Source organism: Magnolia sinica, chromosome 14 (assembly GCF_029962835.1).
Source record: "Magnolia sinica isolate HGM2019 chromosome 14, MsV1, whole genome shotgun sequence".
NCBI lineage: Eukaryota > Viridiplantae > Streptophyta > Magnoliopsida > Magnoliales > Magnoliaceae > Magnolia > Magnolia sinica.
This window is the reverse complement of record NC_080586.1, coordinates 13490001-13562089: the sequence shown is the minus strand read 5'-3', so window position 1 is coordinate 13562089 and position 72089 is coordinate 13490001. Positions and strand designations below refer to the sequence as shown.

Sequence of the window (72089 nt, the reverse complement as noted above, 5' to 3'; positions counted from 1 at the left end):
GCCTAATTGTCACGCCCTAAACTAGAAAACCGGGCTCACAAAATTTCTGATCGCCGAATCCGGAGCCAACAGCCTCCATAGTACCTCATTCTCTGATCCCGGCATTCATATGCTAGATTCCGATCCTGGGATCTTACAAGGAGGAATTTCAGTATGATTTTTTTTTCCTTTTAATAATAGAGTATAGCCGCAAGCATAACCAAGTCACAAAACAACATCATCATCACATATCCACTAATATAAATATTTAAATACAATGCTGAAAGGGAAATACATATGTCGAAAATCAAAACTCTAAAAGACCGCTGCACAACATAACACCACCTGCACGCATCTATCGTGCATAAGTTTAGAGGGTGGTGAAAGTGTATGTAGGGTAAGTGTCAAGTATACAATAAATCCTATAAATCATACATTATCGGAATAAGTGGAAATATACTAGTAAGTCCATGAGTTATACAATATCAGAGTAAGCAATGCAGATCATAATGAGCCAAATATCATATACTGCGGATGCAATGTAATATGCAGATCTTGCCAAGTCCGCCCAAGCCATATAAGTGCAGAAACGTAGCGATCCAAAATGTCATATGCCGCGGATGAAATGCAACATGTGATGCGAATGAAATGACCAAGCTGAAGTGAAATTGGGATAATAGTATGTAGTATCGCAGGTTATGGGGTCCATCACAAGATAATTATATCCAAACCAGTCACATACCTAAATTTGGATAGTTAAACACAATGTGGTAAACTCCTGATCTCAGTTTAGTCATAAGCCCTAACCGAAATCCTAGCCATTGCGAAGGTACATATAACAAATAGTTGTGCACCAGCAGCCCGAATGGATGATGGATGAATGAATGAATGAGTCAAGTGCTGGGTACGTAACTCCAACATAGTAGCTTGCCAACCACTGGTAGCTCGCCTAGGCCTCAACCTCGCCCACATCACACTCGCCCACATCAGCGTCCGCCCACGTGTGCCCGCCCACATGTGCAACAATGATGGGGTGTCATAATATCATGCCAGTCCTCATATCAAGTCCACATATCAGTACGGTTCCTCTCTGGAAAATCACCGGGGTCTAATACACTTCACACTGATTGCCGCCTCCCTAACCGCATAGCCCAGCAAGTGAAAGAGATCACACTATCCACCTGACCAGTAGTCTACCAATACTTACCCAGCTCGTCGATAGTAGACTCATTTGTGAGCTAGTCAAACTCAGCTTAGCTTACAGCGTCCTCACTCAGGCGGATAAGGCCACACCCTCTTCCAACCGACCACGACACAGTGGGAGACACGGCCTCATGATATAGGCACCGGCGCTCATATTCCACTTGGTGTTGACGTGGGAGCATCTCTTGGTACCAAGGAGGTTTATGGACTTTCACCCCCAGACATCCTAAGTGCCCACAGTGCTAGAACCAAGTATTTCTCCCATCTGGCCATCCATGATGTGCCTATGGTGGCCACGACCCTGATGCCGCTAGGGCGTACAATGATCATGTCACACATATGCAAGATGTATGAGTCACATTGTATAATCATGCAGCAATCCTACACGTATCGCGCGCTCATGTGGGTAACTCCTATCAATGAGTCTCATAAATAATCTGTCCAATGACATATGTTATGATCAGTCACTACTCATCTTAAGCATACATATGATGTGTATGACATAAGTCATGGAATTATATTAAGTATGTTTAAAGTAATGAACTATCCTTATAATGCAGATTGGCTTAGACGGCCTACACACAACAAGTATGGGCCTATCAATGGGCCTTAAGGAGAGTTACAATGCGGACATTTAACCAACATTGTACTTACCATGTGGACATCAAACCATCATTGCTCCCAAGGCATAGCCCGCCATACAGATCATTACATAAACCCTGGTAGAATCACACATTCCAATGGACTTGTGTACATCCCATTGGGCCTCGACCCATGGGCCTCCAATACATCAAATGGGCCTCATATATATATAACAAGGTGAGCCTCAATGGACAGACCACAAATACATCAAGATGGGCCTTATACATGGGTCACGCATACATCACATCGGGCCTCGCTAAATGGGCCATAATACACCATAATGGGCCTCCTCAAATGGGCCGAAAACACATCAAATGGGCCTTATATTTCTGCTGCATATGCATCGCTATGGGCCTCATAATTGGGCCTCAAATACATCACGATGGGCCACAACTTGTGGCCCTCAAATATATCACAATGGACCACGTCATATGGGTCGTAAATACACAACAGGTGGATGGGCCATGATCCATGGGCCTCAGTACATCATAATGGGCTGCAACCCATGGGCCTCAAATATAATAAGTGGGCCGCACTAATGGGCCTCATACACACAACAGGTGGGCCCTGCACATGGGCTAAAAATATAAACAGGTGGGCCCCGTACATGGGCCAAAAATACATTATGATGGGCCGAATGGATGGGCCGCACCAATGGGCCTCAAATGGGCTTGGACAAAAAAAATCATTTCAATGGTTGTAGGTGTAACATGTGTATCACTGTACCCTAGTATTCCATGGGGCACATGGCCAACTAATGATGATCAGCACTGTCCAAACATTGTTTATGTAAATCAGCACCATCCAAACATTATTCAACACCATCCAGCACAATCTGGACGGTGTGGATATAACAAATACATCACGGTGGTGTTCACACGTCCACGTGGACGGTGGATAAAACACATGCATCACGGCTAGCCCCACCGTCCCAGGTCTGGACGGTGGGCAGTATGGATGAAACGCATACATCAAGGTGGTCCCCACCGTACAAACCATTGGACAGTGTGATATAAGGCATATATATCATGTATAAAGATGGGTCCCATTGTCCCATCTTCTGGATAGAGTGGACACCATACGTGTCAAGGGGTCCCACATCCCCAACAATACATATATTAAGGTGGCCCCACCATGCAGTAGCTGCTGGACGGTGTTGGATAGGACCCTTCATCAAAGAAGGTCCCACATGGATTGCTAACATTAACATCCAGATGATGGACGGCTGGATACAATGCATGCCCCATGTGAGGCCCACAGAACTTGAAGGCATCAACATAGCAGTTAAGCTGCGACTGCTGGCCCACCGTCCATCAGATGGACGGTATGGATCACTAAAAGATGGACGGTTCGGATATAAAATGGAGGGACGATTTGGATATAACACATATACGGTGGGTCCCAGTTGGACGAACGACATGGGTTAAAAACCCATACATCATGGTGGCCTCACACCAGATAAACAGTCTTCCCCACCGTCCAGATAAACGATGGGATGAAACACATACCATGGTGGGACCCTCATAGCTTGATGACGTCATGCACCAGCTATGTAGGCATATATATATATATATATATATATATTATGATATAACATGTATTGATTCTTTTTATTTTATATTATTATTATTATTATTTTTAAATAAAATAAAAACACCACAACAACGTATTGCTGGACTGGTGGCCTGGATAAAACACTTGTATCACGTGGGCCTCACGTCCAGCCACCGGACGATGTGGGCATTGCACATAAATCATGGTGGGGTCCACTTGAGCTTTAGATTTGACTCATTCTTTAGCTCATGCCTTAAAATGAGCTTTCAAAATGGTTGGATGGCTTGGATGCAACACATGCATCTTGGTGGGCCCCACCGTCCAAACAGTGGACGGTGTGGATCAAACACATACATCATTAGGTGGGTCCCACCGTCCAGTGCTGTGGACGGTGTAGACAAAACACATACACCATGGTGGGTTCCACCATCCACTGCTGTGGACGGTGTGAATAAAACACAAACATCATTGTGGGTCCCACGTGGGGCCCACCATAACATCTACTTTCCATCCAATCTTTTAATAAGGTCATGCAGACCTGGATGAATAGAAAAAAAACAAATTTCATGATAATCCGAAACTTTGATGACACCCAAAGGGTTTCAATTGTTAACGTACAATCCCACTATTTCCAGTGATGTGGGCCACCTAAGTTTCGTATACAACTGATTTTTAGGGTGGCCCACCAAATGCAAGGTGTTGATGCTCTACACACATCACGGTGGGGCCCACGGCAGGGACCCACGTCCCTGCCTCCAGTGTCATATGCAGCAGGACGCTGCTGCACATCAGCAGCGCCTGCTACTATATATATTCGTTTTCTCGGGGTTTTTCCTAGGTGAGGTCTGCATCAGGGGAATCCACCCCGCTCATTGGCTCTTATAGCTCAAGACAAGCTAAACAAGCCCAATATTGAGTATGTTTCGGGGTACAGAACATCAGGGTGGATTTCAATGGTAGAAAATATTGTTTTCTAAGCTATGGCCTGCCAGAAAGTCGGATTGCCTTCATTTTTCGGCTCAACGCCTAAAATGAGCTGAGGAATGAAATGGGTGGCGTGGATTGGATTGATACATCAAGGTGGGGCCTATATGAGTGGCCCACCCAAAAAGCGTAAACCAAGCCTCTTTTTTTTTTTTTGCTAGCACACCCACTGTTTATTCACACTTCACAAGTCCAGCGTCTAGGGACGTTGGACGTGGGCGTTTTATCAAGGTGGGTCCCACGTGGACGTGGCCCCACTTGATTGGATCAACCTAGCATTTGTGTTTTCCCATCTCCCTAAGGTAGGGCCCACATGGTTTGGACGGTGTAGATCCTACACGTCCATCAAGTGGGTCTCATGAAGGTGGATGACTTGGATAAAATGCATACATCAAGGGGCCAACACCAAGGGAAAAGAGAGAGAGAGAGAGAGAGGGAGAGAGAGAGAGATCGAGTGATGGAGGGACCCCGGCACTATGGGCCCTCCTTCCATGATTTACCACATACATCAAGTGGGTCCCATTACATATGGGCTCACCAATCCAAATCAACGGTGGAGATCCTTTCTCCACCGAAATGAAAGGTCTAGATGACCCTATCCATGCAAGAAAAATAAACATCATGATGGGGTCCATGGAGAATGACCCATCATGAGATGATCATGAGAATCATAGTGGGCCATCGGTCACATCTAGGGTCCAAAATGAGATCCATACCATTGATCGGTAGGCCTCACTTGGCCTATCATAAAAATATGAAATCTAGGCCTATAGAAGGACCCACCGTTCGATCTTCTTGGTCCGATGGAAAGCCAAGCTCCTTGTGTCTCACTTTAATGGAGGATGATGAGAAATAAATGGCTAAGATGAAGAATTTTGGGGTGGGAAGTGGGCCACACACATCTCACTTTCTCTCTTGAAAAACCATGGACGTCCACCACTTTGCTTGGGATTTTTGTTGCTTGGAAAAATGTGAAGAGAAAGGAGAGAGAATGGTGGTTGTAAGAGAGGTGATGGGTGTGAGTGATGGATGTGAGGTGATGATGTACTTGACATGTATGGGTGTGTAAGGGAGAGGGTGAGAGAGAGTTGACTTTGGGGTTGCTCTTGTACTTGATATGAGGTGATTGATTGATTGATTGAGTAATTGATTGATGAGACTTATTGTAGATATTCTCTTGGGATTGCAAATGCACGGTGTTTCTTCGAAATAAATGCAGACCCACATCTCCTGGCCAAGGTATCGGATCGGTGCGTAAGACACGACGTTGGAACCGCAGCGACGGTGCGGTCGCAGTAGTATAAGTCTTGAATTAAGCTGACTCAAATCTAAAGAATATGACTTAGAGTCGCACGAAAATATCGATTATCAGTCGCAGGTTGCTGAAATTCGACGGGAATGATCGCGGGATTCGACAGAACAATATGGTCTAGGATACGAGCCTCACACCAATTGGTGGATGCAGGTATCATGTACGGTTGGATGATAATATATATGTGAAGTAACCAAATGATTAAGAGTCTAATCATTTATACAAGTTAATGTATGGTTACTTTTATGGTCAAATAGGTGCAAGATGGATTTTTAGTTGATCAGATCGGTGGATTATCGGATAAACAGCTAAGATGATTAAACTATAATCCTAAAAATGAATGGGTGAGTGGGTGACTGCATACCCTACATGATTGGGTTTAGTGTATGTTTAATGGTTAGATTTAAGCTGGTTAATGAATGAACGATTAGCCTTAGGTGTATGAGTAAAAAGAGTCCACGTATACATATACATATATATAACTTGTACACTTTATGGATGCATGTATGCATGAATATGTGAATAAATGGAAGGACTGTGCATGAATGCTTAGATGAATGCAAGTGTTTATGTATGCATATGCATGCATGCGCACCAAAATCTTAGGTCATTACATTCTACCCTCCTTATAAGAATCTTATCCTCAAAATTTAAACACACCCAATGTGTGACTGGGAGAGGATACTCCTTTTAATTAATGGTGTGTTTTAAGTGTCTGTTAAGTTCCATATATTATAGGGTTTATGTGGGTGCAAAAGTGTGTAAATCGTTAAAGGAATTAGGGTTATTACAATTAATACTTAGGGATTTATATTGACATACCTTGGATTGTACTGACTTGTATTGTCATGAATCTGACATATTTGGTTGCGTTAGTATATCGTTATATTATTATTAATGTGCAATTGATAAAATTTAATTGTCGTTGTGTTAGATCGAGCCTTGTTAATCTCTTAAGCAAAGGATGACAGCCACAGGTTGGCCATTCCAAACTTATGCAGTCGACCGGGTTTAACACGGACGACCGATAATAATTAGAACTACATGGGATGCTTTGCGCCCAATGCTAGTTTTGTCTTAGGTTCCCCCTAGTCAATCATATTAGCTTAATGCCTAGCTCAACCACTCTAATATTTGGTGATATTGTGACATTTTAAGGAATCTAGATACCACCGTTACTAGCAAATGGGGTCCATTCATAACTGTTAGTATGTTACAATCCGATAAAACTCAAGAGTCAGGCATAATGATATGGGACACCATATCTGAGCTGTCAGCCTATGCTAGGTAACGTGCCTATCATATCAATAAAACATTGAGTAACGAGTCTACCATGTTGATAAAAATATTTGGTGATGAGCCTCCCCGTACTAACAATTGAACACTCACAAACGCCATGAACCCACCGTGTTGTGATAGCTATGGCGTCGTGCTTCGTCACATTTGTGCTTGAGTGACGACCCTTATATTGTTTGAAATTATCCTTGGGTGATGAGCCTTTACTGTTGTTGTTTGGGAATGATAAACCATTGGGTGACAAACCCTAAATAATTTCAAGGGACACTAGTGAGAAGCCGCTTTGTGCCGCAACGAGCCACGTAATTTGGGTATAGATTAGTGAGACAATGGCGGTATCCTAGCTTCACCAAACTGTTGTTTGAACTTGGAATAACAATTACTCAACTAATCATGCATATCATGGCATGCATTTGTGCGTTGCACTGGAGGCGAACCATATTTTTGTGGAGTGGTAATTTGTTGGTTATTGTGTTATTGTGGATATTATTGTTCTCAAGTCATACATGCGCATATCATGTCATCCATGGATTTAAAGAATTAGCTTATGAATTGCTTGTTTTATAATGCTATCATTGCCTATGCCTGAATGTACTGATAACATGTGTAACTTCGGATAATAGTAGCACTGAGTTGATCACTTACTCTCACCTGTGATTGTTTTAAAATATCAATGAGATGATTTCACCGATGGAGGTACTGTAGAAGCATGTGCCATCGAGAAGGAATATCTAAATCCTGTAGAAGAGTTTTTGTATTTTCAGTTTTCAGGAGAGCAGTAGTGGGTTGGTGTATTTAACCCGTTGGAGCTGTATTGGGATATTTTGGGTAGGGATTATACACTTTATCATTCTTTTGGACATGTATATTGGGTCCTCAGTTGGGTGGACTCTATGTGACGTTTGATTTTATGGATGTGTATTTTGGAGGTTAATTTTATATGTATTTTTTGTTTGACTGATATACACTATTTAGCTTAGCTTTTATTAATGCATTGACACTAATGAACCGTATAAATAAATCATGCTTTTGCAAAGCAAACATGACATTCGAAATATCAGGGATCAAGTTATTGCTTGAACCATGAAATTTGGGGCGTTACATTGATTTTTAAGTGGTTAAACTTATTCGGTATCTGTTTAGGGCCTGTTTGGCTCGTGGTATTAAGTTGTATTAAATGGGATTGCGTTACTAATCCCACTTTGAAATTTGGAATGGCATGTTTGGAAGGAGTGTGAGATGGGATTAAAATTAACTTTGTAGGCTTTGGAAAATGAGCCTTGTGTTGAAAAGTGTGAGATGAGATTACAAATCCCATGGATGATGAATTTTTGCTTTATCCAGGTTCAATCCAAATGCAATTTGAAGGTAAATCCTAAGATTTACTTTTGAATGTATACATTCTAAACATGGTATTAGAAAACATGGGATACCCAATCTAGGGACAATACCTTACACATGCATTTATTGTAATTTTTACAATTCCATAAACCTTAATCCCACCTAATGCGGTTGGCCAAACAGGCCCTCAATGTAATGAGGCTAACACAACGCATAACCCCATTATGCTTTTTTTTAAAATAAATAAATTAATTAATTGTTTAAACTTAATATGATATCCACTTGTCCAATATCATTCATTTTGAAAATGGAAGAGAGAAACCTCTTCGTTTTGGTTACACATTTCATTTGTTGCTGATAATTAACTTGTCATTTACATATGAACATATAATCACAATATAATTATTACAAACTTTAGATTATATACATTTATCAGCTATATTATGTGTAAAACCATAAAAAAACACATTTGAATCAAACTTTTCATGCCATTGTTGGGGTGCTCGTTTTAATTCATATATAGATTTAATGAGTATAATGTAACGCCCTATATTTTTGGGGGTTGGGAATTGGATGTCCTTGTGTAGTACATTTGATTTCCGGACTTGAGAACTTGTCTATGTGTGTATTCACACATGTTTGGGGTCAAAAGGAGTGACCTTGGATCCACTAAAACCGCTCGATTGAGTGAAATTTGAGAATTTTGAAGAATATGGACAGCAAGGTTCGGTTGCACCGAGCAAACTGGGGCAGCACTACTTGGTTGCACCAAGTAGATCACCTCGAGCAATTGAGCAAATCTAGACAGCAGGGTTCGGTTGCATCGAGTGAGACTCGGTACAACCGAGTAACTCTATTCAACAATATTCTGCATGTTCGGATTTTGACAGTTTCAGTGTACTAACTTCAAAAAGTCATATATATTTTTTTACAACTCCGATTGAGGTGATTCAAAGACTAGATTGAAGTTGATGAGTTTAGTTTCATAGAAAAATAAATAATAAATAAAAACAAAATATAATAGAGGTTAATTTTAGGACTTTTTGTAAACTTTACGAAAATCATTAGTTTCAGGCAGCTGGTACTTCCAAAATTTTTAGAAATTTTTTATAACTTGAAATGTAATGGATTTTGGTATAGATAAAATATACTTGATAATGAATTACTAGAAAAATAATAAAAATAATCTAATAATTAAAAGTACCAAAATTATTATATGAAATAGACCTATTGAAATTGAAAATTTTTGCAACTACACGTTGCCGATGAACCACGCATATCTTTTTCATCTTAGAGTTTTTGTATTCGATGTATTTTTAGGAATTGCTTCTAATCATATTATGAATCATATTACATAATTAAATTAATATTTTCTAGTTTTGGTATATTTTACTAATTCGAATAGCTTTGAGTATAGTTGAATTATGACTCTTAATTAGGGTGATTAGAATCGAATCACCGTTTCCGCTAATTGCAAATAGGCCACACTATGAATTTAGCTAATCCAAACTTTAGTTGATATGCACAAAAAATCTTACCGCCTAGTTCATTTTAGAAATACTCTGCTCTTCTGAATAAGTTCTAGACCGTTCATTAGTGGGCCACTAAACCCGAAAATATAGAATAATGATTATCTTACTGAGCTTGACGTCCATCGCAGATGTTAAGCCAGGATAGTGTCTAGAATCGCTTAACTTGGGCCAAAGGCCGGATGCATGGGATGTGTAAATGCTGTAAACAGAAACTTAAAAATTGAAGTAAATTAGACTCTCTACTCTTTTATGAAATCGCAACTTTTTGACAATTGAGTTTCAATCAAATTCAATTGTGGCCAATGATTAGGTTAGATAGTCCATTTAAAAGTGTTTTTTGAGGACATGATTACTAATTGTAGAGCGTCCATTTTCTTGGCTTTTGATGAGAAGATCTGAATTGTCCAATCAAAATTATTTCAGTAACACAGATTGTTCCATGTTTTAGTTTTTCAAAACATTCCAGGTGAGGAAAATTTCGGACCGTTAATATTGGCCCAGCGAGAGATCAAAGACATGAGTGGTATTAATTTCATCAGGTGTGGCCCGCTGTTTCCTTGTTTCAATAATGAGATCAGTTCACTTGTAAAGTGGACCACAAGTGTCGAGAAAAATGGATGGTCAGAAACAAGATGATCAATGATCCATATGCTCTACAATTACGGCCACCTGATGACTGGTTTGGATCTTGTAAATGTGTGCCAGATGTGCTGTAATTTTCCAAACAAAATCCAGCGCATCTAGCACACACTTAGACAATCCAGACCGCTCATCAGGTGGGTCATAATTTTCCAAAATGCTGATCCAACTGTGGATGGAGAAATTAACCATTCAATTCTTCCATTTGAATTTGGGCCACTCAACAATTTACTTTTAAACATTGATTAGATAGCCATTGATTGGATGGTTAAAATTGCTTGATAAGTGTGATTTACATATATTATCCATCCACAATGGGACCCACAATTTGAATGGGCTGGATAGCAGTATATTGCCACGTGCGTGGATGAGTCATCCTCGTTTTTTTAAATGGTGCAAAACTAACATGAAGCTGGACACGAGTTTGGTGGATCCTGAGCTACCCAAGTCCGTGGTTCCATTACCGTGGGCCCACCATGATGTACGTGTTTTATATCCAGGCCGTCTGCTATCTACGGAGTGGATATAAAACTATCTACGGTACAAGCGGCAGGATAACGATCAGTTGGTCCATCCCACTAGTAAAACCAACTTCGGTTGAACGGTGCTTCTAAATACAGAAATATCCAATTATCCTGTAGTTTAAAAGACGGCCTTTAACACTACGGCCCACATGCTGTCCGTACTTAGGACCTATCATGTAATACTGAAGCCCACATGCTGGGGATTAGGTGGGGTTGCGATCACCACCACAGTGGTAGTGTGCCGATGGGATGGGGCACCGTGGGGCCCGACTTGATGTATATGTTTTATATCCATGCCGTACATCAGTTTTGCTCACTTATTTTAGGGCCTGAACATAAAAATGAAATAGATACAAAGTTCAAATGGGCCACACCATAAGAAACAGTGGAGATAATGACACCTATCCTAGAAATCTTACCAGGGAGCGCCGTAACTTTTATTTGTCACACAACCTGTTTATAAGGTCACTCAGACCTGTATTAAGGGAAAACATAAATATAAGCGTGATTCAAAACTTTTATGTCCCATAAGTTTTTAATGGCGGGAACTTAATCACAACTGCTTCACATGGTGTGGTCCACTTGAGCTTCGGATCTGTTCATTTTTTGGGTTTATGCCTAAAGGTGAAGGGGAAAAACGGATGGACGGCATGGATATAATACATATACATCCACCTTGGCCCCACAGCGCCCAGCATATCGACCCATCACCTGATTCGCGTTCGGTCTAGACTCCGCGGTCCATAGACTAGCAACGTTACAGAATCTATGCTCTACAGAGGCGGCGCGGATTATGCTACTTACAGGTTGAGCAGCGATACTCGCGACTGAAGTGACGTCACCAAGTCCTGTGGGACCCACATAAATGTGTGTGTTGTATCCACACCGTCCATCCATTTTGGAGATATCAATTTAACGCATGAGACAAAGAATGGCTCAGATCCAAAGCTCTACTGAACCCACCACAGAAAACAGTTGAGAGAGTGACGCCACCATTAAAATTTTCTAAGTGCCACAAAAGTTTTCGATCAAGCTTAAATTTTTGTTTTCCCTTCTTTCATGTCTGTCTTAACTTATGAAAACGATTGGATCTCAGATAAACATTATAGTGAACCTTAGGAAGGTTTCAATGGTGGGCGTCACTGTCTCCACTATTTTCTGTGGTAGGGTTCACTCTAGCTTTGAATCTTACTCATTCTCTCTCTCTCATGCCCAAAAATGATCCCTCCAAGTGGATGGACGGTGTGGATACAACACATACATCATGATAGGTCTCACAGAACTCAATGACGTCATTTCATTAGGGAATCTCACTACTCAAGCTTTCAGTATCTAATCTGCGTCCACAGAGGACGGCTGTAAGAAAGTAGCACTGAACGTGTTGGCGGACATTCATTAGACGGTCAAAGATGAAATCACCGGTTTAACCGCTCTGGTTTGACATTTCATGGGTCACTCCTTCGACCCTTTTAACACGTGATGGTCCTGTTAGGGGGAGCGGATTAGTTGAGACCCCAGAACCACCGAGGTGGATTGGACCCCTGACTGTGGGGCCCACTGTGATGCATGTGACTACATCACGCCGTCCATCCATAGCCAAAACTCGTTTTAGGGCATGTGATGTATGTGACTACGTCCAAGCCATCCATCCCTATCCAAAAAATGAAACAGTTCAAAATCCCACATGGACCATAGTATAGGAAATAGCGGTGATTGACCATTAAAAATTTCTCGTGGGCCACAAAAGCTTTGGAACAAGATGATATTTGTGTGGTCTCTTCGTATAAGTGTTTGTGAACTTATCAATAGGTTGGATGACAAATAAACATGAATTCAATCACAACTGTTTACCCTAGTGTGGTCCTCTTGAGATTTGAGCTATCTTTATTTCTCATATTGTGTCCTAAAATGAGCTTTCAAAATAGTTGGAAGGTGTGAATTTAAGCCACGTATATATCACTGTTAGCCATACAGTCAACGGTCCACTCACCTTAGTGGATCCAGGGTCTCACATAATCCGCTCCCCTTATCAGTGGATCTATTGGCCCACCATGATGTACATGTTTTATTAAAGCCGTTTCATCCAATTTAAAATATCATTTTAGTGCATTGAGCCTAAAAAGGAAGAAGGCTCGTAAGGTCACATGAACCTGAATGAAAGGAAAATAGTAAATATCAGCTTGATACAAAACATCTTGGTCCTAAGAGTTTTTCGACATTCGGCATTCAATCCCTGATATTTCTTACTGTTTTCGTGTAGTGTGATCCACGAGAGCCTTTTATCTGACTCCTTTTGGGGATTCTTAACTAAAATGATATTTCAAATGGATGTTCAGCTTGGATTAAACATATACATCAGGGTGGCCCCACAGAGCCCCTGACAGGACCATCTGTAGGCCATGGTAGGGTACTAGTACCCAATCCGCGCCCCATGTTTTACTTCCACCTGTCAATCACATGGCCCACCCAATGTGGGGCCAAAAACCAGCTCTTTCCACAAATCATGTGGACCACAAGATGGGGACCATTGGGGAGTGGGCGCGCCCCACTCTAACAAGTGTGGGACCAACCTTGGTGTGTATATTCCATCCAATCCGTTCATTTTCTGTGCCTCACTGAGATGGAAAGAAACTCCACAGATCAGCCGTCCATAATATGGGCCACATGCTTGATGACATATTTATTCGTAATCATTTTTTCATACAGATCAATTGACGGGCCCATAACATGGGCAGGGCCCGTCTGGAGAATCTATGTACCATTTCCAAAAACCATGGTTACTAACAATTAAAAACCTTTTTCAAGCTACAAATTTTTTAGATTAAGCTGACATTTGGTTTTTGACTTTCATTCAGCTGAATTTTACATTTCTTAATTTTTGGGACTACACCCTGGGATAATCTGAAAAATACAGATAAATAGTGTGGATGTACAATGCATGTGGCTTTTATCAAGGGCCTGCCTTCATTTTGCGGGATCATTTTAGGGCATGATTTGTATTTGTTCTATATCCAAACTATCCATTCATTTCAGGGCATGAGTCCAAAAATGAAGAAGATTACCATACTATAGGTAACAGTGGTGATTGATCTAATCCGCCATGAAAGTTTTATTTATTTATTTATCTTCACCCAGGTTTGCAGTTGAATGGTAGATAAACGTATAAACACTACGGTGGTGTGAAATGGTTGATAACGACATATACATTAAGGTGAGCACTAGGAAGACATTAATGGCAGGGCATTCTAAGTACAGATCATGCCCTAAAATGATCTTGAAAAAGAATAAATGCATCAAGGTGGGCCCCACATTAGGGGCCGCACCGTCTTGGGTGAGGCAGGAGAGGCACCTACTCCCCGTTCTAATCCTTGCTTTGCGGACCTATGCCATGCCCTGCTTAGGGCCAGGCTCCCGCCTTGGGTCTCAAGACTGGGTTTGGCCTAGACATCGAGGACCACCTTTTCCGGTTGATAAAATCATCTGGACCGCTCAAGATTTACTACAGATCATATGCCAGTCATTCTCGTTATATTAATCCATTTTACATGTATAGATCGGACGGTTAGGCTCAATCCAATGACTAAACCTGTTTATTTCTCTACTCGATCTTGAACATCCATTTTTCTTAATATTCGATCGGATGGTTAGATCATAAGCAATCAAAGGCCAGCGACCTTCTAGATAATGTTCCTCTGCTCCATCTAATCCACTTTTTGGAGTGAGAGATTGGATGGTTAGGATCGACCGATAATAGTGAATGGCTTCAATAGTGGGAACATACATGCCAGACTCGATGTAAAACAGAGCGTATGAATTAAAAAAAATAATAATAATAATTAAAAATTAAAAATTAAAAAGGTAAAAGAAAAAAATAATAAAAATAAAAATAAAGGAAGAATTCCCTCAGAAGATCAAAGAGAAGGATTTAATCATATATCTCAGCATTAGCATGGTATTGATATATCCATCATCGGGAACTAATCCAAAAACAAAAATAAAAATAAAAATTAAAATTAAAATCCCCCTTGTTTTCACATTAGATTCTACTAAAAATCGATTTTTTTTTTTTTTGAAAAATCCTTTAAAAAAAGTTATGAAAAGAAGTGAAAAAAGAGCTCAGATAGATATTGTTGTGAAATCTTTTCCCTGACCTTCCAATGGAAGGTCTCATAATGAGCTGGGATTAACATTCATCATCATCGCACTATCTTCATCTTCTTCATCTGAAATATAATTTAATGAAAAAAAAGCAAATAAGAAATCGATAATTTGTTTTTTCTTAATATGAAGGGAAGGGAAGGAAAGGGCGAAAAGAAAAAAAAGGTTGGAGAGACGTCTGTTGCGAGGCAGCTGCTTGAAAGAAAGCCGGTGGGTTTTAATAGGGTGTGAAGGGGCTAGGGTTAGGGTTTGAGTCGTTTCTTTTCTTTTTTTCTTTCCATTTATACCCCCAAAGTTTGACGATTTTACTAGCAATGTCTCAAGTTTTGTAAGTGTGGGAACTAGGACCGTTTCATGTTCATGCAAGCTAGATTCAGTATAATTTTGTTTATGTTATGAGATCAAGTCCATTGGTTTGGTGAGAACTACCTTATAATTACAAAGTGAAAGATTTGATCTCTTTTTCTTAAATGTAGAACGTTGAATTATTTATTTCTTATATGAAACGTCTATTTTGTAGGCCATGAAGAATTACACTTGTTCTAATCTGGGAGATTAGTTGAGGATTTTTGGCCCAATGCGGCGAGGCCCATATCTATCGTAAGAAGTGATCACCTACAGGCGTCTGAACCACTAATAATGGGACGCGGATTAGCTATGGCCTATGAACCCGACAGTAGCGAGACTAGCTATAAAGTGACATCACCAAGTCCTGTGGGCTCCAGTACGATGTATGTGTTGTATCCACACCGTCCATCCATTTAAATAGATCATTTTAGGGTATAATCCAAAGAATGAGGCAGATCCAAATCTCAAGTGGACCCTACCACAGAAAACAGTGGGAATCAAACACTTACCATTAAAAACTTCTTAGGGCCACATAAATTTTTTATCTAAGTTGACATTTGTGTTTTCCCTTATTCCATGTCGTTGTTGACTTATGAACAGGTTGGATGTCAAAATAACATCATGGTGGGCACTAAGAAGGTTTCATTGGTTTACGGCTTTACTTCATTCGTTAGGTCATACGGTAAACTTCTCTTTAAAAATAGAAGGACGGTGTGGATACGAACGCATACTTTATCATGGGCGGACGGTGTGGATACGAACGCATAATCAGGGGACGCGGATTTGGTGGTGTTGCTAACGGTGGTGCGTTGATGCGTTAGGTGTTGTGGAGCCATTGAGATGTATATGTTTTATATGGGTCAATGACACTATACAGTTGAAACCTTCCAAGCGCCCACTGTAATATTTATTTGTCATCCAACTCGCTGATAATGTCACTCTCGCATGGTGTTGGGAAATCATAAATATCAACCCGGACTCCATAAGTTTTCAATGGTAAGCATTAAATCACCCATGCTTTCTATTGTGTCGCTTGAGCTTCAAATTTGCTTTGTTATTTACGGTTTTAAATTTGATTTGATTGAATTTTGAATTGATGTAGAAGTAAAAACATATTTTCTAACTCAAGCGACTTATGTGGTTGGTCCATCGCAATAGATTCAAAATAATAGACTAGGTTATAAAAAATAACAAGCTTAGACACCCTTTTTGGTCCGTACGACATGGTCTCTATTTTACAAAATTTTATAATTTTTTAAAAGAATGTAATAGAGTTTTGACATTATTGCACCAGCCCGTGGTTTGAAGAATTTAAGACTCTAGGCCATTACAAGAGAAATTGAGTGACACTGGCTCATATTGTGTGGGATTTAAGACCTCGGTACGATAGATATATATATATATATATATCTATATATATATATATATATATATGGGAAAGAGAATTATATAAGTAAAGTAAAAAATATGAGTATGTATATCATTAGTATGTTCGGAATGTGTGGATTTTAATGAAAGTTAATTTGAGATGTGAGAAGTAAAACAAGAGATCGGACACCTTTTTGTTTTTTTACAAAAGAGATGATCGGATATCCCTAATTTTGACCCATTTTGTTGACTTTGTTGACTTCTTGACTCAAAATATTTTTGCTTTTAATTGGACAAAACAACGGTCAGCCAAGCCCATGGGGACGGCCATATGATCTCTCTCTCTCTCTCTCTCTCTCTCTCTCATCTTTGGATTCTCTTTGTATTATAGACTCTTTGGATCGTTGGACCTCTAAACTCTCTAAGGCCCTGTTTGTTAAATCTGAAATATGAAGCCTGAATTTGAAATCTAAAGTTAAAATTTTAAATAAAAAAATAAAAAAACTTGTTTGATAATTATGGCCGAAGTCTAAAAGTTAAGTATTGAATTTGAAATAAATTGTTTGTTAACAAACATTTTAAATGTCTGAAATATGTTAATTTGACACGTTTGCCCATATCTCTCATTTGGAAATGTTTTACATTATAAAGAAATTATTTTTTATTAAATGACAATAAAATCATTATATTTAATTCAAATAAACTACAATACTTAATAAAAAAACTAAAATATCATCATAAGGCCCTCAATTCCTCTTAGCGTGAAGATTGTCACTATGTGTTGCATAGGATTGAACACCAATGGCAACAAAACCTTCAAATAAGACTCACCTTATAAATATATGCTATCCAAATCGTTTATAAGGTCATTCCCAATTAGATGAAGTGAAAACATATTGATCCAAAACTTTTGTGGCTTATTTAAGTTTATTTTTCATCCAATATGTTCATAAGGTCACAAATACCTGTACGAAGAGGAAAAAAAATAAAAATCATATTGATTCAAAACTTCTATGACCCCAAAAAGGGTTTCAATGGTAGACGTTCAATCCCTACTACTTTTTGTAGCTTATTTTTCATCTCAAGCTTTAATATGAGCTCACCAAATGGATGGGTGTTTTGGATATAACACATACCTCATGATGGAATCCACGGAATTTGCTGATGCCAGTACAACAGCTACATAACTAGTATGAGGTACACCAACCAATCTGCATCTGACTTGTACGCGGATTAACTACTGAAGGGTGGACGAGGATTTCCTACAAAAGCCTTTCGCACTTATGTGGGGCCCACTATAATGTTTGTTAGAAATCCTTCCTGTCCATCTGTTTTGTGGGTTCATTTTAGGACATTTTATAAAAAATGAACAGTATCCAAAGCTCAAGTGAGCCGTACAAAAGGAAAATGTGGTTAGGGAAATTCTTACCATTGAAACCTTCCTAAGTTCAACAGTGATGTTTAGATGTCATCCATACCGTTAATAAAGTCATTCCTATTGGGATGAACTGTAAACAAAAATATTAGAATGAATTAAAACTTCTGTGGCCCCATGAATATTTCTACTATGGACGTTTAATTATCACCTTTTCGGCTCACATGAGCTTTGGATACAGTTTATTTTTGACAACATGTCCTAAAATGAACTCACAAAAGGAATGGACGGGGAGGATTTTTTACAAACATCACAGTGGGCCCTACCTGGGTTCTCAGCGCAGGAACTTCCTGTGAAAGGCTTTCTCAGGGATTCCATGTCCCTGAAAGGTTGAATAGAGAGATTCGCTACCGAAGTGACGTCATCAAGTTCCATGGGCCTACTATGATGTATGTGGGTCCACCAAGATGTATGTGCTTTATGTACACAGTCCATCTATTTGGAGATTTAATTTTAGAGCATGAGTTAAAGAATGAGGCAGATCCAAATATGTAGTTGACCCCACTAACAAAAAAAAAAAAGTGGCAAGATTGATGGCTACCGTTGAAACCTTCCTAACACTCACGAGATTTTTATTTGAAATCCAACCTGTTCACAAGTTAACATAGACATGAAAGAAGGGTAAAAAACAAATATCAGCTTGATCGAAAACTTGTGTGGCCTATTTAAGTTTTTAATGGTGGGTGTCACTCTCCCCACTGTTTTCTATGGTGAGGTCCATTGGAGCTTTGGATTTGACTCATTCTTTGGATCTTTACCTAAAATTATATTTCCTAGTGGATGGATGGCATGGATACAAAACATACATCATGATGGGGCCCACATAACTTGGTGACGTAACTCTAGTAGTGTGTTGAAAAGACACCCGGTAAAAGGTGGCGTATACAGTGGTCAATTTCTCCTGGGTTTGGGAAACAGACTAGCTACTCCCCTGCCACCAGCCTGATGGTCGGTGCTATGTGGGCCCCACCATGATGTATGTGTTTCATCCATGCCATCCATCTATGTTTCTAGATCATTTTATGGTATGAGACAAAAAATGAGGTATATCCCAATCTCAAGTGGACCACATTATAGGAAAATAGTGTTGAATGAACGTTGACCATTAAAAACTTTTTGGGGGCCATAAAAGTTTTGGATCAAGTTGATCTTTGTTTTTTCCATTCATCTAGGTCTATATGACCTAATCAACAGATTGGATGTCAAATAAACAGTACATTGGGCCTTGGAGAATTTTAATGGTGGATATCCAATCACTATTATTTTCCTGTGGTATTGTCCACCTGAGATTTATATTCCTCTCATTTTTGGTATCAAGCCCTAAAATGATCTTTAAAATGGATGAATGGAATGGATGAAACACATACACTATGTTGTGGCATAAAGAAGTTTCACAAGTTAAAAGTTGATTTTGTTCGGTGCTAACAACTTGAAAAGGGATAATTTTGGAAGTAAAAATTTTTATTTAATGAAAAAATTATTAAGTGCATTCCGCATTCACCATTACGCCAGACTTTTATCACAAAAAGAATTCAGTGAAAAACCACTTAGCGCTTTCCTTGCGCTTTCCTTCTTCCACATTAACGACACCTTAACAAACACCACTAAACACGGATCATTTCCCCAAATTTGCGTTAAGTGTAAAAATTCAGCGTTAACAAACAGGCCCTAAATCTCTCTCCAACTGTTTAAATACATGGGTGTCCCTCATGTATTGGGATTGGATGGAACCGTTGGTGCATCACAGGGTGTTTTGTGGGTGGTCTATGTTCGTACTCCCTCGCTCGGCCTACCACGTGTGCCTAAATTTTATTTGATCCGCTTTGATGGTTGCCTTTAAGGCCCACTTTCAACGGTAGAGCTTCTTTAGCTGGGGGCTCATTTGAAGTTTATGAGTATGATTAATCTTGTTTAAGGGTGGGGTGTCTACAATGCCCTGAAATGAAGGGTAAAATGGATAGACTGTGTGGATATAAAAGGCATACATCATATTGGGCTCCACTAGTCGAATCGAGTCGAGCTTGCCACAGCTCGGCTCGGCTCGGCTCATCTTGGTCCTCGAGCTTGACTGGTTATCTCGTGTCACGCCCAAACTCGAAAAACGGGCTCACAAAATTCCCGATCACTGAATCTGGCGCCGACAGCGTCGGTAGTGCCCCATTCTCGGATCCTGGCACTCACATGCCCGATTTCGATCCTGGGATCCTACAAGGAGGATTTTCAATATTATTATTTTTTTGTGATGGAGCATAACCACAAGCATAACCAAGTCACAAAATAACATCACCACATATCCACTATATCAAAAACTTTAAGTACAATGCGGAAAGGGAAATACAGGGTGATCAAAAACTCTAAAATGATTTGATGTGCACTCCTGGCTTAGCGTTGCTGCGATCCAAGACCACTTGCACGCAACAATCGTGTATAAGCTTACAAAAGCTTAGAGGGTGGTGTAAGTATGTGCGCAAGGCAAGCGCCAAGTGTATAATATAAGAGTAATGTAGAAATATGCGGTAAGTCCATGAATGCTACCAGCTGTACCAAAGCTATGTGATGCAAGGCATGAATGCTATTGGCCATACCAAAGCCATGCGATGAGAGGCCTATTTAGTTATTCACTCCCCAAGTATAGGGCCGTGATGTAGTAATAAACTCGGTGAGACCGAGGTCGAATCGCAGGGGACTGATACCTGTACGTTATCTGAAACTAAGTAGAACTAGAACTAGACTAAGATGAAATCTAAATCAAATAAATTTAAGGAGTAATGGTGAAATATTTATCTAAAATTTAAAGAGATCAGGGGTAGGAAACTAGGGATTCAGAGGATCCACTTGCAGAGATCAAGGGGATCTTATGCCTGCTTCAAGAACTCAACTGGACTTAGAGTCCCATCTTCATCTACTTGAAGAGTGTAACCATGGAAATCAAGACTGAACTTTCTTTGATATAGTTTTCAAGAGATGAAAGGTATATGAATTAGAATGGATTCCATCACCAAACCATGCCAGGAGACAAAGTAAACAACAGAATTAAACTAATTACCAACCAATCAATAATGTATGAAGGTTATGAAGGGTACCGTCATCCGACCATGCCCAGGAGACAATGGTGAATAATAAGGCTTCCTGACATCATAAATATAAAAAGGAAAGGAATATGCTCAAAGTTATCGCAGACCCATTGTAATTTTAGTCACAACAGACCATAAAAAAACTAAAAATATTCTCTTAATTAAATTTAAATCAACATCAGTTTAGTCTAAATAAAAGGCACAAGCAAATAGTTTTCCCATCACACTACAAGCTTCACCTCTTGGTCCTAGCTAAGAGGTTTAGCTCAACATATGGAGCTAGATCTCTCAAAAATAAAAAAAGCATAATAAAAAATACTTCTCTGTTTCTCTTCCTCTCTCACTAACGTCCAGCCCTAAGCCGAGATGATCCCCCTAAGCTCTCTCTTTTCTTTCCCTTTGTAGCTTGCTAAGGGCGGTAGAGAGGCTGGAGTCGGCGTGCGTGAAAAGCTTTCGCAGCAACAGCCGCGTGCGTAAGAAAACCACGAGAAGTCTTACATTGAACCCACGTTTTGGAGTTGTTGACCGTCCATCGATGCGGTCTGACTTCTTAGGTGTAGTCTAAACCCCCTTATCCATCATGTGAATGGTTTGGATCACGAATCCGACCATGATTATGATCACGGAATGGCCCACAGTGGACGGTAGTGTCCGGGCTCTACTTGGACGCTCGGCCTGTGCAAGACCTGCGTTGGGATGATGGTGGGGCCCATGATCAGTGTCGGATGACAAATCCACACCGTCCATTATATTCAGCTCGAAAAACCAGTTGGAATTGACTGGTTTTGGGTTAGATTCGGTGTGGCCCACGTGGTTTTCTTCTCTGTCATCCGTCTTGCGTTTGGACGGTCGAAATCCGATACATGCTGCTTCTTAGAAAATTTCTACCTAGGTCATGGTTATGGACCTGTAGAACTCTGATGGATGGTCCGGATCGGACCTTTGAATTGCGATGGTGGCCTTCAAGAATGGACCACAGGTCCCTGTTTCAAACAAAGAACGACACTGTTGTTTTTGAATAGTAGTCGGTCCACACCATGTTGACCGACTTCACTTTCTTGGTGCATGGTGAGTCCTCGTGTACATGGTGTACACGTACTGCAGCATAGGGTCCACTTTGATGTTTTCATGAATTCCGCTCCATCCATTCATTCTTTCATATCATTTAAACCGTCAAGACCAATTTTGAAGCATATTCAGATAACAGGTGGGCCTAAAATCAATGGTTTATGGGCTGATCTGTCCATTGGGCTACTTTTACAGAGATCCAACGGCTGAAATTCGATGTGTACGGTTAATTTATGATCTTCAGGCCCTATATGAAGTTTCGAGCTGAAAAGATGGTGGGAACCTTATGATCTTGCATTCTGGCTGACTTTAAGGCCACTTGAGTTTCAGTTTCTCGATTTTCTCGAATCTCTAGTGTGGAAATCCGTCGATCTTGGTCCCCTAGGGTCCGTCCCTTGCTTTGGTAAATTCTGAGCATTAAATCCATGCTTTTAGCATCCTGTTTCAGTCTCAGCTCATAAATACACCTTGCATTACAAACACGATTAAATCGGACCGTTAAACAGTATCATGTTCATAAAATTAGGTAATAATTGGGGTCTAATATGCAATATTTGACCCTCAACAGTAGCCAAATGTCATATGCAAGATGCAAAGCAAGCATGTCAGTACTCATCAAGTACATATATCAGTACAGTTCCTCTCTAGGATATCACCGGGGTCTAGTACACTCCACACTGACTGCCGCCTCCCTAGTCGCACAGCCCAGTGAGTGGAATAGACCTCACTATCTTCCTGACCAGTAGTCTGCCAATACCTACCCGGCTCGTCGATAGCGGACTCATTTACGAGCTTGTCAAACTCAGCCTAGCTTATAGCTCCCTCACTCGGGCAGATAAGGCCACACCCTCTTCCAACCGACCACGATACAGTGGGAGACGTGACCTACTGGTATTCGGCATTCGGGCACTCGTGTATCCACTTGGTCTAGATATTGGAGTAGCTCCTGATACCAAAAAGGTTCTGGGATTTTCACCAAGGACATCCTAAGTGCCTACAGTGCTAGAACCAAGTATTTTCGGTATCCGATACGGCCATCCACGATATACCTGTGGAGCCACGACCCTGATGTCGCTAGGGCGTACAATGATCAAGTCACATACATGCGAGATGCATGAGTCACATTGTCAAATCATGTAGCAATCTGGTGCGTACCACGCGATCATGTGGGGCACTCCGTCTCATAAGGAGTCCCGTAAATATCTCAGCCCAACGGCTTATGATATGATCAACCATTTCTCATATCAAGCATACATATGATGCATATGGGCATGAATTATAGAATTGTATTAAACATGTTATAAAGTAATGAACTATCCTTACAACGCAGATGGGCCTAGACGGCCTACATACAACAAGTACAAGCCTATCAATGGGCCCTAGGGAGAGTTATAATGCGGACATTTAACCAACATTAATCTTACAATGTGGACGTCAAACCACCATTGTTCCCAAGGCACGGCCCGCCATAAATATCATTACACAAACCATGATGGAATCACACATTGCAATGGATCTTAAGTACATCCCATTGGGCCTCGACCCATGGGCCTTAGATACATCAAATGGGCCGCATCACATGGGCCTTATCTTCATCAAGTGGGCCACATCAATAGGTCGCACCAATGGGCCTTATGTACACTGCAATGGGCTGTAACCCATGGGCCTTAAATACATCACAATGGGCCCTCGTATGGCAAGTGGGCCACATCACATGGGCCATATATATATATATCAAATGGGCTAAACTAATGGGCCCCATGTATATCAAATGGGCCACACCCAATTATAAGTGGTGATAATGATTTTCCACCATTAAAATTCCCAAGGCCCATGATAATATTTATTTCCCATCCAATCTGATCATGAGGTTAGACTGACCTGAAAGGGGTTTTAATGGTGGACGTTCAAACCCACTATTTTTTATAGTGTGGTCCACCTAATCATAGATCTGTCTTAATTTTGAACTCAAGCCTTAAAATTACCTAACAAAATGGTTGGACGGTTAGAATGCAACACATGCGTCATGGTGGGGTCCACACACATGGCCCACCAATTAAATGAACGGCTTGGATATAAAACAGATATCAAGGGTGGAGCCTACTGGCCGTCCAGCAAATGCCTGGACGGCATTGATAAAACACATACATGGTGGGTTCCACCGTCCACTGCCGTGGACAGTGTGAATAAAACACATGCATCATTGTAGGTCCAACGTGGGGCCCACCATAATGATTTATTTTTCATCCAAACCGTTGATAAGGTTACACAGACCCTGATGAAGAGGAAAAACAAATTTCATGATGATTCAAAACTTCTGGGACACCGAAAAGGGTCGCAATGGCAAACATTCAATCCCACTATTTCCTGTGATGTGGGCCACCTGAGCTCTAGATAGGGCTGATTTTTTTTGGAGGGGACCCACTTCAAGAAGGGGCCCACCAAATGAACGGTGTGGATGATAAAAAGAACATCATGGTGGGGCCCACGATTGGGACTGTGGGTCCTGCTGTCCGTCCGCCTACACGCCGCAGGCGCTGCCTGAGCACCTTTGGCAGCAGTAGCATCTATTGCATATGTTTTTTTTTGAAATCTAGTTTTTTCACGGTTTTTCATGCGTGGGGCCGCATCGGAAGAATCCGCTCCAGCCATTGCACTCTACGCCTCAAGACATATCAAACGAGCCCTATATTCGACGTGTAGAAAAATTAAAGTGAATTTAAACGGTGAAATTCACTATTTTCAAAGGTATGACCCACTAGAAAATTGGATCAGCTTCATTTTTTGGCTCAACGCCTAAAATGGACTGGAGAATGGAATGAACGGCGTGGATTAAATCCATACATCGAGGTGGGACCTACACAAGTAGCCCACCTAAATAGCTTGTGGAACCAAGCTAATATTTGTGTTTTTCAAATAACGTCCAGCGTCCAGGGACGTTGGACGGTTTGGGCTTTCCAAGTGTAAAAGGTGGGCCACCAAATGATGGATGGTGTGGATACAACACATATAAAGTGGGCCCCACCTATAGATAACTTAGATAAAATACATGCCTTATGGTGGGGTCTATCCGAGTGGGCCACACGGCCACATCATCACATAAAAAGAGAGAGAGAGAGAGAGAGAGAGAGAGAGAGAGAAATAAACACGTGTGATGGAGGGACCCCGACACTATGGGCCTTCCCTTGCATTCAATCATACATCAAGTGGGTCCTAATACATGTGGGCCCACCAAATCAAAGATCAACGATGAAGATTCATTCTCCACCCAAAGTGGATAGTCTAGATGACCTCTTTTCATGCAGAGAAAATAAACATCATGATGGGGTCCATGGAGAATGGCCCCATCATGGAATGATCATGAGAATCAAGGTGGGCCATCGGCCACATCTGGGGTCCAAAGTGAGATCCATACCATCAATCGGTAGGCCTCACTTGGCCCATCATCAAAACATGAAAAATCTAGCATTTAGAAGCACCCACCGTTCGATCTTCTTGGTCCGTTGGAACGCCAGTCTCCTTGTGCTTCACTTTAATGGAGGGTGATGAGAGTTGAATGGCTAGGATGAAGGATTTTTGGGGTGGAAAGTGGGCCACACAAAATCACTTTTCTCTCTTGGAATTCCTTGGCCGTGCACCACTTTCCTTGCTTGGAAAATGTGTTGAGAAATGAGAGAGAGAAAGAGGGTTGTAAGGAGAGAGAGTGATGGGTGATGGATGTGAGATGAGTGATGGATGTGAGGTGAGTGATGGGTGAGGTGAGAGACTTGTGGAGAAAGAAAGCATGAGTTGCTCTTGTACTTGACATGAGGTGATTAATTGATTGATTGATGGGACATGATGTAGAGATTCTCTTGATATTGCAAACGCGCGGCGCTTCTTCGAAATAAATGCTGGCCCACATCTCCCTGCCAGGGTATCGGATCGGTGCGGAAGACGCGGCGTCTGAACCGCGGCGATAGTGCGGTCGCAATAGTACAAGTCTCAGATTAAGCCGACTCAAATTTATAGGATACGACTTAAGGTCACGCATAAACATCGATTATACGTCGTTGATTACCGGACTTTGATGGGAAGGATTACGAGAGTCGACGGAACAGTATAAACTACAATACAGGTCTTACAGTTCTCCCCACTTAATAAAAATTTCATCCTCAAAATTTGTACTACCATCGCACTAAGCATAACTCATAATCAAAACACAACATATCATCATAATCAAACACCTAAGAGATGGGGATAACGCCCACGAATCTCAAGCTCTAACTCCCAAGACGCATCATTCATGAGCAATCTACTAAGATGATGTAGGGGCTAAGTCACACGAATCGTCGATGACTGCTCCTTCTGACTGAGGGTCCTACTGGGCAGTATAAAATCTATCTTGGGCGTGCTGGGGAGGTGCAGGTCCGCTCTGAGGTCTCTGCTGCTACGGGGGAGCTCCCGGAGGCTGGTGCTGTGATCGCTGTTGCTGCTGTGGTGGCTGTGGTGGAGGTGGATACGGTGCCCTTGGCTGCTGCTGCTGCGGATGGGGACACTCATGCACACCATGTCTTATCCTACCGCACCCAAAGCAGGTACTTGTGAACAGTCCCGAAGGTGGTGCTGGGGGTGCCACCGGTATTCGGAATGCTGGGCGGGTCGTGCGTCACTGTTGTGAACGATGCTGCTGGTGGGAACTACCAGAGGGCGCCTTCCTCTTCCGATCTCCCCTTTGGTCATAGGCTCTTTGCAAACCGGCCCAATCTGATTCGTAGATCTATGCCCTCTCTACAATCTGCTCAAATGTCGGAAGCATGTGTCCAATCACACGGCTCCTGAGGGCAGGACGCAAACCATTCTCAAAACGGCTGGCCTTCCGCCCCTTATCATCAATAAGATACATCATAAATCTCGATAGTGCGACGAAACGTGCCTCATACTAGGACACAATCATGTCTCCCTGGACCAGAGTCTCAAACTCTAATAAGCGTTACTGCTGCACATGCTCAGGAAAGAACTTCCGGTCAAACCAGTCTACAAAGTCCTTTCAGGTCTACACAAAATCGGCCGCTATCGATTGGGTGACAAATGCCCACCAATGCTGAGCCTCACCGTGGAGAAGAAATACAGTTAATGGGACTCGCTGTTGGGTAGTACATCTCATGGTGTCGAATATCTTCTCCACCTCAGAGCACCATATCTCTGCTGCAGTAGGGTCTGACTCGTCCCGAAAACGCGAGGGATCGTGTTGTCGAAAGTCCTTGAGAAGGGTGCTCGCATGCTCCTACTCAGTCTCGGCTGGTGTCACAGTGGGACGCCTGCTCTGCTCCTGACGAATAGCGGTCATCGCCTGCAGCATCTGCTGAAGCTGGGCGGCACTCATAGGTACGGTCGGATCCACACCGGTCTCAGGTAGAGGAGTGACATCCTCAAGCTGAAAAGTAGGAATATCCTGTGGTAGAGCGGGAGTAACAGGTGGTAGAGTGGGAGTCGTAGGTGGTGGAGCGAGAGTCGCAAGTGGTGAAGCGGGATTTGCTCGGGTCGCTCTTCTAGGGATAATGTCCTACAGGAAGGAACAACGGCCTATAAACCTTGAGAATTCTCGAAGGCATAAACGTTAAGGGTCTATATTGGAAAATCACTAAGTTATTCGGGCTCGGAACCTATTCATTCTTAAGTTCATGGTAGATATGTGATGTGATCCTTAGGTATTCTCAAGTTATGCTCTGATACCAACTTCTGTCACGCCTCAAACTCGAAAAACGGGCTCACAAAATTCTCAATTGCTGAATCTGGCGCTGACAGCCTCCGTATTGCCCCATTCTCGGATCCCGACACTCACATGCTCGATTCCAATCATGAGATCCTACAAGGAGAATTTTCAGTATGAATTTTTTTTTGTGATAGAGCATAACCACAAGTATAACCAAGTCACAAAATAACATCACCTCATATCCACTATATCAAAAACTTTAAGTACAATGCGGAAAGGAAAATACAGGGTGATTAAAAACTCTAAAGTGATCTGATGTGCACTCTTGCCTCAGCGCTGCTGCGATCCAAGGCCACCTGCATGCAACAGTCGTGCATAAGCTTACAAAAGCTTAAAGGGTTTTTCATGCCTTTGGCAGCAGCAGCGTCTGCTGCATATGTTTTTTTTTTAATCTAGTTTTTTCGTAGTTTTTCATGCGTGGGGCCCACATCAGAAGAATCCGCTCTAGCCATTGCACTCTACGGCTCAAGACAGATCAAACGAGCCCCATATTTGACATGTTTCGGCGTGTAGAAAAATTAAAGTGAATTTAAACGGTGAAATTCACTATTTTCAAAGGTATTGCCCGCCAGAAAATTTGATCAACTTCATTTTTCGGCTCAACGCCTAAAATTGACTAGAGAATGGAATGAACGGCGTGGATTAAATCCATACATCGAGGTGAGACCTACACAAGTGGCCCACCTAAATAGCTTGTGGAACCAAGTTAATATTTGTGTTTTTCAAATAATGTCCAGCATCCAGGGACGCTGGATGGTTTGGGCTTTCCAAGTGTAAAAGGTGGTCCTGCTTTGGTGGGCCACCAAATGATGGATGGTGTGGATACAACACATATAAAGTGGGCCCCACCTATAAATAACTTGGATAAAATACATGCCTCATGGTGGGGTCCATCCGGGTGGGCCACATAGCCACATCATCACATAAAAAGAAAAGGAGAGAGAGAGAAAGAAATAGATACGTGTGATGGAGGGACCCCGATACTATGGGCCCTCCCTTGCATTCAATCATACATCAAGTGGGTCCCAATACATGTGGGCCTACCAAATAAAAGATCAACGGTAGAGATTCCTTCTCCACCCAAAATGGACGGTTTATATGACCTCTTTTCATGCAAGGAAAATAAACATCATGATGGGGTCCATGGAGAATGGTCCCATCATGGAATGATCATAAGAATCAAGGTGGGCCATCGGCCACATCTAGGGTCCAAAGTGGGATCCATCAATCGGTAGGCTTCCCTTGACCCATCATCAAAACATGAAAAATCTAGCCTACAGAAGCACCCACCGTTCGATCTTCTTGGTCTGTTGGAACGTCGGTCTCCTTGTGCTTCACTTTGATGGAGGGTGATGAGAGTTGAATGGCTAGGATGAAGGATTTTTGGGGTGGGAGTGGGCCACACAAAACCACATTTCTCTCTTGAAATTCCTTGGACGTGCACCACTTTCCTTGCTTAGAAAATGTGTTGAGAAATGAGAGAGAGAGAGAGAGGGTTGTAAGGAGAGAGAGTGATGGGTGATGGATGTGAGGTAAGTGATGGGTGAGGTGAGAGACTTGTTGACTTTGGGGTTTGCTTGACTTGTGGAGAAAGAAAGCATGGGTTGCTCTTGTACTTGACATGAGGTGATTTATGGATTGATTGATGGGACACGATGTAGAGATTCTCTTGGGATTGCAAACGTGTGGCGTTTCTTTGAAATAAACGTCGGCCCAAATCTCCCTTCTAGGGTATCAGATTGGTGTGCGAGACGTGGCATTGGAACTGTGGCGATGGTGCGGTTGCAGTGGTACAAGTCTCGGATTAAGCCGACTCAAATCTATAGGATACGACTTAGGGTCACGAGCAAACATTGATTATAAGTCACAGATTGCCGGACTTCGATGGGAAGGATCGCGGGAGTCGACAAAACAGTACGGATTAGGATACGGGTCTTACAGCTCAGCTCGGTTGGGTCAGTAACTTGGGCCAGTTTGAGCCAAGATAGAGCCTCTACAACATTTTCTCAAATACATGGAGTGCAACTTCAATTTCTCACAGAATGTAAAGTGATAGCATCAGTTTACGGGTATTTCATTAAACACTTAATAGGTAACATAAAAATCAAGATAAAAGGGTATTTGTTTCTGCTATGGGGAAATCTAGACCGAGCCGAATCCAGTTGAGCCTTGACATCGCTGATCGTCCCTGGGCTAATGTGTATCCGACCCGAGGCTAATGTCCGAATCGAGGATTATTGCAGAGCAACAACAGCGACTAAGGACTCGGAATAAGTCCTTGTGCATTCTACAAGACGGGTCGGACCTCGTATCTATGACATCACGACCGACCCGATTAAGATGGTTCGGAACTCGAAAGATTATCTATTCAACCAGTATACCTCTGACCTGAGGATAACTTTTTCGAACCGAGCCTTGGCGAAAATTGTGCCCACGACACAACTGGCATGATCTCTGGATAACTGTCAACTACTGCACACGCGTAACCCTCACGTAGTGGCTACGACCACGCCGAGATTATTAGACACGTCCTAAGCAATCCTCAGGTCTAAATACAGGACATTTCTACAGGAATAGGTACGCAATATCGTGCACCCTTTACTCTACATTACTTAGACCCAGATTCCTTAACCTAACTTTGGCATCGGAGGGTCCCTTGTTTGAGCCAGGGTCTCCTTTGCTTACCTTTCTACGCAGGACCAGGGTTAACTCCGAGTATTCAGAGTTCGGCGGAGGGTGGTCCAGATTCTTGCATCAACATTTTTTAGAGTCGTATGTGGGAAGCTGACAAGAAGACTTGGTTGTTCTACGAAAAAGATGGCCAGAAGAAAGAAAAAAGCGTTAACCGTGGACCTCGAGCCGAATGAGCAGGCACGCTCCTCCTTGTTACTTCACGGCTCCAACGGGACCGTCTCAGCGTTCTCAAAATCGAGGAAGCAAATATCGAGTCATGCAGAATGAGATTCAGGCTTTGCGGAACAAGATTAATTAGATGACGCAACGACAAGGACAATAGTCGCATTCCATTCGGGAAGCGGTCGTACCAGTAGCAACGGTCAAATCCACGCGTTTGAGTACGAGGCCAGGAGCTTCTCAGAACTTGTTTGCTAGCACCCCCAATCTTACTCGGAGTCCTACGACTCGGGCTCCAACAAACGTTTTGGTTACCTCGGCTCTGTCTTTGACCGATCTTTGCCATGAATTGGAGAGGAGGAGAAGGGGCAGAACACCAGAGATCAAGGCCCCGCGAGAGACAATTTTTGAAAACTGAGATCCATGGGAAGCCTAGCTTGCAGAACTCCGCAATCAGATTCAGACCCTACAGCATAACCAATCGGCCCTCATCCCAACTCCAGTACAAACGATGATGGAAGAGATTGAGCCTCCCTTCACCTCGAAAATCATGAATGAGGTGATGCCTCTGAGGTTCAAAATGCCTCCAATCATTTAGTACTCGGGGTCTGGATATCCAATTAAGCATGTAGAATCTTATCGCTCTTGGATGCAGATTCAGTTAGCTATGGAGGCGATGATGTGCAGAACCTTCTTGATAACCCTCACTGAGGTCGCCCAGAATTGGTATCGACAACTCAAGCCGAGGTCGATCAAAACCTTTGCCAAGCTCAGCAGGGCATTCATGACACAATTCATCATCAATAAGAAGAGTCGAAAGTCATCGGCTCATCTGCTTACCCTCAAACAGGGGAGCAAGGAGTCACTTCAGGAGTTCATTTCTCGCTTCAACGAGGAGGCTCTACAAGTAGACGATTACTGCGAGAAGATGGCCTTGTCCGCCATAATTAGCAGACTCAAAGAGGAGAAATTCCTCTTCTCCATAGGGAAGAGTCCGCCGACCACCATGAGCGAATTCATGAGCCGAGCCCAGAAATACATGAATGCTGAGGCGTTCTTCAGTTCGTGCAAAAGCGGCCAAACTGTTGAGCACTCATCCAAAGAGAAGAAGTGAAAAAATGAAGCAGAAGTGCCATAACAAGCTAGCAAGAGAAGGTCAAATGACGGTCCTTCCCGAGACCAAAGACTGAGAAGGAAACCCGATAGCAGGTCCAGCTTGTATACTCTACTCAACACATCCCCAGACCAGATCCTACTCAACATATGAGATCAAAAACTACTGCATTGGTCGAGCTACATGAAGGTAAACGCCGAGTACCGAGATAAGTGCAAGTATTGCCGCTTCCACCACGATCACGGCCACAATACTAGTGATTGTGTCAACTCGAAGGAGGAGATAGAGACCATCATTCGCAAGGGTCATTTGCACCAGTATCGGAAGGAGGAGAAACCCACTCAGAATGATGGTCAGCCGAGCAGGGCCACGGAAGAAACTAAAGAGATTCGGATGATCTAGGGCAGACCGTTTGGGGGTGGTGACTAGAATAGGGCTCAGAAGGCATACTCTCGGAGCTTCGACCCTGAGCATCACATCTGTTTGGCTAAAAGGTCGAGGAAAGAGCAAGCGCATGCAATCTAACCTTCACAGAGGATAATGCACATGGGATCCAGCTTCCTCATGACGACGCCCTGGTGGTAGCTATGACAATAGCTAATCATAAGGTCTATCATATTCTAGTCGATACCGGAAGCTTGACCGATATAATTCACTCTGAGGCGTTTGATAAGATAGGGATCGATAGGTCGCGCCTCCGACTTGTGAAGACTCCATTGCATGGCTTCGCTGGACATAAGGTGATCTCTGAAGGTGCCATCTCCTTCCCAGTAACAGCAGGAGAAGGACGACATTAAATAACTCTCCTGGTGGACTTCTTGATAGTGAATGTGTCATCGGTGCATAACGTCATATTGGGTCGGCCTTCCCTTAACGCGATGAGAGAAGTAGTGTCTACCTATCATCTGATGATGAAGTTCTCCATGGAGGGAGGGGTCGGATATGTCCGAGGAGATCAGCGTGAGACACGAAGGTGTTACTCAGTGGCAATTAGAAAGGGCACAGCAGGACAGGCCCTCACCATTAATGTGCTCAACCCCAAAGATCCTACAGAAGACTCCCCTACAGAAGACTTAGTGACCGTTCCACTCAAGGAAGCCGACCCGAGCAGAATAATCCAGCTCGGATCATCGCTGGATCTCGAGCAGCGATCCTAGATACTGACCTTTCTTCGACAACATAAAGATGTCTTCGCATGGTCACACGAAGACATGCCAGGAATCTCTCCAGATATCATAGTCCACAGGCTGAACATGGACCTAGAGCACAAGTTAATAAAAGCAGAAGAGGAGAGCATTCGAGCCCGAGAGGTACGCGGTTATAGCTGATGAGGTATCAAAGCTTCTCAACATCTGGTTTATCGAAGCAGTTTATTATCCAGATTAGATTGCGAATGTGGTCCTCGTGAAGAAGGCCAATGAAAAATGGCGAGTATATGTAGACTACTTGGACCTGAACAAGGCTTGCCCCAAGGACAGCTTCCTCCTGCCTCAGATTGACCAGTTGGTTGACAGCACGGCCAGTCACGAGCAGTTCTCCTTCCTGTACGCTTACTCTAGATATAATCAGATTGCGATGTATCCCCTAGATAGGCAGAAGACAACCTTCGTCATGGATAAAGGGATCTACTGTTACCGGGTCATGCCATTTGGCCTGTAGAATGTTAGGGCAATGTATTAGAGGTTGGTGAACCAAATGTTTACCCGACAAATCAGTTGAACTATGGAGGTCTACGTTGACGACATGCTCGTCAAGAGTATCAGAGCATCCGACCACATCACGGACCTCGAAGAGACCTTCGCGATCCTTCAGGAATACCGCATGAAGCTGAACCCCGCCAAGTGCACCTTCAGTGTAAGTTCGGGCAAATTTCTCGGGTTCCAAGTCAGGCAGAGAGGCATCGAGGTGAATCCCGACAAGATCAAAGTGCTGCTCGACATGAGCTCACCCCGGATGATAAGAAATTCAGTGCCTCACCGAACGAGTAGCCGTGCTCGGACAGTTCATCCTGAGTTACTGATAAGTGCCTCCCCTTCTTCCAGCAATCGAAGGGTCAGAAGAAACCAGAGTGGACATCGGACTGTGAACAAGCTTTCCAACAGTTGAAGCCGCACTTAGGCTCACTGCCTCTGTTATCCAAGCCCGAAGAGGGTGAACCCTTATTCCTGTACTTAGACATTTCAGCCTCGGCCGTCAGCTTAATGTTCATTTAAGAAGTGGAAGGCAAACGACATCTCGTCTATTACGTGAGCAAGGCAATGGTCCCAACTGAGACCAGGTATTCGAGCATGGAGAAACTAGCCCTCATCCTAGTTATTTTCGCTCGGAGGTTGCGTCTGTACTTTCAGGCCCACTCCATCATCGTCCTCATAGGCTATCCTCTACGGTAGGTCCTCTAGAAGCCCGAGGTGTCTGGGCAGTTTACCAAATGGGCGATAGAACTTGGAGAGTTTGATATCTATTATCGACCGAGGATTGCAATTAAGGCCTAGGTAGTGGCCAACTTCATAGCGAAATTCACTTTCCCGAGAACTGAGGGCATGGATGTGGAGACAGCCCAACCCCTCCAGCTCCTCATCCTTACAAGAGTGCAGAGCCAAGAGGGAATGTCATATGTACTCTCTTTGTAGACGGGTCGTCCAACTCAAAACATGCTGGAGCAGGGATTGTCCTGGTCGCGCCCGACCTAACCACCATCCAGTACGCGCTCAGGCTTGACTTTAAGGCCTCTAACAATGAAGCCCAATATGAGGCTTTGCTGACTGGAATCAGACTGATAGCTAGTCTGGGAGTTCAACTCCTCGATGTGCGGTGCAATTCTCAGCTAGTCGTAAACCACATATCAAAAGAATACAAGGCTAAGGAGGTAAGGATGATAGCTTTCTTTACCGAGGCCTGAAAGCTAATTGGAAAGTTCAGGAGCTGTATCATCAACCAGATCCCGAGGGTCGAGAACTCTTGGGCCGACGCTCTCGCGAAGCTGGCCTCGGCTGCTAAAGGAAAAATTCCAAGGATTTTCCCTGTGGAGTTTTTGGATGGTCCAAGCATTGACTGAGCTGACCAGGAGATGGTCAATTCAGTGTAGACAACTCTAAGTTGGATGGATCCGATCATCAAATATCTTACTACTGGCGAAGTCCCTCAAGATAAGTTGGAGGCTCGACGCCTAAAAATCAGATCAGCACGATATGTAATCTTGGACAAAACTCTATACAAGAAAGGGTATTTACAGCCATACCTTAGATGTCTCTGACCCAATGAAGCAGACTATGTGATCCAAGAGATCCACAAGGGAATTTGTGGAAATCATTCCAATAGCCGAGCCCTGGCTCAGAAGATACTTCGCCAAGGGTGCTTCTGGCTGACCATTCGAGAAGACTTTAAGAGTTTTGTCCAGAGGTGCGACAAGTGCCAAAGATTCGTTGCTCTGCCGAGGCAACTTACGGAAGAGCTGACCCCTATGACCAAGCCATGGTCGTTCGCCTAATGGGGAATTGATATCATTGGACCCCTGCCCCATGGGAAGGGGCAGGTCAAATTCGTCATCATGGCAGTCGATTACTTTACAAAGTGGGACGAGACCGAACCGGTGGTGAAAATTATAGAACAGAAGGTGACTGACTTTGTTTGGAAGAACATAATTTGTCAGTTCGGAATCCCACATACCATTGTCTCTGATAATGGGAAGTAGTTCGACAACGACAGATTCAGAGGCATCTGTAGGGGGCTCTGCTTCTCAAACACATACTCCTTACCTTGTTACCTATAGTCTAATGAGCAGATGGAAGCCGTGAACAAGGTTATCAAATATCACCTCAAGATGAGGTTGGAAAAAGCTAAAGGCAGCTGGGCAAACGAGCTCCCATTTGTTATCTGGGCTTATAGGACCATAGCCTAGTCATCCACAAGGGAAACCCCTTTCTCACTATCTTATGTCTCGAAGGCGATCGTTGTTAGACCCGTGTCCTAGTCCGTACTGTTCCGTTAGCTTCCGCGGTTCTTCCGGTCAAATTTTGGCAACCTTCGCACCGTATCCGGTGTTTGCGCACGATCCTAAGCCAGGTCCCTTGCACTAACGTCGGCTCGATCCGAAAGTTGTATCATAGCGACCGCATCGTCGCCGCGGTTCCAACACCGTGACTTGCGCAGCGAACCGATACCCAGGCAAGAAGATGTCGATCTGCGTTTATTCCGAGAAACACCGTGCGTTGCGGATTTCGAGAGAATCTCTACACAATTAGTCTCATCAATTAACCATAAATGCAACCATACCTCAAGTACTTCAACCCATTCCCTCCTTTTTCAAAAATCTATTCTCTTTCCACCTCACCATTCCTCTTTTTCTCATTTTCAACCACAACCATCTCTCTTCTCCACCAATTTCAAACTAAGCCATACCTCTCATCACTCCCTTTCTTACAACCACCACTCCACCCATCCCTTCATCCATTATTTCTATCTCTCCCTCTCATTCCCTAGCAATTTTTTTCAAATCTCATGAGAGCTCCAATATCCAAGCTCTCTCCCAAATAACAAGTGTGGCCCACCCTCTCATCTTTCATCCACACCATCAATCTTCCATCAACCTCTATAAAAAAGTAAGGCAAGGAGCATTTGAGGCCAAGGGAGCAAGGAGGAGGCTTAAAGGTGAGTGATTTGTCATTATTTTAAATTTTAGGACCCACTTGTTGGTGGGACCCATTTTGATGTATGTGTTGTATCAACGGAGGGCCCATAGTGGCGGGGTCCCTCCTCTCTATCTCACCGTATATTTCTCTCTCTCTCTCTCTCTCTCTCTCTTTTGTTGTGATGGTGTGGATTCCACCAACATATGTTATATCTACCCCGTCCATCTACATCAGACGGTGTGGCCCACTTTATCACAGGTGATGATCCACACCATCCACTGTTTGGATGGGCCCAATGCATTTTTTTTTGTATATATATACATATATATATATATGTTATATTTTATATAATATATATAATATATATAACATAATATGTATTATATATATAATATGATATATATATTATATGTATATATTTGGTGGGCCACGTCCATGTGGGACCCACCACAAGGCATGTGTTTATCCACACCGTCCAGCGTCACTGGACGCTGGACGGGCGAGCCCGTTTTGGAATGGGTATACGCATGGGTGTGTACTTTATAAAAAAAAAGGAAGGGAGAGGTGGGCCACTCATGCAGACCCCACCTTGATGCTTTTATGCAATCCAAGCCGACCACCCTATTTCTCAGATCATTTTAGGCGTTGAGCCGAAAAATGATCTCAATTTGAACTTATAGTGGGCCATAGCATAGCGAACGAGTTTCCTACCTTTGATTTACTCCCTAATGCTCCTGTATATCTAAAATAGCCCAATATTGGACTCTATGGGTTTGTATTGAGCCACAAGGACTAATGGACGGTGTGGATCTCACTGAAGCGGGCCCCATCTACTAAAATCCGTAGGAAAACAAAAAAGAAAGAAAAAGCAGCAGTGCTGCTGCTGCTGTCAGCGCTTACGCAGGCGCTGCCTGCGCTGGACGCGGACGGACGGACGGGCTGGGGTCACGGCCCCAGCTGTGGGCCCCACTTTGATGCGTTCGACCATCAGCACCGTGCATTTGATGGGTCCCCACGAACTAGCCGCCCATCCCAAAAATCAGCCTGATACAGAACTCATGTGGGCCATGCCATTTAAAATCATGTGAAGACATGCCAAAACATATAAAATCACTTGGTGGGGCCTACCTGAGTTTTGGATGACGCTGAAACTTGGTATGGACCGTCAGTCAGGTGGGACTCACACAATGAATGGGCTGGATTTGTGTACCACATTTCGGTGGGCCCTACATGCACCCCATGGTCCAATGACCTTATAAACAGGTTGGACGTCAACGAACATCACGGTGGGCCCCTGCCCACGTAGGTTGGATGGCAAATAAATATTACGGTGGGCCCCTCCCTGGCTGCATGGCCCTGTGAAAGGGTTGGGTGCACCTAAACATTTCAGTGGGCCCCTGGTCCGCACGACCTATCAACAGGTTGTATGGAAAACAAACATTGCAGTGGGCCTATTTTAGACGGAAAATAAATAGCAGTGGGCCCTATCCAGGCCCACGTGACCTTATGAATAGATTGGATGATAAATAAATATTTTGGTGGGCCCTACCCTGGTCCACATGACCTTATGAATAAATTGGATGGCAAATAAATATCACTGGGGGCCTACTCAAGGTCCACGTGACCATATGGATAGATTGGATTGGAAACAAGTATCACAGTGGGCCCTACCTGGTCCAAGAGACCTTATGAATGGTTGGATGGCAATTAAACATTAAATTGGGCTCAGGTTGGGTGGGAAATAAATATTACTGTGGGCCCCAGGTCTGAGTGACCTTGTCAATGGAATGGATGGAAAATAAACATTACGGTAGGCCCCACATGGGACCCACTTATGTATGTATTGAAGACCACACCCTCCATTAGAGCGGGCCCCACCATGATGCTTGTGTTTCATCCAACCCGTCCAATCATTTAGAATTTTTTAGACCATGCTATGAGGCCCATTGTAATGTATACAAGGCCCACTGGTGTAGCCCACTTGAGGAATGCAAGGCCCATGTGACTAGACCCATCTTGATGCATTTGTGGCCCGTTATTGAGGCCCACCTTGATATGTATCTGTGAGACCCATGTATGAGGCCATTTGATGTATTAGAGGCCCATGGGTCGAGGCCCAATAGGATGAACATAATGTCCCTTGTAGTGTGACTCCACCATAGCATATGTATTGACACTTATAACGGGCCACGCCTTGGGAGCAATGCTGGTTTGACGTCTACATTGATAATGTTGGTTAAATGTCCGCATTATAACTCTCCCCAAGGCCCACTGATAGGCCCATACTTGTGGCAAGTAGGCCGTCTAGGCCCATCTCCGTTATACACAAAGCTCATCTCTTTATACATGTTTAGTATAGATCCATGATTCATGATCATCCGCATCATATGTATGCCTGATGTGAGGAGTGACCGATCATATCATATGCCTTCGGGCGGACTGCTTATGGGCTCCCTGATAGTCGGAGTTGCCTCATATAAGTGCATGGTACACGCAGGATTGTGAGTGATAGTGTGACTCATGCACTTGCATTTGTGTGATTGTTGTTACTGTATGCCCTAGCGACATCAGGGTCATAGCCTCCACAGACACATCGTGGATGGCGAGATTGGATACCGAAAATATTTGGTTCTAGCATACGGGCACCATAGATGTCCCTGGGTGAAAATTCCTAAATCCGATGGTACCAGAGGATGACTCCAACGTCGAGACCGAGTGGATATATGAGCGCATGAGGGCCGAATACCAGGAGTCTGCGTCTCCCACTGTGTCGTGGTTGGTTGGAAAGGAGCGTGGCCTTACTCGCCCGAGGGTAGGGGGCAATACTAGGCTGAGTTTGACCAGCTCGCGAATGGGTCCGCTATCGACGTGCCGGATAGGTATTGGTAGACTATTGGCCAGGCGGATAGTGAGGTTTCTTACGCTCACTTGGACTGTGCGGCTAGGAGAGCGACAGTGCCATTTGAAGCGTATTGAACCCCGGTGATTATCCAGAATGAGAACTGTACTGATACATGATGAGGATTGGCATGCTTGAGTTGCATCTCGCATCGCATGGCCGTATTATGGCCGATAGCATTCATATCTTGTACCGCATAGCCTTGGTACGGCTGATTGCATTCATGTGCTCATTACCATGATTTCCGCATTACTCTGACCTTGCATTTTGAGCACGCTTATATTGCGCACATACTCACACCACCCTCTAAGCTTTCTATAAGCTTATGCACGATTGATGCGTGCAGGTGACGCCAGGACGCAGTCGCAGCCATAGTCTCGCTGTAGTTGGAGCGTGCAGCCGAGCTTCTGGAGTTTTGTTTCTTTTGTCACATTGTATTTTTCCTTTCTATCACATTGTACTCAAAAGTTTTTGATCATAGTGGATTTTGTGGTGGTGTTCTTGTGGTTATTGTTTGTGGGTTATGCTTTTGTTATGCTCATTATGAATCAGACTGATGACTTGAAATCCTCCTTGTAGTATCTCAGGATCGGAACCTGGTGAATGGGTGTCGGGATCCGAAAATGGGGTTCTACGGAGGCTGTCGGCGCCGGATTCGGCGATCGGGAATTTTGTGAGCCCGGTTTCCGAGTTCGGGGCGTGACAATCGTTCCAGTCGAGATCAGCCTCCCCACAGCGCGAGTAAGGAATTATCATGAGGATCAGAATGTTGAGCAGATCGTGGCAAATTTTGACCTGATTGAAGAGGCTAGAGGTATTGCCAAACTTTGAGTCGCAACTCGGCACCAACAAGTGGCTAGATTCTACAATTCTAAAGTTAAGACGAGACGATTTCAACAAGGTGATCTAGTACTTCGCCGTGTCTTCCAAAGCACTGCAGAGTCTGGGGTAGGGACGCTCGGACCAAACTAGGAAGGGCCCTATCACGTGGTCAGTTCGGCGAAGCCTGGATCCTACCGTTTGAAAGATTTGGAAGAGCGTCCGCTACCCTACCCATGAAACGCCGAGCACTTAAAATTCTACTACCCTTGAAAAGGAAGAAGTTATGTATGACTCAGATCTACTAGTCATTTAGGGCTCTTAATAAAAGCATCATCTCTTTCTCTTTTACCCGGTTTGCCCGTTCTACTTGATCTACTATGCGAAGAGTTATCTCTCGTGTGCAGAGTCGAACTCGGTGAATCGATCCCTTAAAAAAGGGGTCGGCTCATCATTCGATAATGGCCTACAAAATGACTGGGGGTCACTTCTCATGTGCATAGAAGAGACCCTGAGATGAATTGATCCCTTAAAAGAAGAGGTCGGCTCGCTACTCAACATATGTAGTAAACCACAACACAGGATAAGCATCCACAAATACCACAAATAAAGCTCTCAATGAAGCGAGAATATCCACAATATCCATCTTGTTTACCGCAAAAAGATAAAGAAACTTGGGGGAATCAACTCGATGTCGGCTACAAGAGTCTTCTCAGCATTGGCCACTGCTGGAGGGACTTCCACCTCTGCGCCTGGAGAGTCCCCAACATCTGCCGCTAAGACATCTAGGTCCATATCTGGATAAGCATCTCAGACCTCATCCAAGCTCACTTTATGGCCAACGTTGTAGGCAAAGTCATAAATCTTCTCCAGCTCGCTGTTTCGCTCTTTAGAGGACTTGAATTCCTCCACAGTCGCGGCAACCTAGGATGTAGCCAAGGCCTCTAGCTTGGAGCGCTGTCTGGTAAGACCCTCAGCAGTCTCGTGCTTAACCGCTTCGAGCTCTGCTGCCAATCGAGCATTGTCCGCCTGCGAGGTATTTAAGGCAAACTCAGCCGAGTCTGCGCGAGCTTGCAACTCGTTGATCTCCCCTCGGAGACCTATCTCCTTTAAGTGACTCGCCCCCAGCTGGGCCTTCAGCTACCCCACCTCCGATGCCGAGGTATTCAGTTGGGTTTGCAATTGCTCCACTTTCGACGCCGAGGCCTTCAGGCGTTCTCAACCTCGGCCTTTTCTCCCTCCAAATTAGACGTCGTCCTCAGCCTTTCTCGAACGAGGACAAGTGATAGTAGCACCTGGAAGGATCCAGATGATCAGAATAACAACTAAAAAAAGGAGGATAAAGTAATTAACAGAAGTCTACCGTGTAACATCACGATGCAAAGTCGTTCACTACCCCATCAAAGGTTCAGTTCAGAATGCTGACGACGACACTCTACTTTGCATGCTTCGCCGCCCAATCATTTAGTAACGCCATGTGGTGACCTTGCGCGAATCACTCCTGCTCTTGGGAAGGGGTGGGGCTTACAGGCTGCCCAAGGTCAGGCGTAGCCGAGGCCCAATCCTTGGCCTCAGGCATGGCAGAGTTGCCGACCTCGCCAACCAACTCCGCAGTAGTGAAGTGGAGGTTGGGATTGCACTCATAGATTAATGAGGAGAAAGCATTGCAATGACCACGGATTTTCCCCGGATCCCGGGGGGCGATGATGGGCAAGCCGTGGAGGGTAGAGATATTGCCACAAAAGCTAGAGCAAGTGTTGGTGTAAGTGTTAATGTTGGCATCTGCATCTCATTTACCTCCGCCATAGGAGGCTTGGTCGCAGTGGCCTCGGGTGCTGAAATCTTCTCCTAGGCCTTAAACTCGGGTGCTGGAATCTTCTTTCTTCGAGCTGTTACCTTAACCCTGGCTGCCGGTGCCAACGACAAAATATCATTGAATAAGGGGCGTATTGCCCCTCCCCCCCCATTTTCCTCTTCGACCCCACGGCCTCAGACATTCCTAATCAACAAGAAGGATCAACCTCATCTACTTGGAAAACTCAAGCGCAAGATGTAATCAAAATGCTTATTTAGCGTGATGGGGAGGGGTCTTGTCATGCCTCAAACTCAAAAACTGGGTTCACAAAATTTCCGATTGTCGAATCTAGTGCCGACAACCTCCGTAGTACCCCATTCTAGGTTCCCAGCGTCCATACGCCAGATTTCGATCCTGGGATCCTAAAAGAAGCATTTTTCAATGTACATTTAATTTGTAATAAGCATAACTGCAAGTTTACCCAAGTCACAAAGGCAACATCATCATCACATATCCACTAATATAAACAGTTGAATACAGTGCTGAAAGGAAAATACATATATTAAAAATCAAAGCTCCAGAAGATAGTTGTACGCTCTAAGCTCAATGCTACTGCAACCTAACGCCACTTACATGCATCTATCGTGCATAAGCTTATAGAAAGCTTAGAGGGTGGTGAAAGTGTGTGCACAAGATAAGTGTCAAGTATTTAATATCAGAATAATCAAAGTAAGCGAAAGTACTGACAAGTCTATAAATGCTATTAGTAATACGGGCATATTAATAAATCATACAATATCAGAGTAATGCAAAAACATGCTGATAAGCCCATAAATACCATCAGCCTTATCCATGCTATGCGATGCAAAATATAATAAGTGAATATCATATACTGAGGAAGCAATGTAGATCAACTATACAATGGGGAGACATAGTAAGCCAAATATCAGATACCGAGTTCATGAAATATTGTCAACCTTAATTATGTTATGCAATATAAAAGCACAGTAAACCAAATGCTATGTGCTAAAGACGCAATGCAAAGCGAATGAAATGACCAAGCTGGAGTGTAAAGTCGGGATGATAGTACGTAGTATCGTAGGCTACGGGGTCCATCATAAGGGACTTCTATCCAAACTAGTCTCATACCTAAATTTGGATAGCCAGACTCAATGCAGTATATTCCTGATCTCAGGTTAGTCGCGCACCCAACCGAAATTCTTGCTATTACGAAGGTACACAACAATTAGTTGCGCACCACCAGCCCGAGTGGATAGTGAATGAATGAATGAATAAATATGCAACTCCTACTCAATAAGTCCACATATCAGTATGGTTACTCTCTGGAAAATCACCGAGGTCTATTATACTCCAAACCAGATTGTCGCTCCATCGCATGCAACAAGGTGAGTGGAAAAGACCTCACTATCCGCCTGCCAATATCGAGCCCAGCTCGTCGATAGCGGACCCATTCCTCGATCTGGTCAGACTCAGCCTAGCATTACCCCCTTCTCTCGGATAGGTAAGGTCGTACCCCCTTTCAACCGACCACGACACAGTGGGAGATGCAACTTAATGGTATACGGCCCTCATGCACTCATGCATCCACTCAATCTAGACGTTGGAGCAACCTCTGGAACCAAGAGGGTTTAGAGACTTTCACCCAGGGATATCTATAGCACCCCATGTAGAACAGATTTTCGGTGTCTCATCTAGCCATCTACGAAATACCTGTGGAGGCTACGACCCTGATGTCGCTAGGGTGTACAGTAGTCACAACACACAATGTAAGATGCATGAGTCATACAATCCAGTCATGCATCAATCCTACGTACACCGTGTACTCATGTGAGACAATCTCCGCCTATCAGGGAGTCTCATAACAACATGCCCAATGACATATGCAATGGTCAACCACATCTTATAACAAACATGCAGATGATGCATATGGGCATGTATCGTGATGCTATGCTGTCACATACTCATAATCGGTATCAATAACCGGCATTAACAATCGACCTCAACAATGTGAACATTTAACCAACATTGCCCCCAAGGAATGACCTACATAGAGCCAAACATATAATGGGCCACGACCTCATACAAAGGCCTAATATACAACACAATGGGCCTTACTCAAGCGCCACATATACACAACAGGTGGGCCCTGCTCATGGGCCTCAAATACATGACATGTGGGCCCTACACATGGTTCTCATATGCATCAAATGGGCCATGTATCTGGGCCTTGAATACATCAAATGGGCCATGCATCATAGGCCTAATACATATCACAATGAGCCTTACCCATAGGCCACGAATACATCACAATGAGCCTCAACTACAAGTCGCATATATATCATATAGGTCTCGACAATCGGCCTCGACAATCGGAATCGTCCTATACAATCGGCTTCGATACTCGGCCTCGACAATCAGAATTGGCCTATACAATTGGCCTCGACAAATCGAAATCGGCCTCGATACTCGGCCTTGACAAATCGAAATCGGCCTCGATACTCGGCCTCAACAAGGCCTATATAATCGGCCTCGACAAATCGGAATCAAAATCGTTCATGATAATCGGCATCAATCGCTAATCAGTCAATTGGCCACGACAATCAGAATCAGCAATCGGCCATAATAATCAGCTTCAATCAATAATCGGTCAATCGACCACGACAATCAGAATCGGCAATCGATCACGTCAATTGGAATCGATCAATAATCGGTCTCGATCGATAATCGAAATCGGCAATCAGCCATAACAATCGGAATCGACAATCGGTCACGATAATCGGCCTCGATCGATAATCGGTCAACCGGTCACGATAATCAGAATCGGCAATTGATCACGTCAATCAAAATCAATCGATAATCGGCCTCGATCAATAATCGGAATCAGCAATCGGCCACAACAATCAGAATCGGCAATCGGTCATGATAATCAGCCTCGATCGATAATCGGTCAATTGGCCACGACAATCAGAATCGACAATCGACCACGTCCATCGGAATCGATTGATAATCGGCCTCAATCGATAATCGGAATCGGCAATCAACCACAACAATCGGAATCGGCAATCGGTCATGATAATCGGCCTCGATCAATAATCGGTCAATCGGCCACGATAATTAGAATCGGCAATCGACCTCAATCGATAATCAGAAACGGAATCGATAATCGACCTCGATGAGAATGTGCCAAACAAGGCCTAAGGGAAGGTCACGAAGTGGACATTAAACCATCATTGCCCATCAATGTGGCCATTTAACCAACATTGCTCCCAAGGAGTGGCCCACATAGGGCCAAACATATAGTGGGCCCATGGCCACACACGCAAGGGCCTAACATATATCACATGGGGCCGCTCACATGAGCTCATATACTTTACATCGGGCCTCACTCATGGGTTCAATATACATCACAACAGGCCTCTAACATAGGCCTAATATACATCACATGGGTCTTATACAACACATCGGGCCTCATACACGTCGCAATGGGCCCCATCACGGTGGGTCACATACATCACAATGGGCCGCACTAATGGGCCTCATACACATTATGTGGGCTGCATCAATGGGTCGCACTAATGGGCCTCGTATACATCAAATGGGCTGCATCAATGGGCCGCAGTAATGGGCCTCTTGGATGGGATATAAATATATCAAGGTGGGCGTCACAGATGGGCCACAAAATACATACGAAGTGGGCCTGACGGATGGGCAAAAAAATACATCATGGTGGTGTCCTTGCTGGCAAAACAGGTGGATAGCTCAGGTAAAACACATATAAGGTGGGTCCACAATGGACGGACGGTTGGGATCTAATACATACATCGTGGGAGGGCCCACGCAGCACTATCTAAATCGTCAGTGATACATCACGGAGGGTCTTTTACATATGGACAGCGGGGTACAAAACATGCCACATGATGCGTCCCACACAACACACACACACATTAGCAGGGGGTCCAACTGTCCCCAATCAGATGGACGGCTAGGATGTAATGCACGTACATCAAGGTGGGTCCCATCCCACATGTACAGTACGTGTGGGGTGGGCCCCACACAATCTGAAAACAGATGGACGGTGTGTGTGAAACACATACATGATGTGGGTCCTGTACAGATGGACAGCACAGATAAAACACTTGCATCGTGGTTGGAACCCACTACACGTGGCAGGTGAGGTTGGAATACATACATCAGGGCCCAACAGATCAGCTGACGTCCATCAAGATGGACGGTCTTATATGACACGTACATCACGGTGGAGTATCCCTGCACCGTCCAAATATGGCCCAACAAATCAGCACCATCTAAGCATTGGACGGTGCTAATAAGGCACATACAACAAGGTGGATCTCACCGTCCAGGTGAATGGACGGTGAGATATAACATATCCATAAGGTATGCCCCACAGCTACTGGCAGCGTGGACGCAACACATACACATGGGGTCCACAGCTGCTGGCAGCGTGGACGCAACACATACACATGGGGTGCACAGCTGCTGGCAGCGTGGACAAGACATACATCACGGTGAGCTCCATCCACATGGAAGGACGGCTCAGATAAAACAATTACACTATGGCGGGCCCACCCTCAAATGGACGGACGGTTGGATGTACAGAGAGGTGGGTCCCACAAAACCTGCTGACGCTACAGCAGCAGCAGCTGCATGCTGCGCGGGGCCATAGATGAACGGTTTGGATATACATTACTTGGCCCCACGTCCACGTGGAACGGCTGGATAGTATGGATATAGCTCATACATCATGATGAGGTCTCCACAGCCCGTCCAATGGACGGCGCGGAATACAAACATACATCACGGTGGTGGCCCACGCAGCACCGTCTAGATGGACGGTGTGCACACCAGCACATGAATCAAGGGGGCCCACGTACCAGCGGATGGACGGCTGGGATAAACATACGTGTGTGGTTCCCACGTGGTGCGGCCCACCTAAGATATACATATATATAATATTATTTTTTTATTATTATTATTATTAGCTAGTTAGTACACCCCACGGTCAGTTCAGACTTCACTGTATAGACACGTCCAGCGTCCCTGGACGCTGGACGGTATGGATATGCATGTGTGTCCCACGTGTGGGGCCAAGGCTGGTGGGTCCCATGCAGACGTGGCCCACCTGATTTAGATAAATCTGACGTTTGTGTTTCCCAACATCATCGAGGCAGGGCCCACATGGCACCATCTAACACATCCATCAGGTGGGTCTCACACACCAAACTGCTGGATGGTGTGGATGCCATATATCATCAAGGGAGGTCATCAAAATAGGGAGAAGGAGGGAAAAGAGATAGAAAAAGAGGACGGATGGAGGAGGGACCTCGCCACTATAGGCCCCTCTAGACGATACAAACCGTACATCAAATGGGTCCCACCACAAGTGGGCCCTCAAGTCATCAAATCTAAGCAAAAGAAACTAGAAAATACCCATCGTTCGATCTTCTTGCTCCCTTGACTTCCTTTGCTCCTTAGCTTCGATTCCAACGGAAGATGATGAAGAATGAAGGGTTGAGATGGAAGATGAGAGGGTTAGGAAGTGGGCCACACACAAAATTCTCTCATGGAGATTTGTGAGAGTTTGGACGTGTGGTATTTTGGTGTTTTGGGTTGCTTGGAAAAGAAGGGAGAAATAAGAGAGAGAGGAGATGGGATGGAGTGATGGATGGGAGAGAGGGATGGGTGTGTAAGAACTTTGTTGACTTTTGAGAAAATTTGTGTAAGAAGGGTATGAGTTGTGTAAGGGTTTGTTGACTTATGGGATTGCTTAGGGATCAGTGTGAGGTGATGTGTACTTAACATGTACTTGACCCTTGATGGGATTGATTGATTGATTGAGGTGAGATGATGTAGAGATTCTCTTGGGTTTCGCAACGCGCGGCATTTTTCTCGAACTAAACGCGGGCCCACATCTCCTAGCGTAGGTATCGCATTGGCGCACGAGACGTGGCATTAGAACTGTGGCGACGGCGCGGTCGCTAGGGTACAAGTCTCGGGTCGCACCGACTTTGATATACGGGAAACGGCTAAGGATAGCGCGCAAATGCCGGTAACAGATTACGGGTCACCGGAATTCGACCGGGAGGATGCGGAAGCCTACGGAACGGTACGGTCTAGGATACGGGCCTTATAGGTCTGACTATACAAAACCTAGATGAAACGAGGTTGTCTAGACTGATTTTGTGGCGCAAGGTGCGGCCTTCCTCGTTGAGCAGACGAGCCCTGGCTATTTGAGCTTGGAGGTGAGAGGACAGTTCTGGCAAGCCCCTCGGATAGTCTACAAGCAAGAGCAGATGCTGTTAGAATAAATAACGAGCGAAAAAGACAAAGAAATCTACAAGTACTCGGTTCACTACCTTAGAGGCTGAACTAGGTAGGTACTCGGACTCAGAGGTGTCTGAGCTCGGATGCCAGAGCCTCCCACTCTCCCGAGACCCAAAACCATTTCCCCTTCCACTCTTTTTTGGAAGAAGGAAGTTTGGTATGAGGCACGGAGTGTATTGTGCCCGAGCTGAGAAGTAGTACCAATATGGCTTAGCTTTGTTGTGCTTTGCCTGGTACATTGCCAAGAACTCGTTTGACGAAAGCTCCTAGTTCTTCACCTGTCACCAGATGATATACGACGACACCAGGATACGCCATGTGTTTGGAACGAGTTAACCCAGAACGAGCTTCAACTGTGCCAACACCTCGTACACGAAGCGATGAAGCGAAAATTGGAGTCCAAACTGTAGGGTGCAATGGAAGATACCTACTTCCTCGTCGAAAGGGGATCCCTGTCCATCCGTGGCAGAAGGAGCCCTCATATGCACTGATTCTGGGATCTGGTGCTCAGCTCGGAGGCGAGCCATCTGAGACTCAATAAAGACCAAGCCCCACAAAGTTCCAACACTGGACCGGCCACCCAAGGGTCGGGCCAATGACCTCCTAGCAGGGTCACGGGATATCCTCGTGGTCCCCTTAGCCCAATCCTTGGACTTCGCCCTAGTACTCCTCTTGGGCGAGGGATAAAGTGGGATGGCCTCGAGAGGACCTTCTAAGCTCCGACCCATTCAGGACCTCATGGACTTCGTCTGAATTGTTCGACATTGCGAAAGAAAGGAAATAAACGGTAGAAGACTCACAGCATTGCCACAATTTGCTCCGATCTGCAGGCTATTTACTCCGGCGATAATTTCCCTTTCCAGTAAAGTATTAGATTGGATTTCTCTTTTTCGACAGCAGGTCTCGGTGAGAAAAGCAAGGGTAAAGAAAAATCTAGGGTAATCGGAGTGCAAAAAAAGTGGAATGAAAAAGGCATCGGGGTCTCTTATAGTATGAGTCAGCCACCCGCCATCATGACGGGCAGTTATAGCCAAAGCTGAAACTGCTCGGATCCAAGCCCCCTTGTGCACGTGGCGATCCGTGATATAAGCAACCAAACGTCATCCCTACCCGCGCACAGTCAACAATTAAAGCGTAACCATCTTGACGCATCGTTCTAAACCATGAGCCGCCAGCACTCAATGCGCCGACATCCCTTCGCATTTCGAGATACACGTGACACCCCCTGATTCAATCAGTCGAATCGCTTCGACAACTGCGGCCACGTGGCCAATGTACAATGGCCAGAGCGGGAGCAACAACCACGAATCTCAAAGATCATTATGGGGATGCTTCGTTTAGTCCAACCATTACAGGGAAATCAACGGCTCGTCTCCCCAGGCCCTGGTTTGTTTCTCCAAGCCTTGATTCGTTTTCCATTACTCTCTGAGTCTAAGCTCGGACTTAGAGAGTCGGGGGCTTCTGTTATGGGGAAATCTAGACCGATCCGAATCCAGTTGAGCCTTGACATCAGTGATCGTCCCTGGGCTAATGTGTATCCGACCCAAGGCTAATGTCCGACCTGAGGATTATTGCAGAGCAACAACAGCGACCACGGACTCGGAATAAGTCCTTGTGCATTCTATAAGACAGGTCGGACCTCGTATCTACGACATCACGACTGACCCGATTGAGATGATTCGGAACCTGGAAGAGTATCTATTCAACCAGTATACCTCCGAACAAATGATCACTTTTCCGAACCGAGCCTTGGCGGAAGTAGTGCCCATAGCACGATTAGCACGATCTCTGAATAACTGCCAACTACTACACACGCGTAGCCCTCGCATAATGGCTATGACCACGCCAAGATTATCGGACATGTCCTAAGCAATCCTCATGTATAAATACAGGACATTTCTACATGAATAGGTATGCAATATCTCGCACCCCCTACTCTACATTACTTAGACCCAGATTCCCTAGCTTGACTTTGGCATCGGAGGGTTCCCTGCTTGAGACAGGGTCTCCTTTGCTTTCCTTTCTACGCAGGACTAGGGTTAACTCCAAGTACTCAGAGTTCGGTGGAGGATGGTCCAGATTCTTACATCAATAGTTTCATATCCATACCTTCCTCGCCATTGGAAACATCAATATCTAAATAACCACGTTACTGAACTGGTTCGATCCAAGTTTGATTCGAGTTAGGATTCAATCGGAGTTGAGTCGAGCTCCAACAAGCTCGAACTCGGGTTGAAATTTTTTCGAGCTAAAAAATCAGCTTGACTTAGCTTGGACTCAGTTTTAAACCAATTCGAATCATGCTTTTTTGAGTTGAATCGAGCGAGCTAACTGAGCTACCTCGGTTTGTGTATAGCTCTAGGCCCCACAGCGCCCAACACATCTACACTACCACTGCGGGGGTGGTGTTGACAACACCTGATCCGCGTCCATCTTAAATTCGTGATCAGGAGCCTATATAGGAATGAGAAGAGAAGTAGAGAACTATCCATGTAAGGCTGTCAAAAACGCGGGGCTGACCTGCCAAGCTTTTGGGCTTAGCCGGACTGGACTTGGGCTTGCCCTATCTTTGGACTGGATGGAACTTTGGGCCTTCATAGACGACCGGTGGGGCACACCCAATGAATGACTGGGACCATTCGCAAAATGCGTTGTCAATCTGGGCTCGAGCTTAAGCACTTGAGCCTACCGGTTATGGCCCATCATTGGCCCAATGTTTAACTTTGCAGGCCAACATTTGGTAGACCATGGCTCGGACCAATTTTAAAGCCCAAGCGAACCCAACTAGTTCTGGGTCCAACTTACTTTAGTCTGGATAACTGGCTTGTGAACCTATCCTGATAAATAAGTGAGACTATCATGGGCCTAGCCATGCCACCCAGCTTAACTATGAGCACATATTCTATTGGGCTCAAAGGCCCACCCAGCTTAACTTGTAGCCCTTGGTTTGTTACAGGACACTGTACAATCCTCGACATGGATTGTCCGACCCAGTTTGCAGAAGTCCCATCATTGTCATTATCAGGGTTAATTGCAGCATTGCAAGAGTATTATTCATATCAAAATACAATTTGAACTTCAAGTAGTATTTAACAACTAAAAGTCCAAAGTAGACTGTAAAAGTGGACATAAGTGAATTCTGGCCTGACTTGTTAGGTCCTGAGTTGAGTCCTACCAGATGAGTTAAGCTGAATCATCCCTTATTTCCATTTTTAGTAGATGGAACGTGTTGACCTAGAAATCTGGTCGTCCTCTTTGCACCACTTGGGACCTGCAGGATAATACAAAGATGGTGACCTTGTCTGCTATAAGGGACCCTTCGATGCCAAAGTCAGATAGGCAAGCTAGGTCTAGTAAGATGTAAGATTTTGGGGGGTGGAATTGTGCATACCCTTTACCATTAGGGAGGCCCTTATTTATGGTTTTAGGAGAGGTGGTGGCATAGGGGGCGATCTCCTTGTTTAGTAGGAGCGTATTATAGAGGGATTTGGATACCAAACATATCATGAATATCTCCCAAGATCCTCGGCGGAGATCTCGGGGAGATTCGTGTTGCGGTCGTCTTCCGAGATCCTCAGCTGGGATGTAAGGTAGATACAGTTGGAACCGGGTTAGAACTAGTAGAGGCGCGCAGCAAGAGTTCGAGGTGGACAGTCGTTCCGCAGAGAGGTTGTGCCGACCTGACTCCTGGTCGACCCGCCTTTGGGATATGTAGCTGAGCAGTGGGGTCGAGATCTTTTCCTTAGTATGATATAAATGGGATATTGGAGATGACAATCCTCTTCATCTTATCGTATGACAAAGGTCGTACTTCGGGCCTCGTTTCCAAGAGATGTTCTGAGCACCAGCTAGGAAACATATGGGTCCACGGAAGGGCTCGACATCAGTCGTAGACAGAGAGAGTTTTTCTACCGATGGTTGTCCCCAGGGTCGTTCCGTGAAATGTAACAGAGTGTCATTCTTTGACCATTAAGGAGCTCCTCGATTATGACTAGTGTTGGTCGACCTCCTTGTACTGTGCATGTATGTCCGAGCTAGTTTTTCCTTAGTGTCTAATCTATTTTTACCCACAACAAAACCCATGGTTCGATGATGTTAAAATTGTGACACCAAAATCACTTTGGATTTATTCACTTTCTTGAGATCATATGGCCTATGTTCAGACGAGTATTTTGACATTTTACTCATGAATGAGACTTTTAGGGTAAATTATGTTAAGGCTAAGAGAGAGTTACAAATTTTGTGGAGATGGGTTTTGTAGCCGAGAGATGGTGCTCCGATGTGGAGAAGATCTTCGATACCATGTCATGTACGACCGAGCAGTGAGTCCAGTTGACAGTATTTCTTCTCCAGGACGTAGCCGTAGCCTTGTCAAAGTTGGAGCGTGCAGTCGAGCTTTTGGAGTTTTCGTTATTTGCATTATCTTGTATTTCCTTTCAGACGCATTGTACTTAAAAGTTTTTTATCATAGTGGATTTTGTGATGGTGTTCTTGTGGTTATTATTCGTGGGTTATGCTTGTGGTTATGTTCACTACGAATCAGACTGATGATTAGAAATCCTTCTTGTAGGATCCCAGGATCGGAACCTGGTAAATGGGTGTCGGGAGCCAAGAATGGGGTTCTGCGGAGGCTGTTGGCGCCGGATTCGGCGATCGGGAATTTTGTGAGCTCGGTTTCCGAGTTCGGGCGTGACAGGTTTCTTCGTGCACAAGAGGGTTTTGAGAAGGAAGTTTTTTTATCTTGAAGACTTGATTCAAGACTCCAATGTTTTTCAATATGTGTTCCAAGGTTTTCTTCTCAAGGTATCTAAGGTTAGAAGATCTATTATTAGCATTGCAATGATGGATGGTTTGTTTTTTAAAGCTTGGAATCAATGAGTTTTTGTTGTATTCTTAAAAAAGGAACTTCATTTGTTGTTACTTTGTAATATCTCCTTGCTATAGTGAATTTTCTTTGTAGAATTGTCCAAGGATGTAACTCAAGTAGTGAACCACGTATATCATGTATTTTTGTGTAGCTGTCATTTTGGGTTTTTATCAACTATCTTCTTTCTATTGATTGCACATGATCATCGCATATTCCGTGTGCCATTGAAATCAAATGGGCATTTGATTTTGGTGGCATGTTGCTTGGGCAATGGTTATAGTCACATTAAGTGGTCTGCAGTAGTTTTAATCACTTCTTGTAGAGATGTACACAAGTTAAGTTAGCTCGGTTAGCTCGCTCGACTCAACTTCAACTTGCCTCGGCTCGAAATTGGATTCAGATCGAGTCGAGCTAGTTTTTGGAGCTCGAAAGAATTTAGAGCCGAGTTCGAGCTTGCCCAAGCTCGACTCGATTCGGCTTGAACCTCAACTTGAATCGAATCGGATTGAATCGGCTCGGTGACTCGGTTATTTTTATCTTAATGTTGCTCGCTATGTGTTTGATGAAATGACTCAACATATCAGCATTGTTTCGGGTGCGTACATTCGCTGCATAATCGGCTGGTAGCAAGGAAAGAATGGATACGAAACAAATCACTATTAAAAACCAAAAAAAAAAAAACTTTACACTATAAGACTACCTTCGTATCTTAATTTTTATGCTACTCGTTGAGTGTTTGACGAAATACCTATAAACTGTTGTTTCTATTTTGTATTCTATGAGAGATTGAAAATGCATTTTATGTGTTTGAGAAAATATCGCAGGCTCGAACTTGGCTTGAAGTGGCCCAAGCTGCTGATTGAACCGAGCCGAGCCAAGTTCGAGCTGGGGTTAGCTGCTGGTCGAGCTGAGCTAAGCTGTGCCAAGCTCGACTCGGTTCAACACGTGTGAAACTCTAATTTCATGTGATCTAGATCATTTTTCCCATTGCATGATGGATGAAGCAGGCCTCAATTGAGAAAAAATAAAAAATAAAATCTAATATTACTTGTTAGGATATTCCAATATTGTACAAATTGTTTGGATGGGGGTTTATTAACTGGGATCTATAATGTACCTATGTTTTTAATTACCTAACACCATCACTTTACTGTCCACTACATATTCTCTGTCGAACAAGTTGCTTGGGTTGAATCATTCTTACTCATGCCATATCGCCCAAACATGCAACGACTCATCCAAGGCAACTCGAGTCAGTTATTATATCTCCTCTTAAGATCAAATTACAGACATCATCATGAAGGGACTATCTTCGTCACAGTTTCAAAACTTGAAAATCAAGTCCGTGAGGACTCCATCAGTTTGTGGGAGAATATTAGACAATTTTCTATACAAGATCCATCTAACTCTTCTACAATTTATAGCACAAGCAAATATTTCCATTCATAAAAACCTGAATAATGTACAACAAAAAAATATATTAAAGATCATCTCTATAATTCTATCTATTTGGAACACAACAAACTAAAAAATACACTAGAGAATCTCCAATTAAAAAACTAAGTATTCTTTACCACCATGATTTTAGGACACCATGACCCATGATTCTAGGACTTATGGTATCAGCCCTATTTGGGTGCAACTGGGTCTAAGTTGACTCTGGCAAATTATCTCTTACTCATCAAATTCTACAACTTTTACATGCATGCTAACAACCTATACTTATGGTTGACTAACCACGACTTGCACATGCATTATAAAGGATATAAGTTTCTTTCTTCAAGTATCTTTTTCCCATGTCCACACACCTCCACATTTGGACATTTGACCCATGTATTAGATAGCCCTACCATGTAAATCACGTGGATCATAAACTCAGATGGTACAAATCAAAGTTAGACCCGTCATTGTGTAATGATGCTGTACAGTTCTCTCATCTAATATACACATTTTAAGTACACACACAAAAAAAAAAAACCAGTCTACTTGCTAGAAAGATTGACCATTTAAAAACTAAATTGTTAATCATCCACATTCTCCTTAGACCAGACTAAGTTTCAGGCTAGGTCATTCACTAGGCTCTTAATGGCCTGGTTTGGCTCGTCGCGCTAGCTTTCAGGCCTGACCTACCTCGGTCTAGGCCTTGGTTGGAAACTAGGCCTGAGGGGCCAGCTGTGGTCATAATTTAAGCCTGTTTAGTAAAGGGGCTTGGCTCGGGCTTCATTTATGAGTCTCATTTAGGATCTCAAGGGCATTTTTTGTTGATCATGCACCATTGGTCGCACTTAATGAACAGCCCAGATCTTGCACAAAAGTGGGTGGCCGGACACGTTTTTCTTATTTGCTTAAATAAGAAAAACAAGAAAAAGAGAAAAAAGAAAAAAAGCTAGCGGTGCCGTGGCCACCTGATTGAGAAAGTGATGGAGCTTGCATGAGTCTGGGGTGGTCCAAAATGACTCAGCATCTTTCTTCCATGGGTTGAACCCATGTGACCAATTTGCACCATGGTTACGAATCTCAATTTCATGGTTTCGGAATTTCTCTAGAGATTTTCAAATTTTGGGGTTTTTCTCAGGATGTTATTACAAAAAACTTTCTAAAAATTAAAATTTAAAAATAATAAGTCTGAAATTTAAATACATAATTATATACTGAGTTAGTTAAAATTTTAAAGGATTTTTCTGCAAATATCAGGATAATTTTATATTAAAATTGGGAAAAATTAAAAACTGCTAATAATATTTTGAAAATCTTGAGCTAATTTTTTGCAAAATTTTGGAGATATTTACCACACCGATTTGCACCAAGTGAGCAACTCTCTCTCTCTCTCTCTCTCTCTCTCTCTCTCTCTAGCGAAATCTATTAGGTTAGTAGACCCTTTCACCATTACCTGTGGTACAAAATAGCATAGTGACCTGCCTTTGGGGGTGGTTTCAAACTCTAAAAGCCTGATTCAACAGCTTTAGCTTGTTGATCTTGTTGCGGTTGAAAATATTGGGGATTCACCTAAATATGTGATTTCATTTTGAATCATAACTTGAATGACAAAAGTTAGAGAGAGAGAGAGATTTCTGGCATAACATTTGCCCCACACTACACCAAAATTGCCAAACCGGTACAGTCGGCATTTTGGCTCAGAAATGGCTTTAAGCCGTTTCTGATTTGAAACGGTAGTGAACCATACTCGGATAGTGGCTATTCTACATTGTTACTTTCACTTTTTTGTTGGTGTGTCCCGATTGATTGTCGTATATTCTTATTTCTTATTAATATAGTTTATTGTATTATTTTGAAACAGATGGACGGAATGGATTCTATTAGAACTCTCTAAGTGGACCCCACATGGCCCGAGAGTCATGTTTATGTAACTGTATTGCAGACTACTGGATTATTTTCATCCCCGAAATGCCCTAATCCCTTCAAAACGCCCAAAATGCCTCCCTCTCCCTCTCCCGATCTCCCTTTCCCAATCTCAACCCTCAGCGATGTTCATGTTTTACAGACATTCATACCCACCAGTTTCAAAACTTTCCCTTGCATTTGCAATCTGTGCATCCAAACGCTTTAAAAAAAATGTAGGGTTCCTGATGCCGATCTCTCTCCGATCCTTCAATCGGCCTTACCCAGTATTTGTTGTAGTAGATATAGGATCTATAATTAGGGATGCAATCTGCTATAAACTCTTGTAATTCACTTCATCTACACTCCAAACATCGGAGACGGGATTTTTGAGATCTCGTTTTCTTCTTTCTTGGACATGGATTGGTTTCAACAGAAGAAGAAATCATCGGTCGGAGAAGGTCAGTGGAAATCGCTCTTATGATGATTTTTTCACTTTTGGATTTTCGTGTTTTGATGAGGCTGTATGTTGAATTCTAGGGGTTGTAGGTTTTAATTTTGTTTTCTTGTTAAAGATTGTTCGATTCTACTAGTAGTGTTTGGAAACTAACCTCTGCTTGATTTGATTCCATTTGGGAAAAATTCTGTCTGTGTCAAGGTCTTGTGTTTCTGCAAGTTCTAGAGTTTCTGGTGAGATTTATGTGCTGTGTTTTACTGTTTTGGAGTCCTTGGAGCTAATATGTGGGGGCCGACTGTGGATGGGTGGTGGGCTGGGAATGCCTTTCATGGAACAATCTCTGCCGCCTGATTGGTGGACTTGGTACGATTGGATGGATTTCGGTTGTCTTCTTTTTCAGCATCACCTGTCCAGAGTGGGGCTGACCACAGGAAGGACCTGGGTAGCTAGAAGTGGTCTACATGCTGTCTCAGACTCTGAATGGGACCACTTCCAGCAAATGGGACTGTTCATGTGGTGGCCCCAAATGGATGTCGGTTGTCTTCTTTTTCAGCATCATCAATAGATCTTATGCTTTTCAAGTGAGTTTGATATTTCTCTGTTTTCTGAGACTCTAGCCAAACATAAGTAAATATTTCCCTGTAGCTTCGGCCTGACTTTTGGGCCTCTAGGCTCTAGCCAGACATAAGAGGTGCATTCTCCTGTGATTTTGAGTCATGGATCGATTGGTTTGATTTTGGGCCTGTAGCCAAATACTAAGGAATTCATCATGCAATGGATGGACTAGATTTCACAGACACATCAATGTGGGGCCTACACAACCTGGGAGCGGAGACTACCATAATGAGAGACACGTTTCAAATTTAATTAGAGAGGCTTTAGAAGTCCCAAACATGAACGATCTTGCACATCCACCCTTGGTGAAGCAATTTCTGTTTTATTGTTTTTGTTGAATCCCTTGGAAATAAAAGCAGTGATTCTATTTGCTATTGTTTCTTAATTTAGTGCGGATAAAATCTTTGGTGATGCCAACCAAAGACATAATGAAAGTTCATGGCATTAAATATGCTTGACATGAGTTTTTTCCTAAGGGTACTCATCTTCCTCTTGGTCGATGATATCCTGGCTTTTTGTCATTTCATTCCTATAATTTATTTTTGTATTTTATATTTCTAAGAAGTGTGATATATATATATATATATATATATATATATATATATATATATATATATATATATATATATATATATATTCCATGGGGTTATTTATATATATATATATCATGTAGATAGTTAGTCTTTGTTTTGACATTGATTGAAATGCTGTCAAAAATCATATTGCTCTGTTATTCTTGCTTGGTTGTTGCAATAACTAGTATTTGGTTCTTAAAACTTATCGTTTTTCATGTTTTAAATGCACTCAGGGTGGATCCACAAAATATCATTTAAGCTCAAGATGGCTACAAGTATTTAAAAGTGATCAAGATTTATTATTTATTTTGTCGATTGATAGAAAGGAAAAATATATATTTGTTAGCTGTATTCCCATCTCTCTAAGCTGTTGGAGTAACTTCTTGTAGCCATCGCAGGTCCCAGTTCTTGCTGGAAGGACCTCAACTTTCTTGTCTTTGTCTGGATTGCATTCCTTGCACTACAGATTGCCAAGGTGAGCTCTCTACTATGCCTCATTTTCATGTTAGCTTATACAATGGTAGAAGAGTGATCGTTGCTTTTGAATGTGTTGACACATTGCTGGATAGCGGCCTTGATCAAGTGAACCCTCATCTTTCATTGTTCCGTACCTTAAATCCGGTTTGGATGGTGAGTACTCAAATATGCTGCTGTGTATACTTCCACCTCTCAAAAAAAAAAAAAAAAACCTTTTATTCTTCCCATGATTGGCATGGGAGTTGCTTATCTACTATTCCCATGTTTAATTAACACAATGCTATTGTTTGTCAGATGTTGTCTTAAAGCTTATCATCCTGAATGGGTGGGCAAGGATTCCACATTCTTGGAGACGGGCGATCATGGACTTGTAGTAAGCCTCTTCCTACTCCATATGCTTGCTTTCTTTGGATGGATTCATTTTAAGTTTGATTTTGTACATACCTGGCACTCATTTTCTTTCACTTGCCTCCTAAAACCCATATTGTTTTCACCTCTCTTTTTCTAGCTTATTCGAACACGGGCCTTTTGAGGGTATATAATCTCTGTTTGTTCAATAGATTCAAATACTTTCAATTTCGATTGTATATTTACATACTCGATTTTCTTATTAATACTCAAACTAATAATAGTACAAATTGGTGCCATCACGCACTATCATCAATCAATCCAGATTGTAAATGTCCAAAGAAACTGCAATGATCAGACAATCGTAACCATCCAATAACAGAAAGTCGTATCTGGTGGCTTACGCTTTTTTTTTTTTCCAAAAAATGAGGAACGTTGCATGTGAACTTTCACATCCACCACTTTACCTAATCCACTAAGGTGACCTATGATGGTGATGTTGTTATTGAGGGGGTTGCATATTCTTCTCCCAATAACATGTGAAGGCTAAGGTCCTTTTGAATAAACGAAATCCTTCGCTAACAAACAGAGCTTCTTCTCCGCTTTCACTTAAGATTTTGGTACTGTTTTTTATTTGTTTGTTTTTGAGCGCATATTCTTCATGTGTAGACTTCTGTAGCTGACTGTTTGATTTCATCAATGCAGAGACGATATCAAAGTTCAGCTCAGGACTGTTTCTTCTTGTACAAGTTATTCTGCTGTTGGATTTTGTACATGGATGGAATGAAAATTGGGTTAGCAAATATGAACAGTTCTGGTTGGTTGAGCTATCTTTTTACTCTCTTTTATTTTTATTTTTATTTTCCTCTCTTAATGCTCTAGCTGCATGGCCTTCGGACTTTTTTTTTTCCACATCCTTGATATAGTTCTCTTGTTTCAATTTGTGGATCAGCATGTGTATACTTCTTTCTTTCATGTAAATTTCCTGATGAGTAAGACTTTCTTAAAAATTTCTAATGTTTTTTTATGCTGCATCTAGGTACATGGCATTGTTTGTTGTCTCGCTTGTTTGTTATGTAGAAACATTTTCCTTCTCGGGGCTGCTCTTCCACTGGTTTACACTCTCAGGACATGATTGTGGTCTTAACACCTTTATTGTTATGACTTTGATTCTGGTTTTCATTTTTGCCATTGTGGCGCTGCATCCAGCTGTAAGTTGTTTCCTGTTTTATCTAAATCATAAGGAACATTCTTTTTACCTATTAGAAAGGCATGCACTAGCATTTAGGGTCTCACGCAAACTAGTTTGGGAGTCGTATGGATGAAAATGCATGACAAAACAGTGTGTATGCAGTTTGAATTTATCTTCAATCATTTGCTCAAGGCCCGAATATTCGTAAGTAAAATGTGATGGATAGCCATATTTACATGATTTTGCTTTCGAGTGTAATTGGTGTGTTCAAGCTTCTTAATGTGTAGACTATTTATACGTGCATCATCTTCATCTGAAATTGTTTCATTTACGTTTATTGAGCTGTTGGTTGTTTATTTGTGTGATGGGATTGGATGAAATTGAGTAGAGTTGGTTTAAAAGAACAAATACTAATCTAGTTTTTTAGCAGTCCAAAGAGGAATGTGAGTATCTAATTGAACTTGCCAAGCCTCACATGGCGAGGTCGATAGTCGTTGATAGCACAACTGGTCGGAGTAAAGACAGAACTGCTTCTGGTGAAGTCATTCTTTAATGAATTTTTGGCTGGTTGGATGACTTGATCAAAGCATTAGAGAAGTTCAGATGTGTCATTTAGGGCAGTTCAGATTCTTTGGGATCAAAGTCTTTGCATATTGTATCTACACCGTATCATTTGAATGGTAGTCCTTCAATTATAAAAAAGAAAAGGCAATAGAAAGTTATTCTACATTCTTAAAGATAGCTGCTGATCTATGAATTACTTTTTGGGTTTGATATTCGTAAGAACCTCAATGTGTTCCGAGTGTGATTCAATTGGAGTTCTTCCTACAAAATAGCTTACAACAGAGCATCTTACTGAAGTGAACCAAGTATAACACCAATGCTGGTCATTTTTTAGTTGTATATCTAGTGTTGTTGTATTCCTCTTCTCAACTATTATGTTGAGGCCACAATTTGAATGGTTGGGTTGTTCTATTGAGGAGGTTCCTGGGTCACAGTTCATCCACGTTGGGGCCCAACATACCAATGGTCAGGATTATTGAACAATGGATGAGGATCAAGTAATTCCTAGTAATATAAATATGTTCACATGCTGTCCCAAAATGCAAACTGTTATAAAATAGTGTTTCTGTTACCATTGTTATGTAGTAGGGAAAAATTGCTAATATTTGTTTTGTGGGTTCAGGTTGGTCTATTGAAGAGTAAGTTTGGGTTTGATGATGCTTTCAACTACAAGGAAGAACATGACTTGGCTGTAGCTTTAAAAAGGTAAGTATTCGTGTTAGCATATGAGAATCTCAAACACCATTGATTTAATTATCTTCAAAACATCGTTGTTTATTTATCCACGAGCCCTTACACATAGCTAAACAAACACACCGTCCACATCAGCTGGGTCACACAATGTAAATAATGTGGCCTCATAATCAAGTTGGCCCACTCAATAGGCAAGCCACACATGTTGAAGTTGCTTTAGAAAGAATTACCAAAATTTCACATTCTACATGTGCGATGTCCACTTGTTGATTGGACAACTTGATTATTTCGATAGGTCATCTACGCAGACCTTTGCACGTGAATGTGGGCTTAGCAAAGCTCTGCACTGTGGTTGGCAATTTCAATTTTCAAAACAAAGAAAATGGTATATGGGTGTCTTGTTTCCTAGTTTATACAAATGTTTGGAATTTATTGTCAGGCATTTTCCTGAGGGCGTGGGCGGCAAAATGCTTGATGCAGTACTAGCGAACATGAAGTACCATGGTCGCATTGCAGTGTGCGGTATGTTCTCTCAATACAACCTCGAGAAACCTGATGGTGTGCACAACTTGATGTATCTCATCAAGATGTGCATCCGAACTTGTGCTTGATTGGGGAGAATCCAGCTCAGCTGCATTGTCCAGGATAATTTCGATGACCATTGATCTAGGACAGGGGACCCACCATACACATGGTCAGCATGTTTCTGATGACCATTGATCTCATGGGCCACCATGTGGCTGGGTCAGAAGCCAAAAGGTGGGAATGGCCATTGCATAGATCACATAGTAGTGTTTGTACAGCCTAGGGTCGAGAATCCTATAATTCCTCATTGCTAGTGTATGTCATGTAATATTACTATTGCTGATATTTGGAAAAAAAAAAAACCACTGGACATTTAAGGTATCCTGCTCAGTTCAAATATAGCAACTTCTAAACTCAACCATAGAGAACATCAACCATAGAAACCACATCTTCTTTCTTCTTTTTCTTTTGCTTTTTCTTTTTCTATTTGACTCAGCAATGACAAAGGAAGCACCCACATTTCAGTAATCTAAACTGTTCATCTGTTGAGCCCACCATGGGATGGGCCTTGATCCACCATCTCCCCTATCAGATGATTGTGACCATTCATGGTTTGCAAGTGTAACTTCATGGAATGGACTTTTCAAGCCCAGTTCACTTTGTTTCTTGTGATCAGATGGGGGAGATTTTCTGCATTTCTCCCACTCACTGTACAGTTGTGGGGCTGAGCAAATTGCTCTGTCAATTTCAGATTATTTACCATTTAAGAAACTGAACTTTCACTATCATCTAATTGAATTAATAGATAATGGATGTAAGAATGCTAATGATGGTAAGTATCTCGTGCACATAGGAAAGCTCTATGCATAGAACCAGATAAAAACAAGCAATGCAATCTGGCCATTTGCTTGATGCAGACAGGAAGAATTTCAGAAGCAAAATCTCTCCTTGAAAGGATCCAACCTTCATCTTCGGACTCAGACAAGCATGGCCCGGATTCGTATATGAAATCCTTTAAACATGCATGTGAAATGCTAGCAGGTCTTAAGTGTCAATTGATGAATGGAGCGATAGGAACAAAAATCCAGAGATCTTCTGCTTCCTCTATTACGGGAATCTTGAATTCCCCAGGTTCTGGTGAGGCAAAGAAGAACTGTGGATTGCAAGTCCAGAAGGAGCTGACGGAAGCAGAAATGCATGATAGGGCTGTGGATATATGCAAATGGGTGACGTCCAGTCATTCAGTTGGGCCCCACAAGGGCGAAAAATCAATGGTAGGATCGAGTCATCTGAATGCAGAGTCAAATTTCAGTTGGGAATGAATGGTCTGTTTAAGCGTGTTTTTTTTTTTTTTTTTTTTTTTTTAAAGGCTGTGTAAGAAATTCTTCTTTCTTTGCTCATAATAATTTGCTTGTTCCAATAATGGGTGTGGTCCATTCATCAGGTGTGCCCCCAGCATGTTCTGTTTGATGATGTTGCTCCCTGATGCATGGACAGGGCAGTCCTATTTCAAAGAATGTGGAAACAGCTTCAAAATTCAAATGAGAGTAATTCTGTATTCTTTCTTTGTTCATAAAATTCAATCAAAAATTACTTGGTTGTATGCCTAGATCCAATAACGGGGCTGGTCCATTCATCAGGTGGACCACGCTTGGATGTTTTTGCCACCTGATGAGCAGAGCTGGTCCTGTTTCTCAATGAAGGTGGAAAACAGCTTCAGTTTCTGTTTGTATTAGTAATGTGGCTGAGCCTGTGGAGCTGGTCCTGTTTCAATGAAGGTGGAAACAGCTTCAGTTTCTGTTTGTATTACTAATGGGTTTAAAACTGTTGGCAACATTAATTAGGGTTTAAAATCGTTTTTTAAATTTCGTTCCTGAAATCCGACCATTGGAACTAGAACGGTTTAAAACCGTTCCTAAAATTCCATTTCTAAAAACTGGACGGTACCCAAAACGGTTCTGAACCGTTCCTGATTTTCTGCAACGCCTCCTTTACCAGCGGTAGTAAACCGTTCCTGAAGAATTTAGGAACGGTTTAAAACCGTTCCTAAATGACGATTTTGGTGTAGTGCCAACCTAGGTGTTGCAATCTTCTGAACATAATCTATGTTTATGCATACATTAAATAGCATTAATAAAACATGTGATGATAGTTTATTGGAGAGAAAGCCATGTTCAACATATGATAAATATTTAAAAGTATGATTGATGATGATCATAGTGGATTTGAATGATTGAGATGATGTTAATCCGTTCTTGAACTTTCTTTTATAATCTTTGCTTGATATTAAAGTAATTTGCAAAAATTAAATTGCTATGTGATTCTACTCGAACTTCCTAATACGATATTGTTTCAATGCGGGCTCAGGGAACTTCTAGCCCTATCGACTAATCATCATTAAGTAACACATCATTACTCACGAAGTGACTACAATGACATGTCCTAGCTCTATTTCGATGTCATTCAACTACATTGTGAATCGTTATGTATTCCATTGCAGAGAGGAAAAAGAAATGAAGAGATCTATATAGATCCTAATAGATATGTATGAATTCATTCATATAGTTATTTCTAATGTGTAGTACATGTGTATCAACTTTCATTGTTGATTTGAACTATGATAAGGCAAAATAGTCACAATTTTTTAGTTAGGTTTTTGTAATGCATTGTACTTACAAGGTGTAACACAGTAAGACAAAATAAGGTATAGCTCTAAAACTAGTTGAATTGACTTGGGTTTGATTAAGCTGAGCCAACTCGGTTGAATTTCTAGTCAAGTCCCTTACCAAGATTCTATTTAGCTGATTTGAGGGGAAAAATAGTATGCCCAGCGATTATTTCCACAACACACGGCAATTATTACATCGATTTAGTTTCGTAATGTTACACATTACTTTTCTTGAATTTATAAACATTGTTACATTCATATGTTAATTCATTAATTGAGTCTCGATCCACCGGCTCTTAGGAGTTCTCCTGAGAACTTTTTGAGAACTCATCACAAGTGATGTGAGCCCAAAATCTGAATGGTCCACGTGATGCGCAACACCACATCAAACCCCTGGGGCCTAACGTCTACAATGACATCAAACTTTGGTGGGCCATGAAAAAATAAAATAGTTTCCTCCCTTGATTTGCATCCATCTTTGCTATGGCCCACCCAAGTTTTGGATCAAGGTGAAAATTGGTATATGGGAGTTTTATAAGGTGCCGTATCATATGAGCTGTTCAGATTTTCAACCCATGACATGTGTGCAAAGGTGTGCAGGTGAGCATGTGTGTGTGTGTGTGTGCGCGCGCGCGTGTGTGGGAATGGTTCTATGTGGTCGACCTCATTGGAACTTCCTATAAGGTCGAGCTGTGTGGGCCCTACCATGTGTGTCGAACATCAACACCATGCATTTGATGGGTTCCCTTTAAATTATGGAATATTCCAAAAATCAGCCGTATAAGGAACTCAGGTGGGACATATCATTTAAAATCATGTGAAGAGTTGGTGGAGCCCACCTAAAATTTCGATGCATCTGAAACTTGGTTTAACCCCTCATCCAAGTGGGACACACATAATGGATGGGCTAGATTTGTGAACCACATCTCAGTGGACCCAACAAATGATTATGAATGTTTTATTGGAGGGTAATCCCTCCCCAGCTTTTGTATGTGGTGTGGTCCACACAAGTCATGGATTGACTTGATTTTTAAGCCCGAGTCCTACCATGGAATGTTGCATCTGACTGATGGGGTAGATGTTCGACACATACCATAGCGGGGTCCACATAGCTCGACCTCATGGGAAGTTCCAGTGAGGTCGACCCCATAGCCATTTCCCATATATATATATATATATATATATATATATATATATTCAATAGTTGTATATAATTTTGTAAAAACTTTATACACAAAGGGTCCTTTTGGTTATACCAAGCATTATAAAATTTTGTGATATGTCATGGATAATAATCTAATTTGGTGTAAAACATCCTGAAATTTCAGGATATTTGATGCACCAAAAAAATAAAAATAATAATACCCAAATTACAAACAACCTATTAGCTCACCGTGTTCAACTTATTTGAGCCCTCAAGTTAACCCCACTAAAATGTAATATGGTTAGATTAAGATAATAAGATAGCAATAATATGGAAGAGCTACTTCTTTTACAGATAATGCAATGAAGGGTGTGGATTACTTAAAAGATGTTAATCATGGAAAGGATGGTGCGCAGTACACTAACCTCTTATTCAATCAATTTCGATAGGTATCTGGCAAACATTCGGTGGCAAGAGATGTAACAGGGCTGATGGGGTTGTGTAGTGGGTTGCTTTTCCTTTTTTGTTATGAGAATCCATCTTGGGATAAGCCAAACGCCCCGCATGCCTATACCTGTCATGATATATTAGAAGGACACGGCACTTCATCCAGAAATGCCTGCTTTTTTTACTGTGGTCCCATGCATGTACATGGCTTTTTCGCTGTGGCTCGGCTTTGATGGATCCCTGATGTGGGGCCTCCGTGATGTATGTGCCTTACATCCACACAGTTCATCTTTTTTGGAAGCTTATTTTAAGGTAGGTTTCAAAAATGAGAAAGATCCAAATTTTAAGTGGACCACACTGCAGGAAGCAGTGGTAATTGAATATCCATCATTAAAAGATTATTAGGTACTACCGGAATGTTTATTTGCCATCCAACCTGTTGATAAGGACACAAAGAAGTGGATAAAGGTACCACATAAATATCGGAAACGGACTGGCTACTCCCCCTGACACCAGCCCCGGAGCTGGTGGTCGGTGCTCTGTGGGCCCACCATGATGTATGTGTTTCATCCATTCCGTCCATCTATTTTTCTAGATCAATTTATGCTAATAAAAAAATGAGGTATATACCAGTCTCAAGTGGAACACATTACAGGAAACTGTGTTGAATGAACTTCGACCGTTAAGAACTTTTTGGGAGCCATAAAAGTATTGGATCAAGTTGATCTTTGTTTTCTCCCTTAATCTGGGTCTTTATGACCTAATAAACGGATTGGATGTCAAATAAACAGTACAGAGGGCCTTAGGAGGATTTAAATGATGGATATGCAATCACTATTGTTTTCTTGTGGTGTGATCCACTTGAGATTTATATCCCTCTAATTTTTGAGATAAAAACATAAAATGATATTTTAAAATGGATGAACTGAATGGATGAAACATATACATCATGATGGGGCCCACAGAGCACCGACCACCAGCTCCGTGGCTGGTGTCAGGGGGAGTAGCCAATCCGTTTCCATAAATATCAGCTTCATTCAGGAGACGGATTGGCTACTTCCCCCTGACACCAGCCACGTGGCTGATGGTCGGTGCTCTGTGGGCCCCACCATGATGTACGTGTTTCATCCATTCCGTTCATCTATTTTTAGAGATCATTTTATGTCTTGATACAAAAACTTATAAGGATATAAGTCTTAGGTGGGCCACACCACTGGAGAAAAATAATGAATGGATATTTGCCATTAAAATCCTCCTAAGGCACACTGTACGGTTTATTTGACATCCAATATGTTGATTTGGTCGTAAAGACCCAGATGAAGGGAAAAAATAAATTTCAGCTTAATCAAAAACTTTTATGGCCCCCAAAACGTTTTTAATGGTCAAAATTCATTCAACACTGTTTCCTGTAATGTGGTTTACTTGAGATTGAAATATACTTCATTTCTTTTCTCATGTCATAAAATGATATATAAAAATAGATGGACAGCATGGATGACACACATACATCATGGTGGGCCCCACAGACCACCGACCACCAGCCAATGGCTGGTGTCAGGGGGAGTAGCCAATCCGTTCCCCTTGATTCAAAACTTTTTTCGCCGACAAGACGTTTTTAATTGTCAATTACCACTGTTGTATATGGTGTGGTCCACCTGAGATTTGGATCGGCTTCTATTTTCTGAGATCATACAATAAAATGATATTTTAAAATGGATGGACGGCATGGATGTAAGGAACATACATCAAGGTGGGCCCCACAGTCAGATCCACTGAAGCCGCGTGCTTTTCATTGGAGCAGGATGGACGCAAAATGGGGTATCCTATCCATGAAAGCCTTTCACAGGAAGTTCCTGCGCTGAGAAGATCCAAAATGGGGTATCCTATCCATGATGGGCCTCATCAGATCCAACGGTCTAAAAATGAGCTCGTTGGATAGGACGCAAAAATAGGGTATCCTATCCATGATGGGCCCCATTTTTTTAAAAGGAAATTTAGACCGTTGGATATGACGCAAAATGGGGTATCCGATCCATGATGATGGGCCTCATCTGATCCAACGGCTGAGAAGATCGACTGAATCACTTGGAGAATTTTTATTTTTCATTGGACGACGTCGACTTCAGATTGTGACTCGTTGTTACTAGGGTGTTAGCGGGTCTAATTTGGGCCGGCCACAGGGCTGTACCCGCAGGTCCCGACGGAACCGACCTTATCGTTTCAGGTCTGCCATCTCGGACCCGATTGCAAATGGGCTTAGTGGGGGTTGAGTCAGGTCCAGCTATTTTTATATATTAAATACCGTTTACACCACACGTGTGCCAAAATTGCACACGCGTGATGTAATCCATCCTTTCATGCGGACACAACTATGTATTCTTCGACTCGGGCAGGACTCGAAACCAAGGTTCAAAGACCCGATGGTACCCAAATCCGAAACCATGCATGAGGTGGAATCTACGGTGAAGATGGTCCAGAACAAAATCAGGTCGGTCTACTCGTTAGGCAGGCCATCTGATAAGGGGAGATGCCTGCTTTTTACCCCAATCCATCTTCACATTTGTGACCACCGTCTAAACGGCTAAGATGAATGGTTGCCACGTGTGCGGCTTCTAAAGATTTGTGTGAGGGAAATGTATATAATAAACTATCCATCCCGAAGGACAAATGGACACTGCACGGAAATTCCTGAAGCGTCCAAATTTATATACATGGGAAGCCTGTTTCTGTGATCTAGACCGTTGAAATGACGAGGCCCATCATGGATAGGATACCCCAAATTTTTATTTTTTATTTTTTTAAAAAAAAACACTGAGTGATTCAGTCGATCTTCTCAGCCGTTGCTTGCTCGACCACCTATAAATCGTGCGCCCATTGTCACTAGGCCACGGTCCCAAAATCGGATTGGTTGAACATCCCAAATTTATGATTCATTGGCACTTGTTTGTTAAAATAAAATGATTAGATATTTAACTGTCCAATAAATTTTCCCCAACCTGATAGTTAGATAATCAAATAATCACTTCTTTTATTTCTTCATACATATTAACTTCCAAACTGGTTTTATCTGACTTACGCCTGGTTTGTTAAATCTGAAGTCTACAGGTTGAATCTTAAATCCCAAGTCAAAAAACTTGTTTGGTAATTATGGTGGAGGGCTGAAATTTAAGTACCGAATTTGAAACAACACGTTTGTTAACAAACATATGAAATGTTTGAATTACGTTACACATTTGCCCCAATCTCTAGTTTGGTGTTTTACATTATAAAGAAATTATATTTTTAATAAATAAAAATAAAATTATTTTATTTAATTCAAATAAACTAAAGTAATTAAGAGAAAATTTATATATATAAACCAGATAAACTCCTTACGTTGTTGCCCCACAAATATTTCAAATAAACTCCTTATGTTGTTGCCCCACAAATATTTCAAATTAGAATTTTCAATCCTCATGTTTTGGGCTTACTTGATTGTTGGATCTACCTCAGTTTTTTTACAAACATGAAGGTGGGCCCCACCTACATTTCCAGTGCAGGGAATTTTGCAAGAGGCTTTAGCGGTAAATCTGGCATATCACCGAAGCCAATTTCCCAACGAAAGCCTTTTGCACAAAGTTTCGGCCTAAGGATTTTGGGTAGGGCTATGATGTTTGTGAGAAATTCAAAATGTCCATCCATTTATTCGACCTCATTTGAGGACATTTGACCAAAATTAAGAGTATCCAAAACTCAAGTAAGCCATATAAGATGAAATAGTGAGAAAAGGAATGCATACAGTTAAACTTTCTTAGACTCCACCTTGATATTTATATTCCATCAAAATTGTTTATAAGGTCATTTTGATTGAGATGAAGTAAAAACATTGAACTTAAACTGATACAAAACTTTTATGGTTATATAAATGTTCCAACGGTGGTTACAAAATCCCCATCATTACTCATCGTGTGGCCTATTTAAGTTTTGAATACATTTTATTTTGATGGCATGTCCTGAGATGAGCTCAAAAAATTGAATGAACGGATAGGCTTTCCCACGAACATCACACTAGGCCCACGTAAATCTTTCGCAGGGGTTTCCGCGGAAGGCTTTAACAGGAGGCGGCTGGAAACGGATTGGCAACTCCCCCTGCCACCAACCCCGTGGCTAGTGGTCGGTGCACTGTGGGCCCTACCATGATGTATGTGTTTCATCCGTTCCATTCATCCATTTTTAAAGATCATTTCAGTACTTGATGCCAAAAATTAGAGGTATATAAATCTCAGGTGGTCCACACCACATGAAAACAATAGTGATTAGATATCCACCATTAAAATCCTCCTAAGGTCCACTGTATTGTTTATTTGACATCCAATCTGTTTATTTGGTCATACAGGCCAGATGAAGGGAAAAACCAAAAATCAGCTTGATCCAAAACTTTTATGGCCACCAAAATGTTTTTAACGGTCGATGCTCATTCAACACTGTTTCCTGTAATGTGGTCCACTTGAGAATGGGATATATCTCATTTTTGGTCTCATACCGTAAAATGTTCTGTAAAAATAGATGGACGGCATGGATGAAACACATACATCATGGTGGGGCCCACAGAGCACCGACCACCAGCCATTGGCTGGTGCCAGGGGGAGTAGCCAATCCGTTCCCGAGGCGGCTTAGATACTGACACGTTGAGCAGCTACACTCACTATTGTAGTGACGTCACCAAGTTACATGGTACTCACCAAGATGTATGCGTTGTATCCACACTGTCCGTCTATTTAATGATATAAATTTATGGTATGAGTCAAATAACGAGTCAATTTCAAAGCTCAAGTGGACCCCACATCAGAAAACAGTGGAGAGAGTGTCATCCACCATTAAATATTTCTAAAGGCAACAAAAGTTTTCAATCAATCTTAAATTTATATTTTACCTTCTTTCATGTCTGTCTTAACTTATGAACACGTTGGATCTCATATAAATATCATAGTAGACATTAAGAAGGTTTCAACGGTGGGTGTCACTCTTCCTCCTATTTTCTATTGTGGGGTCCACTTGAGCTTTGGATCTTACTCGTTATTTGATTCATACCCTAAATTTATATCACCAAATTTGGATGGACGGTGTGGATACAACACATACATTAGGGTGGGTCCCACATAACTTGGTGACGTCACTTCAGTAGCGATTCTCCCTATTCAACTTGCCAGTAGCTGATCTGCGTCCGTACGATATGGACGAAGCGGATTGGCTGGTGTACCGTACACTAGGTATGTAGCTGGTGTATTGACGTCAGCAAGTTCCGTGGGTTACATCATGAAGTATGTGTTATATCCAAACCGTCCATCCATTTTTCGAGCTAGTCTTAAGGCTTGAGCCGAAAAATAGGGCAGATCTAAAGATCAAGTGTACCACACTGCAAAAAGCAGTGGGGGATTGAATGTCTACCATTGAAATCCTTTTGGAGGTCACAGAAGTTTTGGATCAATATGAAATTTGTTTTTCCTCTTCATCCA

The 72089-nt window shown here is 42.7% G+C and overlaps 1 protein-coding gene, 1 long non-coding RNA gene and 2 other non-coding genes across 8 annotated transcripts; 2 read left to right on the top strand and 2 right to left on the bottom strand.

Moving 5' to 3' along the window:
- Positions 1-14902: 14902 nt before the first annotated feature.
- Positions 14903-14984, bottom strand: LOC131226540 (small nucleolar RNA snoR53Y). The gene has a single exon (XR_009161915.1). It is a non-coding gene; the product is annotated as a small nucleolar RNA snoR53Y (small nucleolar RNA).
- Positions 14985-15115: 131 nt separating this feature from the next.
- LOC131226534 (small nucleolar RNA snoR69Y) lies at positions 15116-15216 on the bottom strand. The gene has a single exon (XR_009161909.1). It is a non-coding gene; the product is annotated as a small nucleolar RNA snoR69Y (small nucleolar RNA).
- Positions 15217-58635: 43419 nt separating this feature from the next.
- LOC131225776 (uncharacterized) lies at positions 58636-59626 on the top strand. The gene is made up of 3 exons (XR_009161520.1): positions 58636-59011; positions 59106-59166; positions 59308-59626. It is a non-coding gene; the product is annotated as an uncharacterized LOC131225776 (long non-coding RNA).
- Positions 59627-59700: 74 nt separating this feature from the next.
- Positions 59701-63882, top strand: LOC131225774 (protein POLLENLESS 3-LIKE 1-like). Of its 5 annotated transcripts, none has more exons than XM_058221368.1 (4): positions 59701-60572; positions 61740-61822; positions 63189-63609; positions 63780-63882. In XM_058221368.1, the coding sequence occupies exons 1-4, from the start codon at positions 60378-60380 to the stop codon at positions 63819-63821; spliced, it is 741 nt and encodes a 246-aa protein (XP_058077351.1). In that variant the 5' UTR covers positions 59701-60377; the 3' UTR covers positions 63822-63882. The 5 variants fall into 5 exon arrangements, 3 of the variants coding, with proteins under 3 accessions (XP_058077351.1, XP_058077350.1, XP_058077352.1); XM_058221369.1 differs by lacking the exon at positions 63780-63882 and having other exon boundaries at positions 59923-60178; positions 60401-60572; positions 63189-63685; XM_058221367.1 differs by lacking the exon at positions 63780-63882 and having other exon boundaries at positions 59921-60572; positions 63189-63685.
- Positions 63883-72089: the final 8207 nt, after the last annotated feature.

Coding starts and splice junctions, on each gene's coding strand:
- LOC131225774 (XM_058221367.1), top strand. CDS start 60,378: ATGTTTTTTTATGCTGCATCTAGGTACATGGCATTGTTTGTTGTCTCG. Junction 60,573..61,739: donor TTGTGGCGCTGCATCCAGCT/GTAAGTTGTTTC, acceptor TTGTGGGTTCAG/GTTGGTCTATTGAAGAGTAA. Junction 61,823..63,188: donor TTGGCTGTAGCTTTAAAAAG/GTAAGTATTCGT, acceptor TCGTGCACATAG/GAAAGCTCTATGCATAGAAC.